Raw genomic sequence first — 72,089 nt, 5'->3', positions numbered from 1 at the left:
AAATTGGTATGGACTTACTATAAAAAATATTTGATCAACAATAAGGTGAAAGATGTTCATTATAAAATGATACACCTAATTTACCCAACGAACCATTTTCTCAAAAAATACAGACCTGATCTCTCTGATTCCTGTGTATTCTGTAAAGCTGAGACAGAAACGATTGTACATTTATTTTTTGATTGTATCTATGTAAAGTTCTTCTGGATTGATGTTGAAAATATGTTTGAATTGCTATGTGGAATTAAGATCAGCCTGCAAAAAAGGGATGTTATTTTTCACTTTGGAGAAAAAGTTATGGACCAAAGTCATGTATTTTTGTTAAACCTTTTTATATCACTTGGACGATTTTATGTACATAAATGCAAATGGACTGAAAGAAAACCCAATATACACCAATTTAAAAATGAAATGAGGATATACTTTGATGCACTATCAGGACTAACGAACAGAAAGGCCATCCGGACTGTAGCTCTCTACAGAGCCTTAAGATCCTCTTTGTGAATTTTTATTTATCCACTATATCTTCTCCACAAAGCCTTTGGATCCTCTAATTGAGTCGAATATATGTACCCCTTGTTCACTATTGTCTGTTTGTCATTGGTGATGAATTTAAATAAAAAAAAAATAAAAATAAAAAAAAAAAATTCCCGTGCAGCAGAGACGTTGTATGCAAGGATTAGTCCGTGGTGTCACCGTCATACGGAAGTGCTTCTGTCGGCTCCACATACACGGCCATGTGTGGCGGTGGCATCACCGACTTATCCTTTCATTTCAGACCGCAACAGAAAGCTCCGCTGCGCTGAACTTCAGAGGTGTTCATAAAAATGTAGCTTGTGTGGACGCTACCGCGCTACTTGGTCAATAAAAGAGCTAAGCTACTGAAAAGCTATTTCATTCAGAAAGTAGCGACGCTACCACCACGCTTCTGAGAAATGTAGTTAAACTAGTAACACTGCATGAACGCTATGCATGAACGTTTGTTGGTGCTCCAGTATAATCGGTACCCCTGAAACTCATCCAGTGAGAAACGTTCCGCGGTGCAAAAATTAGTGGGATTAAAATGCGTAAATTTTTTTAACGCGTTATTTTTTGTGTAATTAATTAATCGTAATTAACGCGTTAAAGTCCCGGGCCTAATATATATATATATTTATATATATATATATATATGATCATAAGGATAATCATAAACTTAGCTCTTCATTCAGACGTTTAACTAGATTTTACAGTGTTACAGTCTGGAAATAAAGCAGGGATCACAGCCTGATCTGAATCTGTTCATCTTGGTCCATTTATGTAAAACAAGTCTCTAACATCTCCATAGTCACAATTAGAAATTAAATACAAGTCAACCTCTGAACGTCTAACGTTTTAAAGTGAAGCCTTTAAGGTTTTACTTCCAAAGGCATTTAGCTGAGCATTACTAACGTATTTTACCTTGAAGTCTAACATATCTGGCGTTGGATGTTCAAAGGAGTAAAGTATATACCCAATACTTACATTTAAATACGAGATCTTGCGCCACTTGAGGTTATTTATTTATTTCTTCTCTTCGGGTGCGCAATGAATCTTGGGATATATGAGTCCACGAAGTGTAGTAGCGGTGCACACTCCAAAAACAGGTAAAAGGAGTGCGCATTTGTGGGGTGCATCATGAGAACACTTTGAATTGGGACACCCTTCGCCGCGGCATAGTGACGTAATCGCACTTCAAATGCGCACTCGAAGTGTGCAGACCCTGAATTGGGACACAGCCAACAACTCGAATTGGCCGCTGCCGGGTTATCACTTCCGGTTCAACCCTGGAGTTGGTACATTCCCTTTCCGGTTGATGTTATTTGTAAATTTGTTTTGGGACTTGTAAAAGTGTTTCACCACTTGTAAATTTGTCTCGGTGTTTGTAAAAGTGTTTTGTATCATGTTAATTTGTTTTCTGAAATGTAAATGTGTTTTCTGAAATGTAAATTTGTTTCGGTAATGTAATTTTGTTTTATGATATGTACATTTTTTTTTCCAAAATGTAAATTTGTCTCAAGCTTCGTAAAAGTGTTTCACATTTTGTAATTTTGGTTTGCACCTCCTGGCCACCGTACAATGGACCTAAAATCACAAAAAAACATAAAATCAGAGTAGAAAAAGTTAGATTTTTTTACTGTGAAAACCACAAATATGTTTAACAAACCATTTTTATCATTTATAATGCAAATATAAATTGTTGTTTGCTAAATATGTGCATACATTTTAAAAATGTACAAAGTTACATGTAACTATTTACATTTAAATGCAGGCAATGCTCATTCAGCAGTCTCCTCATTGTTTTGACTCATTAAACAAAAAAACAACTCCACTACACACTAAACCCACTACACCAAACACTACAAAACACACTAACTATACACTCCAAACACGCTAAATGTCACAAATCCCTCAACTCTCAATATCGCTGTCTCTATAGCTGTCTCTACATCGACTGTTGTTGCCTGTCATTCATCTGCCTACATCTCCCCCACAACTTCCCATTCCTCAACAACCACACTTGCTGCTTGGACACTTTCGTGACAAAAGCCCGTTTTTACCGTTTCTTCCTGCAACAGACACAAAGCAAACTTGACAGCAATGTTCCTGAAAAAGCGTGGCGGACCCTAAGTCCGGTTTTGGATGTGCCGGTGGGTCCAGTCCGTCGACTCTGGAGTTGGGCTGTGTGGGTGGGCTAGCGGCTAGCAGCTAGCTACACACAAACATCCACAGATTCCGATTCCACTTTGTTATCCGCGCGTCTCCGGATCTCCTCAGACCCGAACAGACTCGGTCCAGACTCGTTAAGTCTCATTAATCCACAGCAGTCAGTTAAGATGCACATAATAGAACGGGACCGAACCGCTAGCAAAATTCTGGTCCAGCTTGCGCCGCTGCAGGTATAAATCCACTTGTTTCTTAAGGTGTGTTGTGGAGTCGGGCTCTGCAGAGATTGGCTCTGGTGCACACGAGACTGTGGTGGCTCCGGTGGACAATGCTCGCGGAATTTGTAAAGCATTTATGAAATAATTTATTAATGGTATCATTGCAGTCCAAACAAATCCGACATTGCATACCCTTGAACCAAGCAGCAGCCATGTTGAAACTCTCAGGTCAGTCTGATCCTGATCCGCAGAGATATTTGAGGAACACACACATACACAGACAGACAGACAGACAGACAGACAGAGATTCCTTGCTTTTATAGAGAGATAAACTAATCTGGTTTGAACTTTACCTTTTGCTTCCTGTCTGTGTCCGCATCTGGGTTCCCTGTTTTGTTGGCGCATAACACGTTCTGCAACAGATTACTCACTCTCACAGATTTTTCTCAACAGACGCTTGCCTGTAGGATGTTGAGGAGTTTTTGACCTTTCGGTAAGACTATCTTCTCTACTAAAGCATATAGCAGTTTTTAACATTTACAATCGGCTAATGTGAAAATAGAAACATTATGATTCCTGGTCCGTGTACCTTCCGTTCATTCTATTTCCAATTTTGAAACGAAAATCGAAAAACAAATTTAGGGCCATTTTTTGTATTTCCATTTCTTAAACAAAAATCAGACAACCAATTTAATGACCCGGTGTAAAAAAAAAAAAAAAAGTTTTCGCGAAAGTCCTCGAAATTCTGTATATCCATTTTCAATTTTTACACTTTGCAACCTTGGCCCGGAAATAAAATAAATTATCGCGCGGATTGATCCACGTTACAGGAAGCGCAGGAAGCAGTGCGGTCCGTGGTCCGTGTACCTTCGTGCAGTAGCTTAGTTTAATTAACTTCAGCGCGGTGTCGGTGCGGGAAGAATGGAGCCGAGTTTTATCCTTTTTAAAGGAAACAAAAGGCTCACGCTTAAGGAGAGCGACATGAATGGGGATAAAATCGCCAGAAAATTTAGGTAGGTAACACTTTTTTCGTATGCTTGGAGAACATGCTAAGACCAAAGGATGCTATGCATGGCACATGGCTAGCTGACTCATCAAGGCTCCTCAATGTAAGATAATTGAAATTTATAAGCTATAAGCCGATTTACAAAAAAAAGTGTGTGTGTGTGTGTGTGTGTGTGTGTGTATGTGAGAGAGAGAGAGAACTGGGGTGTGTGTGAGTGCGAGCATCTCAATAAAAATAAATGTCTGGTAGGCTGTACACATCTGTAATTAACATTTAGCTGATGCTTTTCTTTCAAAGGTATATGCTCCTAGCCTGTACATAACTGATGATGACAATGTGGCGATATTCCTGGGATCGGCTGGACATTTCAGCTGCTTGGACCTAAGACCTCGTGGCCACTATGAGGTTCATGGGGATGATATTGGTCTACCAGTTGCCGAGCAGAGTCATCCATCGTCAGGCCAGAACCATTTCCAGTTCCACCGTACAGCACAGCCTACTGCTGCTTTAGGGTCACCAGCTCAGGCCGTAGCTCCCGCTCTCCCCCAAGCAAGCATGAGTAACACCTTCCAAAGGTACAACCCAGTTTCATCAGTTCACAGCCCCTACAGTTGACCAACAAGCTACATATGAGTAAATCAACGTAATTGTATTTGTTTTCGTAATGTGGACTAGGTGTTTGAGATGGAATTAATTGATGCAACTTGATGTAAACCACTCTCACAACAATCTTTCTAGGTTTGTTTTCATTGCTGAGCTCAGCCAGGGGAAACTGATGCCCAGGGTAATGAGATCGTGGACTCCGAAGGGACAAGAGGTACTAATTGAAAAAATTCATAATTACATAATAATAGTTTGTTTGATCAACTACCTGCCCCATCTACTTCAATACTGTGCTCTCTTTGTCTCATAATTTTTTGACCCACAAAGTATTCTGTTTACCTGCAAATGTGTTTACATTATATCTACTAAATGATTTGTCTTCCTCTCTTGCTAGGCTCCAAGTATTGGAAGCAAAATGCAAAAAAGTTTCTTGCTGTCCCAGAGCAGATCTTCCATGAGTTCCAGCATGGAACAAAGGGAAAGAAACTGAGGTAAAAAATTTTAGTTACTGCCTATAATATTTGTCTTTCATTCTGTTTTTAATACCATCTCTCTTAGAAAAAAGGTTATCTGAACACAACTGGTGAATATTGTATAATGTTTTTGTTGTTGTTTTTGTCCCTCCTTGTAGTCCTAAAGATGTGGACTCCACAAGTCTTCAGGAGGTCCATGATAAAATAGAAGAAGTGGTCTTGGCTGCTCAAGGACTGAGTGAAATCACCACAGTCATGAAGGACCTGTCAGCACATGCCAGCAGCACAAGCGGCGCTATGCTGGTTCTGACCAACACCATGATAATACACATGAATGAGGCCTTTGGTTGTATTGTGTGCAAAGGTCTGTAACATTATTTGCTGATTGATCTATAAGTCTACCTTTAGGCAGGATCAAATTAAATGTCCAAGTGAATCAAACATTAATTCACTTGTGCATGTTAAAGTTAAACTGTCCCTTGCCAAGCTTTTAAACATGGGTAATATGTAGATAAAGAGAAGATAATATATCCATCCATCCATCCATTTTCATCCGCTTATCCGGGGCCGGGTCGCGGGGGCAGCTGCCTGAGCAGGGACACCCAGACTTCCCTTTCCCCGGATACTGCCTCCAGCTCTTCCGGGAGGACCCCAAGGCGTTCCCAGGCCAGCTGAGTGACATAGTCACACCAGCGTGTCCTGGGTCTTCCTCGGGGTCTCCTCCCGGAGGGACATGCCAGGAACACCTCCCGAGGGAGGCGTCCCGGGGGCATCCGAAACAGATGCCCGAGCCACCTCAGCTGGCTCCTCTCGATGTGGAGGAGCAGCGGCTCTACTCTGAGCTCCTCCCGGGTGACAGAGCTCTTCACCCTATCTCTAAGGGAGCGCCCTGCCACCCTGCGGAGGAAACTCATTTCGGCCGCTTGTATCCGGGATCTTATTCTTTCGGTCATGACCCAGAGTTCATGGCCATAGGTGAGGGTCGGAACGTAGATTGACTGGTAAATCGAGAGCTTCGCCTTTCGGCTCAGCTCTCTCTTCACCACGACAGACCGATACAAAGACCGCATTACTGCAGCCGCTGCACCGATCCGTCTGTCAATCTCACGCTCCGTCCTTCCCTCACTCGTGAACAAGACCCCAAGATACTTAAACTCCTCCACTTGAGGCAGGAACTCTCCTCCCACCTGGAGGGAGCAGGCCACCTTTTTCCGGTCGAGAACCATGGCCTCGGATTTGGAGGTGCTGATTCTCATCCCAGCCGCTTCACACTCGGCTGCAAACCGCCCCAGGGCATGCTGGAGGTCCCGGCTCGAAGGAGCCAACAAGACCACGTCATCCGCGAAAAGCAGAGACGAGATCCATTGGCTCCCGAACCAGATCCCCTCAGGCCCGTGGCTGCGCCTAGAAATTCTGTCCATAAAAGTAATGAACAGAACCGGTGACAAAGGGCAGCCCTGCCGGAGTCCAACATGCACTGGGAACAGGTCTGACTTACTGCCGGCAATGCGAACCAGGCTCCTGCTCCGGCAGTACAGGGACCGCACGGCCCTTAACAGAGGGCCCCCGACCCCGTACTCCCGGAGCACCCCCCACAGTATGCCACGAGGGACACGGTCGAATGCCTTCTCCAAGTCCACAAAACACATGTGGACTGGTTGGGCAAACTCCCATGAACCCTCGAGCACCCTGCGGATAATATATTGAACTCTAATCTTGCATGTGTATTGTCCTTTTTATTTTCTTCATCAAACAGGGCTAATGGAAGAACCTGTGATTGCCGTGTGCTGCAAAAGCTTTGTTGGCTGCAAAAGCTGCGTTGACCAGTGGATGCTGACATCCAACCAGTGCCTCAAATGCAAGGCAGATGAGTTCTCTTTCAATGCACACAGGCTGACCAGTCTTGACAATGTTCTCTCCATACTGGGTGGTGTAATTAAGATGGATTAACCCCTTAAGTGTGATTGTATCACATTCTGTGATTTAAGCCCGATTACCTCTGTTACAGTACATCTGGTTAATTGCCTTGTTCAAAGTCAGTTGGAATTTTGCACTTGTTCAACAGCTGTAGAGGATACAGAATATTTTTAGTATTTCATGTTGCACTTTGGAAAAATATGTTCACTTGGTGGAGAACATAGTTCAATGTTCAAACATTGGTATTGTTGATTGTGTTTGATTTTAGTTGCAATTCAATGAAAGTAACAAAATATGCAGTATATCCAGAAACAACTTGTCTTTATTTGACATTTTCATGCATATTGTTGTGAAATGTTTATCAGATACAGCAATGCATCCTGAAAAGGTGCAAAATTATAGTTTACCACATAGTCTAATAAAACTGAAATATCGGGGTACCCCTCAGCAAATCGTTGTTCTGCTGATATTTTGTCCTCCTCATTTGAGAAGGGGTCAGTTCCAAAACAGGGGACTCTAGTAAGTGAAGAGCCAACATCCTGCTGGTACATGTCTGCTGCTTGGGAGGCATGTGGCAACAAATCATCTCCTAGTTTTTTTGGACATCCTCCTGCTGCCAAATGATGGGTGTTCCTTTGCCTGTGAAGCAAAGCATAGGTCACACAATGTCAGCTATTGTGTGAATTCACTTTCAACTTTAAAATAAAGAAAAACTTCACAAAAAAGGACTGGACTGTAATGTGTTTTTTTTTATGTAACTCACCTGGGATTCTATGTGCATTCCATGCAAGTACAGCTATTTTTATGCCAATCTTGCACAGCTAAGTGGAGGGGTTTAAGTATCTTGGGGTCTTGTTCACGAGTGAGGGAAGGATGGAGCGTGAGATTGACAGACGGATCGGTGCAGCGGCTGCAGTAATGCGGTCGTTGTATCGGTCTGTCGTGGTAAAGAGAGAGCTGAGCCGAAAGGCGAAGCTCTCAATTTACCAGTCAATCTACGTTCCGACCCTCACCTATGGCCATGAACTTTGGGTCATGACCGAAAGAATAAGATCCCGGATACAAGCGGCCGAAATGAGTTTCCTCCGCAGGGTGGCAGGGCGCTCCCTTAGAGATAGGGTGAAGAGCTCTGTCACCCGGGAGGAGCTCGGAGTAGAGCCGCTGCTCCTCCACATCGAGAGGAGCCAGCTGAGGTGGCTCGGGCATCTGTTTCGGATGCCCCCGGGACGCCTCCCTCGGGAGGTGTTCCTGGCATGTCCCACCGGGAGGAGACCCCGGGGAAGACCCAGGACACGCTGGTGTGACTATGTCACTCAGCTGGCCTGGGAACGCCTTGGGGTCCTCCCGGAAGAGCTGGAGGCAGTGTCCGGGGAGAGGGAAGTCTGGGTGTCCCTGCTCAGGCAGCTGACCCCGCGACCCAGCCCCGGATAAGCGGACAATAATGGATGGATGGATGGATCTTGCACAGCTCAGCAGTAAGGTTAGATGTACAGTATCTGGTGATGTTGTCGTCCATACTGAGGACTTCCTGATCCTGCAGCTGCATGAGTGCCTCCTTCAATGGGTAATTTACTCGGTTGTTGATTTCTACCCACATTCGCTCTACCGTATGATTCTGTAGACAAGAAAAGGGTAGATTTTTTTTCTTAGGTGGACAATGTAAAACTAACACTCAATTTAAAAAAAATCTCCACCCAATTTAGTCTGCAAAATCGACATGGTGAGAGGAAATAGAATTATATCAAATGTAAAAAGTTAACAGACAATATGAAGAGGGTTGATTGGGAGTCCAAGGAGGAGGGCCATTGATGTGTAGGGGTACCTACAAGCATCCCTACTCAAGGGTGCATCTGGTTAAGGTTAAGTGATATTTTCTGTTAGCTATCTTTTCCAATAACAATCACTGCTAGAATTTATTTTGCTGTTCAGTACGTAACATCTGAGTAACATCTCCAAAGCATAGTCTCATTTCAGGCATAAACAAGGCACATTTTGTACATTAAGGAAGCCGTTACCTCACCTTTGTTGACTGTGTTTGGAGATATGGTTACCTTTGCAAGTTGTGTCTGTGGTTAGACAGCATCTCCTGCATGTAGAGGGACAAGTAGAATTCCGGCCATGGTCCACCCTGACCTGGTCCCACATCCCATATTCAAGAACTGCTGATCTATTAAAATAGTGAAACATGACTCAATCAAATGTTGACTCATCAAATGTTAAGTCTGCAATATAGGATAGATCAAGAATATTGCAATCTATGAGTGCATTGTGTCCACAATTACATGAGATGACATACCCAAATAAATTGTTGAACAGAAGCCTGTAGATGACTATAGATGTGATTTATTTTTCTCAAATTTGTAGTGGAACTGTGTGAGGCTTCAGGCTATGTCTCTATTGTATTTTCCAGCTAATAAATCAGAGTCATCTGTAGGCTTCTGGTGTTGTTGCAAAAATGACAGAAAAAGTCACAAAAAACTGTTTTGAAAAATGTGGTTTTGCCCTAGGGAATACTTGGATTCAGAAATCAGAAGAAGGGGTATTAAAGCAAAAAAAAAAAGTTGAGAAGCACCGTACTAACCTGTACACATCTTCATAGATTGTGAGGTTATTTTTGACAGGCATGGTTGTGTGGGCAATGACCTTACTGCTGTACCCATCTATTGCGAGAATGTGTGTTACTCCGAACATGACCAATTTTTTGTTCTGGTCGATGTAGACTTTGTGTCCCATGTATTCTGCACTGTAGGGGATAGGGTTCAGGTTACGTGCACCCTTTGGGGGAAAAGGCAAGTCAGCTAGTAAAATACATTATACCATATACCACAACATTAAAGGCTCGCAAAAGATACTTACACGTTTGCGCATTTCGTGATAGGGACGATGAGCTGCTCTCAAAATCTTCCCCACCCGGCGTTCACCAGCAACCACTCCCATTGCAGACAGGTACCCGGTTATCATCTTTCAGCCATATGTTGACCCTGTCTGATGAATCAACATAAGCCATGAAATGTAACCTAGTCAACATGAAATATGAAATATAAAACAGATGGGGGTGTAATGATGATAATGCTGCCTAGAATACTGAATGGGTAAAAAAGATAAGTGACTAGATCAGTGTAGCCGAATGTGGAGGAGTAAGAGTAAATTCTTCTTCACAAGTATACTAAGTAAGTAAAAAGTATGGAGATGATGTAAAACTACTCGGACAATTTATCCAAAAACCTAATCAAGTAAATGTAACAGAGTAAATGTGACTTGTCAAAGAAAACCAAAATAACCTACCTAATTTATTGCCCTGCTGATCGTAACCTCCAATTGTGTGTCCGATACATGTCCCCTCCTGGAAATGGCCGCGTGTGAGAGATTTTGAGCTATCCAGTGTTTCCTCTAGGATTTTTTTCAGCAGCGGGGGCAGGCTCTCCGGGGAGCCGTGGCGGCGTAAACAAATGACACTTGACTGCAGATTTTACTTTTATGCCCAGCATAATCCCCCCTTTTATTGAATGGCTGACATGGAAAATGGCTCTTTAAAGGCTGAATGTAAAATTAAAAAAGAATGACAAAAATACAGCAATAATATAGAAAAAAATAAAACAATAAATAATAAATTCTTGATGGGGCTGTAGAATCAGTGGCAAAGTTTGCATCTCTCTCTCCTGCACCATCACCTTGCTCTCCTGCTCCTTCACTCGGCTCTCCCCCTGCTGTACTCTGCTCTCCTTCACTTTGTTCCACTGCACACAATTTTTTACCTAGCCATCATCATTTGAGTTAGTTAAAGGCTAATGATACCTGACTAGTGTCATCTTCATCAGGTGTCTTTCTCTTCTTTGAGAAATATTTGAACAAGCTCATCTGAAAATGCAGTCAGCAGTTACATCATGGCGTGTATATATTCGCTTAATGCTATCAATTAGTTTACTCACGTTAGCGACACTGAGTTGAGTTGGCATTGGGCCAATTAATTAAGCTACCGATATGTTACGTAACCTTAGCTGGCCATCAATATTTTGCGAATGACTATTGAACTTATAAGATCTATTATAAGTTTTCTTAAGCTAGTAAGTCTACCTTTTCTCCGGTGAGTCGTTGCCCTGTTTTCAAGATGACACTCCTCTGACTCTCCGACCTGGTGCCTGGGTGCTTGACGTGATGTCACTTCAAGGCCACGCTCTCGCGAGTAATTAACGTCGATGGCACCAGTAAGTTCTTGGGGGGAAGGAGGGGGGATCTACTCCAAAGAGTAGATACTGAGCAAGATAGTTATCTAGTTTACCTCAACACTCGCGACACCGACCCAGTGCAGGACTTTGCTGTAAAGGTGGAAATATGATGCTGCGGTGGTGTATTTGCGACAATTAAAAAAAAAAAAAAGAAGAAATTTGAAGGAGCGGCTAGGATTTAGGAGTGGCGGGCCGCCACTTCTAAATGAATGTAGAGGAAACACTGCTATCATTTCTCTCATTAAATTTACATAGGGCTCGAGAGACACCATCTCGTCCAGGCTTCAAACTCCTGCCAACCGAATCCGCTACTGTTTTGCTAAAGACCGCTCAAGATGCACTAATCGTGGGGAAAAGGCTAAAATACTGCTTCCGGGGTCCGGGTATACTGCTTCCGGTTGACCTTGTAATAATATAGTTGTTAAAAAATCCCCACATTTTTTCATTTTGGATTAACATAGATTGGATTCTTCGTGTTTATCTGGGAATATAAAAATCCATAATAGGAAAACAACCCAAAATCCAATTTTATGGCTGTATTTTAATAGAAAACGGCTCCTGTTTGGTCTTTTAAAACCTGCCACATATATTGAAAAAAGAAAAATGCCTGTTTTTTTCGTTTTTCGATTTTCGTTCAAAATTGGAAATAGAATGAACGGAAGGTACACAGACCATTCCCCTATGACTGGGTTGTGCAACAGGCATATTTCTGAATGGGAAAACAAAATTGATTTCACTACAGGTCAACATCAGCTCTGGAATCGTTTCAAAATCATGTTCTGATTTATGGGTAGGTGATACTATCGGCCGCTATCGGTATCGGCATTCATAATGGCCAATAAATTAATATTTGAAAAATAAAATTAAAACGGACACCCTCCAACCATGTTATGACTGTTGGCGTCCACCAGACAGCACTCTGCAACAGGTCGAGCCTATGCCACCTGATTGACGTACAGGACAGCTCTTGTAGGGTCACGTGTTACGGGTCGCTATGCGCAAACGCGCTAGCTACTGCGAAACAAAAGCGAGCTAAGTGTCCTGGTTAGCGGTTTTAATTGATATCAACAAAAGAAGGGATATTTTAAAAAGTGCATTTGAGAGGCACTTTCGAACTGATAAAAAGTATGACACTGACTCTCTGCCGATCAGCTGTTAGCCTAACAACACTAACTTTCAAACAAACATACTAAATACTCTGTTGGCTGTCCATCATTGCTCCGTCGGTCCTTCATCAAGAAGTACAGTTACACAGCTCTGTGTCTAGAAAACCACCAGCTCCCAGTGAGTAAATTGTGTGCAGTATTGATTGCTGTTTGTCACCTATGTGCATTACTGCTTTCAATTTTATGTGCAATACCAGGGGTTACATTACTCTTTCGGTATCAGTTATGCATTGTCTTATATAAAGTATACTCAGTGTATGTATAAATAAATAGATGTTTTGTATTTTTATGAAGTTAGATCATTTTGACCTGTTCATTTTAAGGGTAGCTCGCAAGCTAAAAAAATGTGGGCACCCCTGCACTACAATGTCCTTGTTGGCAACACTCGTGTTTAGAACGCCTCAAACCCTATAATATATTTTGATGTTCCTCAGTTTGGTTGTGACAATAAAACAAACAAGTTTATTTTTAAACATATTATTTCAGTGAGGACTCCTAAATAACTACATATAACTTTTGTTATGGAAATCTGTTTGTTTTGTTATGCGTTTCTGGATTTTTTTTTTTTTTATCTGTATATATCTGCCGATATATTGGAATATCGGATTTTTAAATCACCAAATATTTGTATCTGTATCGGCCTTAAAAATCCTTTATTGGTCGGGCTCTATTCTGATGTATGCTGCTAAGTGGTTTGCCTTCTCTCACTCCACTAGACCATAGTAACCACAACCCCCGGCCAGTGCATGCCAATCAGAAAGGGGAAGTTTCATAAATTGTACGTGTGAAGACATATTTTATCATTTGTTTGCCTGAGGAATTATAAGGGGGGTTCAACAAGTTCTATAGCGAATCATGTATGGAGCCAGAACAGTGACTTTAAAATTTGGCATCCAAAAAAAAAATTGGCATTGAAAACAAAACCAGTACTGAAAAAGGAAACATTGTCATTGAAACATTTGTATTGAAAACAGTTGTATTGGCATTGAAACAAGTATTGGCACTGAAAAAAGAAAGTAATTCAAATAATTCAAATCCGAAAATCTTATCATTTTATTTTATTGGGATTTTTTTGTATTTTTCAATGACAATCTTCAGATTTTTTCTTCATGTTTTTTCAGTGTCACTGATTTTCAGTTTCAACTTTCTGTCACTGTTTTGGTGTCGAGAGGGAGGGGCCTGAGGGGAGGGGCAAGTAGAGCGTGGTTTGCATATCATTTGGGAAGGTAATGGCAGCAGCCTGCGGAAAGGCGGGGCTGGACGGCCCAGCCAAATACCGTTGTAGCCGGCTGTCTCTGGGCAACACAGAGTCCAACTACCTCGCTGACTTTTCTTCAAGCTCTCTCCTGATGTGTCCAAGTCTCTGTGTATCTGGTTCTGTCCCGGAGCTCCCGAGCTCTGGTCTCTACATGCATATGGAGTGTGGTAGTAGTACCGGGGCGCCGAGCACGGAGCATTAGCCACAGTTAGCACAACAGTAGAACAGCCTGTTGCTCCGAGCCGGGGCTTCAGCGCCGACTGCAGCGCTCTGGTCTGCTCTCCGAGCATTGTGCCACCATACCGCTACCGGAGACCGGAGCTCCCGACCTCCGGTACCTATATGCGTATGGAGTGTGGTAGGAGCACGGAGCTAACGAGCATTAGCCCCAGCTGTGTCGCTCCGAGCCGGGGCTGCCTTGCCGACAGCAGCGCTCCGTCTGCTCCCCGAGCTTTGTGCCACCGCACCACTGTACAGAGACCGGACAATAAAAGAGAGTGCTTGAAGAAAAGTCAGTCAGTTATGAAAATATGTGTCTGTTACTTGATTACAGCCGTCTGCTGTACTTTACTATGAACCACAGTAGCACAATCACAGCTGACTTTACCCGCATACTGACTTGTTGAGTTTATTTGCTTCGACTCAAAGGAGTCATTGTAGGAATAGTGATATTATTCACATGAACTGAGTTTATAGGAGAGCTCTGGTCTCTGGTCTCTGGTAGCGGTGCGGTGTTACAGAGCTCGGGGAGCAGACGGAGCGCTGCTGTCGGCGCTGCAGCCCCGGCTCGGAGCGACAGGCTGTTCTACTGTTGTGCTAACTGTGGCTAATGCTCCGTGCTCGGCGCCCCGGTACTACTACCACACTCCATATGCATATAGAGACCGGAGCTCCGGAGCTCCGGGACAGAACCAGCTACACAGAGACTTGGACACATCAGGAGAGAGCTTGAAGAAAAGTCCGTGAGGTAGTTGGACTCTGTGTTGCCCAGAGACGGCCAGCACACGGGTCGTACATGGTGTCTTATGGCTGGACCGTCCAGCCCCGCCTTGCCGCAGGCTGGCTGCTGCCATTACCTTCTCAAATGATATGCAAACCACGCTCTACTTGCCCCTCCCCTCAGGCCCCTCCCTCTCGACGCCAAAACAGTGACAGAAAGTTGAAACTGAAAATCAGTTACACTGAAAAAAAACTGACATTGTAAAAAAATCTGTCACTGAAAAAAAAGTGACATGAAGAAAAAATCTGAAGATTGTCATTGAAAAATACAAAAAAATCCCAATAAAATAAAATGATAAGGTTTTCGGAAATCAATCATTTGAATTACTTTCTTTTTTCAGTGCCAATACTTGTTTCAATGCCAATACAACTGTTTTCAACACAAATGTTTCAATGACAATGTTTCCTTTTTCAGTACTGGTTTTGTTTTCAATGCCAATTTTTTTTTTGGATGCCAAATTTTAAAGTCACTGTTCTGGCTCCATAATCATGCCATCACTGATGTAGAAATACTTTGGTAGAATCTCTTTCTACATGAATTAAAAACTGCATAGTACATTGTCAACCACCTGCCTACAGTTCTATCTGGTCTATTACAAGGAGCCACACTGTTGGACTGGTTCATGCAACAATACAGAATTGAGGGCTACAAATTGTGTCCTGTAATGACTCTTCTACTCAGTCTCCTGTTCTGTGAGATATATGCTACTGTAATTTTATTCCATCTGCCTGATTTCTCTTTTCTGCCAATATGACAAACATACTTGTACCTCAAAGATTTCTGAGGATGTAATGAATTTACCTACTGGTTCACTTGCCATTTGTGAAGGTTGTAATTCTTGCTTTCTCCCTCCCTCTCACTGTCTCTCCATAAAGAAAATGACTTCAGCTACATGACAATGTGAGCAAGAGAATTCCTCAGAGCATGGCTTAAAGACTTCTTTGATATAGATAACTTTTAACAAGCTGATATATACACATACATACATACAAACATATATATGTACAGACACTGTAAAACTAGTAAAAAGATATGAAAAAAATAAAAAGTAGTTTTTCTTTGTAGATAATGAACTCAAACTGAAACACCAAACACTTTTTCACAAAATGAAGGCCTACTTTATTTCACCTTTGTATCAGCACCTGGTTTCTAGCTCCCAGACATCTGTGTTGCCAGATGGCGAACTGGTGGCATGCACTGTAACAATACTGTCTATTGTCTGGGTGCTACATAGTCATCAGAACCAGAATCCTGAAATAAGAACAGTGGCAGTGTATACAATGTTTTATTGTGATACATTTGCTATTCATATAACAGTAAAATAAACATTGTAAGTATATGTATTGGTTACAACAAGGTCAACTACTATGACTAAAGAAACGAAGAATACATAGACTATGTTACAGCATGTTTTCAGAATCTGTAACTCCGTTGTTACTTGCACAGGTTGTAAAGCCAACTGAGACAACCTGTTTTGTGAATTTAGGCTATATGAATAACATCTGATTGACTGACTGTTATAACTGACATCAGTTCAGGATTGTCTTTGTCTCAACAAACTTCGAGACGAATTCAGTGCAGATAGTTCAAAATTATTATTATAATCTATTGTATTATGCTGAAACGTTAGCGCATCTGTTTAGCTAAATGAGAGTTGTAATTGAAACTTGTGTCCCAAAAAGAAGTGTCAAAAATATGTCATCTAACTAGTTTACTAAACTTTAATATTAGCATGCAGCAAAGTTCACCATAAACAACCTGACGTTATATTGTGCTGGCCAACAAGCTAATATCAATGCCATAAATACGCTGGCTCTAACCCTGAGCCACAGCCACCGACTGCCCACTAGTTACTTCTTTCCTGAAGCATCCCTAAATTAATGCATGCTTATATTTATGTAAAATACCGATCCGACCGAACTGCCTCATTCTGTGTTTAAGAATGATATTAACATTTACAACTGTTTTAAGGCAGTATTCATTTGATATGTAAGTGATATAGAGCAACTTATAATACTAATTTATGTTCAGTGGCAGATGTTTGAGGACAAGACCCTGCGCGGTGGGGCACCAGCACGCAGGAACTTGTGATACATTTATAGTGAAGTGGTGAAACCCAAAGGCCCCTGCCTGAAGGCGAGACCCGCCTCTGTGCATGTTTTGACCTTAATTGAGTCATTTTACAACACAGGGTTGTGCATTGAATTTACATATGATGTTGTAGCCCGTTAGAACACACAAATGTTTACATAAGAATAAAATAAACTAAAACAATAATGGATGTTGGCATGAAATGCATTAAGTATACATTAATGGTCTTTATATAAAACATAGTTTAGTCAGATTTGAAGCAAACTGATTGTGTTTTCTTCAACCATATTCTTACATTTATTAAAAAACTACCTGTTATGACCACATATTTATTTGGTTATTGTCAAGGGGGAACAGGGGGGATGGAATGAGGGAGAATTTAAGCTAAAGCCCATGTTGGTTCCCTGAAATATTCTGTAACCACACATTAATAAGTGCTAAACAGCAGCTCTTATTCTCTTCAATAGCTGATACCATGACGTGTTGCTACTATTATAATTACTATTAGTTTTACTATTACTGATAGTATGACTACTAACAGTAGTAATACTGCTGTTGCACTCTAACTTTTAATGTCGGCCTATTACTCAGAAACGGTTTAAAATATATACGCTCCTTATCCACATAATGATCATAACATCAATACTACAAAACAATGAAACCTCATCAAGTGTCCAAGCTAAAGCACATGAGAGAGGTGAGCCGGTGCTGTCACCCTGCTGTGTCGGGACTTTGAGGGACTTCTCTTTCTGGGAGAATGGGCTAGTTGTCGACCTCTGGCGTCAGCTCGTCAACAAGTTTCTCCTCCTGCAGTCCGACACTGCTGCCACGTAGCTCAAATTCCCTAAGGGCCAGAACTTTTCCAGGAGCATCTGTGTGATCCCTCTGCTGCTGACGGTGAGTCCTTTTCTGTCCTCCGAGGTCTCAAAGCCGAAGATATTCAAGTTCACCGAAAATTAAAAGTGTCTCCAGAGCTCTTAATAATGCAAGAGACAAGCCAGGAAACTCCGCTAGGATCACAAGCGAGGGAGCAGACTGTCTGTCCCATTTAACAACAGCGGACATTTGTGGATGGACAGACGGACTGGGTCGATGAATAACGGGTCTGTTGTCAACAACAGCTGAGTTACAGTTGCGGACTGTAAAGACGATGGCTACTAGTCGGACAAAGAGACTTATTTTGCTTTTGAGCAGAGGAAAAACGTAGCGAGATGGAATGTAACTAAATGTGTCTGCTAAAGAACTGTGCCATTTTGAGTATTTCCATTGTATGCCATCTGATACTGAACTATACTAACAGTGAGGGCATATGCTTTATATCACATAATTTTTTTGACAATTACTCGATATTGTGTCTATTAAGCATCATCATTCATTCAAATGATAAAGCACTGCTATATTAAACCAGCCAACAATATATAATGCTGCTAAATGAGTAATGCATCAGTAATAATAAAATGTCCATGTTAGCAATGACATACATACTGCATATGACATAGGCCAAAAAGAAAAACCTTAACTGACATAACAGGAACTCAACAAAAACAAAAGGATGAAGAATCCATGAGAGCAAAAACTAAGGCAACCACAACAAACCAGGAAGACATGAGCAAATAGCAGCACAGGTAAAAAACGAGGAGCAAAACAGGACAGAGGAACAGATATGAAATCGCAGACAAATTGAAAAAAGAGCAAGGTGAATACAGTGGGCTGCTTAATAAGTAAAACACAGTTGTGCAGAAGTAAAGAAAAGGTAAAGACAGGAAGTGTAACACTAAACATGACACACGAGGAGAGTCTCTCAACAGGAATGAGGAAATAACCAAACCGTAACCCTAAACCATGACATCCACAACCCAAAGACATTCACCACTGTAAAGAAAGAGAAAACACACACATTGAAGACAAATTTCTTTTTAGAAGATGACTCAAACTGATTAATCATTCATTCAAAAACAAGACAGCTCTAGTTCTATTCATTTTGTGTTTTATATCATTATACAATGAATATATTTGAGCTTGAGACTTTTGGTTGCAAGCAATTTGATGGCATCACCGTGGGCTCAGGGAAGTGATGCATGCGTTTCACTTTTTTTGATATTTTATAAATTGATTTACAAATTAGGAAAATAATCAACAGATGAATCTATAATGAAAATAATCATTAGTTTCAGTAGGGCTGGATATTGTTAAGAACCTCACGATTCGATTTGATTTCGATTTTAAATTTTGATTTAGATTATTTAGGTAGCAATTCGACCGAGAGGCGTCCAGCGAGGGACAGCTGGTGGTTGGGGGACGCTGCTTGCCTGAATCGATTCAGAGAATTTTCTGAATCGATATTGAATTCGGGAAAAATATATTGCAATGCATTGATAAATTGATATTTTTACCCACCTCTAAGTTGCAGCCAGGGATCTTGAACAACACCAGACATCATTATTCATATTTATTTTTATGACAACAGGAGTCAATCCAGTGATTAGTGGGGACAACATCTGGGTCCCAGACTGTGACCTTACACAAGTGAGGTTGTAATAATAATAATGATAATAATAATAATAATCATCATCATCATCATCATCACCATATGCAGGATACAAAATACACTGATGGCAGTAGATTCTTCCTGTTGGTGTCTCAGCTTGTTTAGTCTTAATACCAAATATTCCAGGGCAGTGGGAAACTAACTGATTGCTAAACAGCATGTACTGTTGAGCCCATTTCAAGTGGACTCCCTAATTAAATCATGGCAATCAACAAGATGGTTGTCAGGGTGACGGGGCTGCAGCAGGCTCTTGTGGACTCCATTGTCTTTTCTATGAGCTGGACACAAGCCTGTCAGTTGGTGCCGGAGCAAGATAACACAACAGGAACTGGAGATTACTTTATGGTCTGCTTCTATTTCACAGAGGAAGTCTTCAGAGAATGAATCCAGACTGCAAAACCTGACTGAAATCTGCATTTAACAGATCAATGGGTAAGTTATTTGTAATTGAGTGATTTTACTTTGTAAAGCGGTCATTTAAAGAACATTACCCTGCAAAGTGCTTGTTTGGACTTTTATCTGAAGTAACAGTGTGAGCTGTTTAAAGTCAATGCAGACACCCACAATTCAGCGTTACAGTTGCTGATAGGTTTGTATTTTTAGTTAATAGATTAAGAGTTAGGGGTTAGGGGTTAAATTAACTATTCAAATCAATCAATTTGTGAAAAGAAGATTTAAATATAGCAGGTTTTACAGATGGACTGTGTGTAAAGTCAGTGAACCACTGTTCTAAGCTTAATTTTTCCACACATGAATGAAAGACAAGCTCATCTTTTATCAGCACTGAGATTCAGCAGCTTTCATTTGGATTTTCTGTCTGTCCATTTGCACTTCAGTCAATTGATACTGAACATGAAAGACTCCCAGGTTATTGTGATGAGCTGCAGAGCTGTTGCAGTGATTTATACATATTTACAAACTAATTACAATGTGATAGACACTGTAAACTAAAACTTTATACACTTTACTGTAAAGGATGATCCACAATATTGAAATGCTGACATTTTTGTGCATTGTGATTTAAATAACATCTATACCTGAGTAAAGGGTTGATTTCCCTGTTTGTAACCTACATACTGTCTCAATTAAAGGCTCTTCCTTTAGAATTGAGATAGGACCGCATGCTAGCTAAATCTGTTGTTCTGACCTCATCAGCAAGACATAAAAAAGTGAAATCCTCATCATTCTGATCTGTGATAGAGTTGGTTACATTTTCAGACAATAGCCTGGAGAAAACCTGGCTACAGCACAGTGGTACCATACCCAACCTTATTAAATCTCCACACACCTTAATTAGATTTTTTTCTATGAAATTACAGAAATACTTATGATCATTGTAACTACAATTTACCAAAGCACTACAGGAAAAAGTACTCATTATGCAGAATGGCCCCTCCAGCTATTGGATAGTTACTAGTGATGCATTTACATGTAAATAACATGTTGCATGTAAATGAGGTGGAGAAAACATTAACGGTGACATAACAGGGTTTACCATATGATGAATTTGATATTTCTTACTGATATCTATTATACACGTATCAAAACTGAAATCACGACACTCAGATCCACGAACCTGTCTTGCAGTGTGAGAGGGCAGAATCGCAACACAACTTCCAGTCCATCCAGCCCTATGAGCTATAAGTAACCCCTTTCACACAGAGACGCCGCATTACTACCAATTCTCGCCAATTCTCCGCCATTGGCCGTTCACATAGAGCAAAGCATCGCTGGAGTAAAGACGAACCGCTGTGTAATTCACACAGAAAGTCGGCGCTGCGGCTAATGAGACGTGACGGTACACGTCATGAATATTGACGGGTGTGTGTTTCCCCGGTGTCCCCCGTCAATCTAAACCCGTGGATAAGTTATAATCATATGGATGCTGTTATAATGTGTAGCGATTGAGATCCTGACCCATCAAACATCCTGGAAAGTGACAAAGTTATGTTTTTCGCTCTAAATTACATAATTACATCACCATCAGTAAACTGGTGGCTTGTCTGACTCTGTCACTCACGAGGACGGAGGCTCTTTTCTGGTGGAAAGTTCACTGAAGTCATGGTCCAGAGGGCTGACCGTCGTGGAGATGTTTTTTTCATCATAAACACTTTGTGAGTAAAAGTTTTTTGCCAGTGACAGACACTGTTTTTCAGGCAAAAATGTGACAAGGAGTCGGTCGGACAGTCAGTAGGAAAGGCGGTAGGACAGACCCTTCTCTGCGTGGGTATTTTTTTTCCTTGTTGCCAAAGACAGTTACTACGTTACCTTCGTTTGGTTCTGTAACGTTGCTTTATGGGACACCTCTCTTTATTAAGTTGAGTGAGGGACCATCCGATAGACACGCCCTCCATATGCGCCGCCAGCTCATCTATTCACACTAGCCCTTTTTACACAGCGTCTCCGCATTATCTCTGGAGCCGTGGTTCGCCAATTCTCCGCCGATGGTGATTCACACAGAGCGAAGCATCTCCGCCGTGTAATTCACACAGAAAGCCGGTGCTGCGGCTCCTAAAGAGGCGTGACAGTTCACGTCATGTTGATGACGTTGGTGTTTCCCAGGTGTCCCCTAGCCCCATTCACACAGCTGTTTACATGTGGGGATCCTGCGCCAATTCTTAGATGCAGAGAGGGGGGAAATTTTGCTCTGGTGCTGATCCGCCTCTGGAGGTAGTATCAGGGCCGCATTATTGGTGAACCGTCCCAGTGTGAAAGGATAATCCGTGCGGAGCAGGGGCGTGTCAGTCTGACTAGTCTGATAACTGCACAGGTCCTTCACTCAACTAAATACAGAGAAATGTCCCACAAATCAACATTACAGGACCAAACAGTAACGTAGAAACTGTAACTGTCTTTGGCAACTTATATGAGGAAAAAATACCACAGCTGTACATGGAGGAGTGTCTGTCCTCCTGTCTGTCCTACCAATTCTTCGTCACATTTCTGCCTGAAAAACAGCGTTTGTCACGGCAAAAACTTTAACTCACCGAGTGTTTGTGATGAAAATAAATCACAGCAACCATCAGTCCTCCTGACCGCAACTTCAGGGAACTTCCCCCCAGAAAATGGCCTCCGTCCCCGCGAGTGAGGGAGTCAGACATTGTCCTGTTTACTGATGGTGATTATGTAATTCTGTAATTTAGCGCGAAAAACGTTACTTTGTCCCTTTTCAGGATGTTTGGGGTCAGTATCTCAATCACTACACATTATAACAGCATCCATATGAATATAAACTGTCCACAGGTTTAGATCGATAGGGGGAACACCTGGGAAACGCTGACGTCATCAACATGACATGTACCGTCACACCTCTTTAGAAGGTCTGTGTGAATTACACGGTGGAACGGCGGAGATGCTTCGCTCTATGTGAATCACCATCAGCGGAGAATTGGCGAACCACCGCTCCGGAGATAATGCAGAGACGCTGTGTCAAAAGGGCTCCTGATACTACCTCCAGAGGCGGATCAGCACCTGCGTGAAAGTTTCCGCATCTGAAAGTTTAACACAGAGGAGGGTGCGGAGAATTGGTGCAGGATCCCCGCATGCAAACGGCAGTGGGAATTGGGCTAGTGGTTCAGTTTGCCAATACTCTGCCTCTGATATTATCAGATAAGTATCATTTACAGAAGTTAATGAAATGTTACATAAATAAAATGTTTAATTAAAAAAAAAATCGAACCGTGGGTCAAAAATCATGATACACACCGAATCATAACTTTTGTGTATCGTTCCGGCCCTAATATCTATATCATATAACCACACTAGAAGATTTTAACAGCTTATGAAACAGTCTCAGTTTAATACTGATGTCTCTTTATGACCTACATAAACAAACAAGGCCATCAGTGAGAAGATTGGCTATTTATTATAGTTATTCTTATTGCCTGTCACTGGGTCAGATTCCAGTTTATGACTTAAAGCTGCATTAGTCAACTTTTCTCTGTTTAAAAATTTTAATCACTTTTTAAATGCCAATGAGTGGACAGGCAGTTAGATAAGTAAAAAAAAATTAAACATTCCCCTTCTTACACTGGTTGCCTCTATCAGCCTGTGGCTAGCTCATCTTAAGAGGTAACTCTGGTAGTGCATTCCCGGAATAATTACGTTAGCGTGACGCATATGACGTCATGCTTGCTACAGAGTGCCTTTCTCAGCTATTTGAGTGCTGTATCGTAGGCAGTTGAACTTGTTTCAGTTTCTTGAAGAAGTTTTACCTTTTCACCCAACAGGCATCTTCAGTTCTAACTAACTTTTAAACTCTGTGTGGGAATGTCCTTACAGAGTCATTAAGGATACATATAAGCTCTAAGTTTCAAAGCCCTTAGGGCCACTTGTGGGTCTTTGACCCAAGCGGCCTACATGTAGGTTGGTAAGGCTGGGTGAGCCCAGGTGTGAGTGGTTGTTAAACTGTCTGGGGAGAGGACTCAGTACAGCATTGTAGGTGGTTGGTAAGTAATGTCTTTAGCCACCTCCTATGTTCAAAGTCAGTTTGAAATCCAGTAGATAGGCTGTTTAACTCCTCTTGCAAACAATCTGTCCTCTATTAACAAGCTATATTAACAAGTACAAATTTGCAACTGAGACCATGATATTTTGAAAATAAAATGATTGACTTTGTATTTGTTTCTTTGAGTCAATATTTATGAAGCTGAGATGTATTTGACTCTACACCAATGGCCAATGGTGGTACTGCATCATCAGCCAGCTCTGCCAAGGCTGTAGTCTAGATATTGTCTCACAGCAGCATATTGATCCAAAGCTTCTGATTAAAACCCCATGCAGTTAAACATTATCAGAAAAACCTAAATTCTCTATAGAGATAATGTTAATGTATAAATGTATGTCTTTTGTGATGACTGCTTTTCTCAAAGATAAACAATCTGAATGCTTCACTTCCTAGGTAGCTCCACCCTCCTGTTGGCCAGTGTGATGTCCAGTCTGGGCGGCCTGATCTTTGGTTATGAGCTGGGCATCATCTCGGGTGCTTTGCTGCAGCTCAGGTCAGAGTTCAAACTCACGTGTATCCAGCAGGAGGTGCTGGTCAGCTCTTTGTTGATAGGAGCATTGCTGGCGTCCATCGTGGGCGGCTGCCTGATCGACCATCAGGGACGCAGGAACTCCATCCTACTCAGCAATGTCCTGATCCTGACCGGCAGCCTGGTCCTGCTCACCAGCTCTTTCTCTGCACTGGTACTGGGCAGAATTATAGTGGGCTTTGCCATGTGTATATCCTCCATGTCCTGCTGCATCTTTGTGTCCGAGATGGTTACCCCCAGCCGCAGAGGCTTCCTTGTATCACTGTATGAGGCTGGGATCACGGTGGGCATTCTGGCAGCTTATGCTATGAACTACATCCTGTCTGATTCTAAAAGAGGGTGGACGTGGATGTTTGGATTAGCAGTAGTACCAACTTTGATTCAGCTCGTCACTATCTGTTTTCTTCCATCTAGCTCTAAGGACCCTTGCTCTCAAACTGAAAGAGACCTCATGTGTACCATAGAAAACCAAGAAGCAGAATCTAGAGTCAGTCCCAGGGTGGAAAACAAGAAAGTTCATTATAACACCATGTACCTTTTCCAGCGTAAAGACAACATGAGGACTCGGACTGTGATTGGCCTTGGTCTGGTTTTCTTTCAGCAGTTCACAGGCCAGCCAAATGTTCTCTTCTACGCCTCCACCGTCTTCCACTCCCTGGGATTTCATAGCGACGCCTCAGCAGTACTGGCGTCGGTGGGCATGGGGCTTATCAAAGTGATCGCGACTCTGACCTCCATGGTGTTTTCAGACAGGCTGGGCAGGAGGCCTCTGCTCATCAGTGGATGCTCTGTCATGGCTCTGTGTCTGATAACCATCGGACTTCTCAGTGGACATTCCGTGATGAATGCTAAGAGGCCTTCTAATTCTGAGGACTTTACTGTTAACACAACAGATCTACCTTATTTACGTGTTGTTAATAGGTCAAATTTTGACACGCATTTTAATGAGAGCCATAGACTCCTCAATAGCAGCACACAAGGTATAAATATGGTACCTGATAAAGTCAGACAGAACGCACTGGACACACCTCTGACATCTTCTCCCAGCCTCCACAACTCCACAGTTGTGAACTGGACCATCCTTGTGTGTATGATGGCCGTTGTCAGCGCATACTCCTTTGGATTTGGACCAAGTTTGTATATTTTTATATTTATTTAGATATCACAGTTTGTATGCTTAAATATTCATAACGATCAACCGATACTTATTATTATTCATCCAGAGACAGATTGCAGATATTTGGAACTGATATACATTTGCAGCAAAAAAATAAATTTTGGTGTCAGTATTTTGAATAATAAGTGATGGAAAGACACTCAGTACAATTTTGGTGTAATTTGCTTAAGTATTTCCATTTTCTGCTACTTTATACTTTGAGTCCAATGCATTTAAATGCTTCCACGCTGGTAATAGCTGTGGCCTGAGTTATTATGTTTTCAGGTCCGTTTGTCTGTCCTACTCTTGGGACTTTCTGTAAATTTGAAGCCAATGTCCACTTGGACTCAAGCATCAGATCAGATTTAAGTGGACAAAGGTCTCTATGAACTCAGAAAACATATTTTAGTTCATTACTGATAATGATCTAATTGAGAACTATTACAATCCACAAATGTTAAATGGGATAAAAATGATGAAGTGACAACATTTTATATCCAAAAGGTCAACTTTACAATTATGTTATATATCATGCAAAAAAATTATGAATTCTGCTCATTATTAAACGCCACAGTTCAGGAGCTTGACTGGTGCGCAGAGGCATTCAACTACAGTGCAGTAATTGTAGTTATTTTGTAGCTATTTTGTTTTCTACTAGTTACTTTGCTGAGTCACATTAATCAGTGTTAATAGGCTATACGTCTAATCGATCAGTGGGTCAGACAACAGATAGCCAAAGTAACACATTTTTAACTGAATTAATTTATCAACACTCGACACAAAAAAGACTGAAACTAATACTGGCAATGCTAAAGATTGGCCCCAATAACCCCGATAATCAGTACATTCCTAATTAAAATACAACCACGCTTTCAGTGTAAATGATAAGCATTTTTGAGCTGCTAGCATGCAGATGCCACATGTAGCTTTACTGTCTTTAAAATAACATTATCCAACACAAGAGGATGTGGATTGTTAGTAGAGCTGAGAAATGAAGGGTTTTTTTGTCTTCCATCAGTGACCTGGCTTCTCCTGAGTGAAATATTTCCTGCTGTTATCAGAGGAAGAGCATTCGCCTTCACCAACTGCTTCAACTGGGCTGCTAACCTGCTGGTCACGTTCACTTTCTTGAATTTTATCGGTGAGTTCCAATACACCTGTCTCACAGAGGACATTTTGACTGGTTTTGAAAGGTGCAAATATTACTTATGAACACCAAATTTGTTTATTACATCTGTGCTTCACTGATTGACCACTTGTTTTGTGTGTTTACAAAATCTGTCTGATTAACAACTTCAAAATCCTTGTGTGTTATCACCTTTTAAGTAGATATGGCTAACGTGTAACAGTGCCTCATTACACATCCAGCTGACACAGAGCCAAGCACTCCATTATTAACTATATATCTACACCAGCTTATGAGAAAAACATCCGTCTCTCTGGATACTAAAAGCTTCACTAAGGCCAAAGAAGCATTTACACCATTTGCACTTCTATGTGGTGGGTCATTCCAAACGTTTTGCCTGTGGGAGTGGGTTATTATTTAAGTGCACTACCTCAATTTGTGTCTGTGATCGATGAAACACCACGTAAGTTTACTGAAGATAATTGCTAAGTTACTTTACCTCACAGATATTTGATAGACTATTTTAATGCAAGCAAGTATTGGGAATTACATTATATACTAGTATGAACATTGACCTAATCAGATTAATGATGAAGTAAGAAAAACATTTTTACTTCACTTATTTATCTGGATAGTTGACATTTTAAGACCAGTTAGGGCCCTGTACACCTATACAGGTATATGATTGACTAATCATCAGTCAGGCATTTCTGTCTAAGTGATCTTTAAAAAAATCCAGTCCTTAGGCCATAAGATGACTTAAAATAAAGTCTGGACCAGTTATGAATTATTCTTGACTCCCAAAAAGATGATTACGTCGCCTTGGACGTTTCACCTGACTTAGTTAAAAGTGAAAGAGGCTGAACTTTCTGTAATTCCAATCAACAGATGCAATTGGTCTGTCAGGCATGTTTCTCTTGTATGGGATGAGTGCTGTGGCAGCTGGAATCTTCTTCTACTTCATGCTCCCAGAGACCAAAGGGAAGACTCTGGAGGAGATAGACAAGGAGCTGCGTCTGAACAGGTAAGATCTATAACTGAATTTATCATACACATTGTGAGAGATGACACATGCTGAAGTACTGATGCCTTTGTCCCTGGGCTTGTTTTACAGGTTTTTCCACAGTAAGCATTGCTGTGATGTCAGCTGGAGAAACACATCCCCACAGTACCAGAGAGTACACTGTCAAATGAGCACCTCAGGGTGACATAACTCATACTGGCTTACTGACAGGCACTGAACACACCACACATACAAGAATTTACTTGACCAGACAGTACACTTGATTATGTCACACCTTATTTTGAAATACATAATGTGTGGCGTCCTTTAGAAACATGTTAATAAAGTGTGTTTTCTGTTGGATCATGTGTAGTTTGCTTGCAGTCATGTGTCACAAGTCTTCTTTGAGTTTAAGCATCATCTAGCAAAACAAAAAAGATTTTGCAAAAAAGATGACATTTTTTCCAGACTTTGTGTGTCTTACTTTGATGGTATACATTGACAGGGTGGACAGCAATTACAGCAGCTGATAACTCAATCTACATCTGGAGTCAGAAATCATGTGAAGAGACATAGAAAAACTTCATTCTAAATGTGATCAAATGATTAAACTACAAGGGGAAAAAAATCCAGTTTGCATTTTGTGGATGTGACAAGAGTGGTCAGACATAAATCAGTCAGAAGTACCTGATAAATAAAACACATGTTTATTTACACAAACTTTCAAATACTAGCCTTCGACATAAGGACATAAAAATATATACAGTGATGTAGGGACTCAAACTGCTCCGTTTTCCAGTCAATGTATACATGTTCTGATTTATTTGCATTTTCTGGTTTTGAAATGAAAAAAAAAAAAAAAGATGCATATGTACAGCATGGTCTAAAACTTACACTTTCAAACTCTGGCACGAAAACACTGGGGAAAACTCTTCAAGTGCTACTCAACATTTCAACTTCGATACTTCCCTCACACAGCTCACCCATGTCACTACACAACACAACAGAAGTGTACTTTCCTCCAAACACTAACAGCACTTTAGTCATCTGCAGATGATTACTGTGTCGCATATTTTGTAATAATATTCCCTACTCCCACAAAACAAAACTAGGTTTGGTCAGTCTCCTCTTCCAACCAACTGAGTAAACTTTGGTTATGTCTTGAAGTAATTCAAGGAAATTTAAAGCAGCACATTTGAGAAACCATTTCTTTGAGAACCTGAATTAACCTTACCTGGCTTCTAAGGGGTTCATAGTACAAACACTAGAGTTGATCGAACCACTTGATGGAGATTAACCTTTTCCAGCAGTCCGGAACATTTCAATACAAAACAAATTAACTGATAACATGAAGGGTAGTCGCATATCAAAAGAAGACCGGTGATCTGGTTTGGTAAGAAAGGTAAGACAAAACTACTCAGGCAAAGAAAGTGTTGAAGTGTCACTGTGTTTACATACACCTGGAGCACAGAACAGCACCAAACACTTCCAAAATGCTGTGATCTGGAGGGTGTTTAGATTCATCTGGGGAGATAAATCACAAGTTCTCATTAGGTCTTGTCTTAGTTGATGCTGCAGTAGTAAACTATACAGGATGTGCTCCTTTTGGTCCTCATGGCCGACATCTTTCTTTTGCCTTCTGCTGATGTACTGATTGACCACTGCCTTCAAACTAACATGGTGTGGGGGGTCATGGATGACACTCGCTCTCAGACTCAAACACACACCACACCCCTTTGTATTCACTACGGCTTGTGGGAAAATGAAGGGAATACCTGTATATTTCAATTAAACAGAACATTCATTTTAGATGTCCGGTTAACACATTCATTCAAGGTGGAAAAGGAACCAAAAAAACATCTTTCTTTTCTTAGAAGACGACGTCCTCCGGCCAGGAGGTTGGTGAGGCGCGGTCACACTGACTGAATGTGGTGAGGGCTGCCAGAGTGGCATCTGTCTTGTCTCTCCCCCCCAGGCTGGGTGGTGGTGGAGGTGGGAGAGATTGGGGTTGATGGCAGGAGAGAGTGTATTTGGGTGGGGTGTCACTGCGGGGCGCCAGCAGCAGCGGGCACTGGGGTGCTCAGGGCGTTGGTGGCAGCAGACAAGACCGGCGAGCCAGTGAGAGGACCCAGGGCAGTGGAGGCTGGCAAGGCAGAGATACCTGAGAGAGGACAGATCAGAGAGATGATTAGAAAACCAACATCAGACAAACGGATCTGTGCCAATAGGCTGTGGGCACTAGGAGTGTTACAAATCAGTACATTTGATACATTCAGAAAAAATGTAAAATTTCAGACAGGCTGTCAACTCCCTGAATGCAAACTTAAAGTACAACATCGATCACATCTCACTTTAAGTAAAAACAAAGCATCTCTGTTACTGTTTTGTGTGGTTTCACTAAAGAAAAAGGTTTTAACCATGTGATTGAGCACCAGTTCTTTTTCTATAAAGCTAGAAATCAGAAAGTGGTCTTAAGAAAGAGATAAACCACTCAAATGTTGGACAAACAGACCTGCCAACCTTGAAGAAAGAGTACGAAGAGTACGAGTGGTTAACAACACTGTCGGCTAAACTTAACGGCTTAATTCTACCTTTTCAATGCTGTTTGCTTTGGCAGTGACTTCAAGCTGCAGAAGAGGGATCAGTTTTCCGGCCAGCCTGGCTTGCTTGAGTCACTGAAATGAATTGAATGCGCAAAGCATTTGGCTGGGAGGGGCATGTGGGCAAGGGTGTTAAAATGCAGCGCACTGATTGGCCAAAACTTTTCACTCCACTTACACGCAGATTGTTGTGGCTCAGCTGCAGAATCAACTTCAGAGATAGAAGTTGCATAGAAACTGAAACCAGTGAACTGTGATATGCAACAAAATGCATACCTGGAGAGCAGCAATGCGTACAAGCGTACTTAAGTGTCAAAATGTGTACCGAGTACGAAAAATGCGTACATGTTGGCAGATCTGGAGAAACCGCAGCTCAGAGTATGGGTAGAAATAATACACTAGTCTATCATAGTGTTTGCTAATGCCAATACAAATGTCCAACAATATAACGTATTGCATTAGTAAGAACTATCTGGTGTATTGACAGTTAACCATGATATGGAACCCACTGACAATGTAATATGTTTCAATAAAGTTTCTCTGTCAAACTCTGCGCCAGCTGACCAGTGTTTCAAGCCCTGCACCCTTAATTTCAACACAGATCATAGCATCGTGCCTGAGCACTTGCTAGATTAAGTTGTTGCACGTGGAGGACACAGAACAGATGACAAACTGACGCTGCAGATCTTCACACTGTGTCACACTCTACCTGAACATTGGTTAACATATGTGCTGAAGGAAAGACTTTTTGCAGCACTTTTGCCTCCTGTTTGTCAAGCGCACACTTTGATGTTCATTATTGTTTCATGTTTAATGCAGGGCAGTAGAAAAGCTTCATGTCAGGTGCATGTGTTCTCACCAGTGATCATGCTGGCTGTGCTAACAGCTGTGTTTCCACTGGGCAGGTTAGCTGATCCGGCCGCACGAGACTGATCTTTCACAATCGGGACTGTAGGCACAACAAAATACACAAACAACTTATTTTGTATTAACTGATCATGATTCCATTCTTATAAAACAACACTGGGTGTTTCTGAGGGCTTACAGAAGTAAGGGTGATCCATGGCCTCGCGGGCTGTCAGCCGGGCCTGGTGGTCGTAGCGCAGCAGCTTGTCAAGGAAGTCCAGAGCCTCAGGGCTAACCAGGTGCTGGTTCTCACTGTGGACAAACCGTTCCCACCGCTTACGAGAGTGCCTGAGGGCAAAAAACAAAATAAAACACATCAAATTCCTATGTCTATTTAGACTCAAGCAAGAGGACACAGAAAGTTGTGATAATGACATTGACAGTAGGGCTGTCAGTTTAACGCGTTAGATTGATTAATTAATTGCACTGCAAATTAACGCGTTATAAAAATTAATGCAATTAATTCTGAGATTCTGAGTGGCAATTCAATGCGCGAGCATTTTAAATTTGGCCCATTGAATGACCTGTAGGCTACTTGGCAGTGGCACGTCATGGTAGCACTTAGGGGTGGGCGGATCGATCCAAATATCGATAGTATCGATACCAAGGTGAGTATTGGTATCGGATCGATACTAGCGTGATGAGATCGATATTTTTGTTGTAGTTTCTCTTCTATAAATTCAGCAAATCACTTGTATTTCTTCACAGTTTGTGTGAGCGCACTGTCTCTCTCAGTCCTTAAAGCGCAGCGCTCCTCTTCACCTCTCGACCTCCGCTCACTCAGGTTCACTGTAACTCAAAAATATATACTTATATTAAGATATATAACCTACCTCAAGAATATAATAACCCTTTTGTGTATCTGTTGAAGGAACATTAGTATTCCTATTTAGGCCACATGCAGATAGGTTATATATTTAATTATGTTAAATATAATTTTCTTATTTGGCTAAAATCTTTGTCCTGTGTTTATCATTATCATAATCATGGTCAATTAATTAACCGTCATGTTGTGTTCGTTTCATGTTAAACAATTTTGTGCTCCCGGTCAAAAATGACCGTTCCATTTAAACTCATCATAAAAACTGTATAATACATATATTATCACTACTTGTTGTGTTAGATCTTTTTATCAACTTCAGTTCTTGTGAACATGACAAGTTTTGAACTTCTATTTGTTATTTATGGCCTGTATACCTCACTGATCTGAGCGTATACATCTTGAATTCGAGTTCTAAAAAGCATCATTTCTGGATTATTTTGACTATATAATAATCAGATGAAACATAGTATATTGTTTATCACAGACTACTTAGGGTCAAAGTTACCAAGGACATTTGTTTTTAAACCTTTTAATTTTTTTATACAGTCACATCAAGTAACACTAGTCGTGTTCCCAGTCAAAGGGTTAGGTGGGTCTCAGGTGGGGATGAAGACCAGGATAAGTTCCCATTCTTTGACCTGAATGTGACAGCAGCCTCAGCATGGCCATCCTCTTCATCACTGGATTCCTTCCCATCAGTTAATTCTTGGTCTGGATTATATTCTGTGTCGTCTTCATCTTCTGACACTTCCTCCTCTAATCCATCCTCACTGTCAGTTTCCTGGCCTCTCTCCTCCTCACCAGTGTGGTGATCACATATGTAATCAATAGCCTCACTTATGGTATATCGACGTGCCATGGTGCTGCCACACAATGAACTGTGAGCAAGGCCTCAAAAAAGCATTTATATAGGCTACCAAAGCTGCGAGAAAAGTTCATTATTGAAACAATGTTCCAACAACTTTCTGAGAACAAGTGTTGTTCCTGCGGGAGAGAGACTCTACTGGGCTAAGGTTCCAGTGGTGGTTGCCTGGGAACCAAGGTGTGTGTCTGTCTGCATGCGTGTGTGTGTGTGTGTGTGTTTGTGTGTCCATATGACAAATGAGGATGTACCTGAGATCAGTTTTTTACACTAATTGTAGTCTCCCCCATTAATTTCTAATGACTGGTCATTTTTGACCGGGAACACCAAGAGAGTACAAAAGTTGAATAAAATACACAAAATTGTATGCAAATAAATACTATTTATTTTGCGTGTTGAAATCCTCTTTGTGGACAAAGTCATGGACTCTTAGGCCAGTCTGATCAAATTAAGTACATTTTTCAGATATAAAATTTTTAAACCGGACAGATTTGACCGGAACACAACATAAGGGTTAAAGGCAAAAGTACAAAATCATTAATTGATCAGGAATTTTCAAGTAAAAAGTATCAGTATCGATATCGGCAATACTGGCCCCGTCTTTACTTGGTATCGGATCGATACCAAAATTTGCAGTATTGCCCACCCCTAGCACTAGCACAAGGAACTTGTCCGGACGTGTTCGTCACTTCCCACCTGCGTCGCTAGTCAAAGCAGGGTGACAACAGACACCCTGGACGCGACTCAGGGGAGCGAGGCGAGCACATCGTTGCTAGGGCCTTTGAACGGCAAGTTTATTTATAAAAAGAACGAAGACGGGACTATCAACAGTTGCTATGGCGCCGTACTAGGTGGCAGCCTGTAACAGCAGCTCCCGTGGGTTTTTAAGTTTTTTCGTAGTTTTTGTTGTATTTGTGTTGTGTTTGTGTTCTGGTTTTCGCTGAACTTTTGGCGGCTCTTCTCCGGAGACTGGGAGAGGACGAACACCTTTCTTTTTTTTCTTTTTGAACTTTTACGGCACTTTTTGTGATGTTTTTGCTAACCCTAGCAACGGAGGGTCAGGAGCGCATCATTGAGCGCATTCTTTACACACGCGACCAGCTGATTGCTCTGTGTGAACCTGCACTGCTACCCGGAGCCAGGCCTGAGGTCCTGAAGGAGCTGTGGAGGAGACGCCGTGACTGCAGAGCCGGAGTGAAACGGAGGGTGAAGAAGAGGAGACACAGACCGGCTGTACCGGCAATCGTCATGGGAAACGTGAGGTCTCTGGGGAACAAGACGGACGAGCTCGCCGCGCTAATAAAGGATCAGAGGGAATATCGTGAGTGCAGTGTGTTGTGTTTCACGGAGACATGGCTTCACTCAAACATCCCGGACCACAGCGTGACGATTCCCGGCTTCAGCACTGTTCGGGCGGACAGGGACGTGACAAGCAGCGGAAAGAAGAAAGGAGGAGGGATTGCACTGTACGTGAGTGAGAGGTGGTGTAATCCCGGACATGTTCATGTGAAGAAACGTATCTGTACCCCGGACATTGAACTGTTGACTGTGGGGATGAGGCCTTATTATTTGCCCCAGGAATTCACGTCCGCCATTATTATCGGTGTGTACGTTCCTCCTTCAGCTGATGCAGCGGTGGCCTGTGACATCATCCACTCCGCTGTTGCCCAGATACAGACGCAGCATCCTAACGCATTTATTGTCATCACTGGGGATTTTAATCATGTCTCACTGGACAAAACCCATCCAACATTTCACCAGTATGTTGACTGCCCCACCAGAGACTGTAACACACTGGATCTGTTGTATGCAAATGCTAAGGATGCATACAGTCCCACAGCCCTCCCCCCTCTTGGAAGATCTGACCACAACCTGGTCCTGCTGACCCCTAAGTATATCCCCCTTGTTCAGCGGCAGCCTGTCCACACTAGGAGCGTGAGGAGGTGGACTCAGGAGGCTGCTGACGCACTACAGGACTGCTTTGAGTCGACAGACTGGGATGCACTTGTTGAGCCACATGGAGAGGATCTCGACAGCATGACCGACTGCATCACAGAATACATCAGGTTCTGTGAACACACCACCATGCCAACCCGGACTGTACGCTGCTTCCCTAATAATAAGCTGTGGATCACCAATGACCTGAAAGCCCTTCTTAACAAGAAGAAGAGGGCGTTCAGGTCTGGAGACAGGGAAGAACTGAGGAGAGTGCAGCATGAACTCACGGATATGCTGAGGGCCTGTAAAGACGCCTACAGGAGGAAGCTGGAGGCCAAACTCCAGCAGAATAATGTGAGGGATGTGTGGACTGGTATGAAGCAGATCACTGGGTGTAAGGTGAGCGGCAGACAGTCAACGGGTAGCCTGGAGAGGGCAAACGAGCTGAACAGATTCTTTAATAGGTTCAGCTCACAGCCTTCTGTCGTCTCCATGACACCTCCAGACCCCCACACACCCTCACTGCCCCAAATGCTTCCTCCCCTCCTCCCTCACTCCTCTGATGTGAGCTCTCCTGTGCAGCACCTCTCCTTCTTCTCCTCCTCCTCTTCCTCCTCCAGGCAGGCCACAGTTCGTCCGTATGGGCAGTGTTCTGTCTGATGCGGTGGTTAGTGATACAGGAGCTCCACAGGGGACTGTACTGTCTCCATTCCTGTTCACCTTATACAGCACTGACTTTCAGTACAACACCGGGTCGTGTCACCTGCAAAAGTTTTCTGACGACTCGGCTGTTGTTGGGTGTATAAGTGAGGGAAAGGAGGAGGAGTACAGGGCACTGGTAGACAACTTTGTGGAGTGGACTGGACAGAATCACCTGCGGCTGAACATCAGCAAGACCAGAGAGATGGTGATAGATTTCAGGAAGAAGAGGAAGACGGCTTTCCAACCTCTGTGCATTCTGGGAAAGGATGTGGAGGCGGTGGAGGATTACAAGTACCTGGGTGTTACCATCAACCACAGACTGGACTGGAGATCTAACACTGAAGCTGTTTACAAGAAGGGGATGAGCAGACTTTACTTCCTAAGAAGCTGAGATCCTTCAACGTGTGCAGCAAGATGTTGGAGATCTTTTATCAGTCTGTGGTGGCCAGTGTACTTTTCTTTGCTGTGGTTTGTTGGGGAAGCAGCATCGGAGCCAGCGACACCAACAGACTCAACAAACTGATCAGGAGGGCTGGCTCTGTGATTGGCTGCAAACAGGACACTCTGGAGGCTGTGGTGGAGAGGAGGACACTGAAAAAACTGTTATCCATCATGGATAATCCTCTCCACCCTCTCCAACTCACACTGGTCAGACAGCGGAGCACCTTCTCCGGAAGGCTGCTTCAGCTTTGCTGTCGTAGAAATAGATACAGGAAATCGTTCCTGCCACAATCCATCACTTTATACAATAACTCTCTCACCTCTGCCTGACAGAGAACTCTGGTCTCTCTACTGTTTTGTTGTATATATTATTATTGTTATAGTATATTTTGCATATTTTGTTTTGTTGTATATATTATTATTGTTTATAGCACACTGTACACTGTATATATACACTATGTATATATTGGATTCTATTTATGTTATGTACAAAGTGTTTTATTTGCGGACCCACTACTGCTGTAACAAAATAATTTCCCAGTCTGGGATCATTAAAGTAATTCTATCTATCTATCTATCTATCTATCTATCTATCTATCTATCTATCAAGAACGCGGTGATTTGTAGCTTTTGTAAAAAAGAATTTGCCTATCACCGAAGCTGCTCCAGCTTGACTTATCATTTAAACGCGAAACCCTTGAGCTTGAGAGTCTGCTTAAGTGCCTATTTGAGTCTCAGCCTTATTTTATTTCTGATTTTTATTTACATAAGTGTATTTGTATTGCATTTTTGAATAATGCACCTGGCCTAATTGGTTTGCTGGGATGTGCTTGACCATTTTCTTTTAAATTTCATTTATGAAACGCACTTCACCAATAAAAATGTGGATTTCAGATCTTCTCTTCTTAGTGTATTCAATTGATTAGTCATGCAATACAATTTTGTAATGTCCTAGAATTCAAATTCTTTATTTGGGTACCTTTAGCAGATATGAGATTAAAATGCGATTAGATTAATTTTTTTAATCGCCTGACAGCCCTAATTTATAGACATCGTGCCATGAAGTACACACGAAACACAGATGAGCTCCAGCTGTTGAATTTGAACCTTTTCAAGGTTCAATGTTGACGTAATGCATTCCTTCTCCTCCAACATACGTCTGTTCAGTCAAGACAGCATCATCATCATCATTATCATTTGTCCAGGGTATAAAATTAGATTTTTGACCGAAATTTATGGGCCAAAATATGTTTTGACCGGCTACTGAAGTGTTCACAATCACGACCTTAACTAACAGAATTCCTGTAATAAACACTGAACAGCATAAAGATAATTGTAAAACTGCCCACTGATTAGTAGGGAACCACTAAACTACTACATCCTCCTCTTCCTCTACTACTCATAGGTGTGAGTAGTAGTTGGCCCGTTGTTGGCTGCAGCTAAGAAAGTAATAGTTCGCCCCACATATCCAAAAGTCTTACAACACAGTGTTTCCCCGAGATTTCTTTGTAGCAGCGGTGCTCTTAGTCAGTAACCTAGCAGACCCCCGTGTGTGTCATATATACACTACTCACAATAAGTTAGGGATATTGTGAGAGACTCAGTGGATTTCATACATACGGTGTATGTGTCACTTCAGAGAGTTTTGGGATAGGGAGACAATTGTCTTGGGGTGATAGACACACCTCATTTTGTGTTTTCCACATAATGGTCTCACTGTGTACAGTGTGCCTTACATATTGGGGCCAATACCAAAAAACTAAAAGACAACCCTTTTCAACGTGGCATCAATTTCAACATACTGTGGGCATAAAAAGCTGGTATTGTCAGTAAGTCATTCCAAGTTCATCATTCAAACAGCCATGAACACACGACGTCACATAACGGACGAGCAGCGCCACCTGGCCATAGCGCGCCTTTGGGTCGGTGGCAGGCAGTCAGATGTTGCTCGTGAACTTGGTGTGTCTCAAAGTGTAATCAGCAGACTTGCATCAAGACACAGAACTACTGGCAGAGTTCGTGACAGACCCAGGAGTGGAGCCCCACGAGTGACAGACCGCAACGTTGACCAGTACCTAAGGACCTATGCACTCAGACATCGTTATGCAACTGCCACACATCTGCAGGCCCAGTTACGAGATGTGAGGGGTACTAGGGTTTCCAGACAAACCATTCGAAACCGACTCCACCGCTTTGGCTTGAATGCCAGATGACCGTTGCAGGTGACTCCACTGACACCAAGACACCACCGTCAACGTTTGCAGTGGGCACAAGACCATGTGACCTGGACAATGCAGCAGTGGTTTACCGTCCTGTTCACTGATGAGTGTTGGGTCACCTTGCACAGAAATGATGGTCGTCAGCGTTGCTGGAGAAGGCGAGGTGAGCGATACGCCGAGGTCAACATGATCCCCAGGGTGCCCTTTGGTGGAGGAGGTGCAACAGTCTGGGCAGGCATCACCAGTCAGCGCAAAACAGATTTGGTTATTGTAGATGGCTCAGTCACTGCACGTTCTTACCTCAGAGACATCATAGAACCCATCATCATCCCCCAATTCCGCCAGCACACCCCCAACTTTCTGTTCATGGATGATAATGCTCCACCACATCGTGCCAGAATTGTCACAGCTCGACTTCAGGAAGTCGGAGTGCCTCATATGGTATGGCCAGCAATGTCCCCTGACCTGAACCCCATCATGAAGCTAGTGAGGAGCATGAGACGTCGCTGTCAAGCTGTCATTGCGGCAAATGGTGGAAACACCCGCTACTGACATTGTCAATTTTTGTTATTTGGGGCCATCCTTGTTATTGTCAAAATTTTTGGGGTTATAAATATTAAACTAATGAAAATGGTGTTTCTTCTCATTCATTATTAGTAATATCAAAAGGAACTTTTACTTATTTCATTAGAATTCAGACCAAATAGGAAAAGCACTCATGTAAATAACAATATCCCTAACTTATTGTGAGTAGTGTATTTATATACACAGTGTTGTGCCTGAACGCGTTCAATGAACGATCGTTCATGAACTCGTCCATATTTTGTGCGAACGTGAACTGAACGCACGCATTTCTGCCTGATGAACGTTATTGTGAACGCATTCATTCTGGCGTTTGTGAACGGCGCGTTCTCACAGTTTAACTTCGTTCAAGACAGTGCCAGATTTCCATCGAGCCTTCCAGGCGAAAACCGGCTAAAACACACTGTGAGCAGGCTTTGATATGTAGCGGAAAAACACCCTATCTGGCTGTTGTGTATAAAAAAGGACGCTGGACGAGAGGTTTGTGCAACTCGCTTTACTTTCGATCAAAACGAAACTTAACTATTTCAGACAGAAACAGCTGCATACCAAACATGCAGTCAGGCATTACCAAACAAACAGATTAAATCGTCCTGAACGGACTTAACACTGGAAACACTAGCCTCCACAGAGTCGCACCGCGCATGCATAATCAATGTGGTAAGCATGGAGGCAAAAACAAATGAAGGCTTCACATCTGTTTTTTTACTGTGATATATCAAAAAAAATGTGGATGATGTTGTCGGATCTCATTTTTATGATGCTGCTAACTGTGTCCATTCTCTTACCCTTAAACATGTTGTTTGCTATATTAACCCAGAAGATACTGCTCTTGAACACATGATGAAGTTTGTTATCCTATGCAAAATGTTTTATTCACAAACATACATTTGCAAAATCACTACCTGAATTTGCTCCTTTTCTCTTTGCTCTTGCTTAAATCTCTGATTTTGTTAAATAACAAAAAAAGTAATACCTTACTGAGTTTTTCCCTGAAGCCACTGTCTGAACTATTCATTTATTTATTATTTTATTTTTAATTTGTACTCTATCCTGTACCACAAACCTGAAACGACACATTGAACTAAAGCACCTGGTGAGCCTTTCAAGGTATGTGCAAGTGAATAAAAAATCAAAAGACACAGCAACAGCGAGCCAAAACAGATCCTCTACCACCCAGATCACATTAACGGTTTACAGTAGCGGCTCTGTTGTCTTCATCTCCCAGCCGCAGCTGAACAACCTGGTTTTGCAGAATATTGTGGGAGAGCTGCAGCTTCAGTGTTAAAACTGATATATTAATAGCTGTCTGTGGTTCTATATGGGCTGTGGCAATAATTTTGAAAAATAATAGCTCGCATCAACATATTGAAAAATTAATTAATTATACAATTAGCAGTAATGAAAATATAATCAATTTCAAGATAACTTAGGGTGTAGTGCTTTCACTGTGTGCAACTTAAATTCGCCATTAGCCCGCGATATTAAACCTACAAAAATCATGTCTGTTTTTGCAGCAGCAGCACTGCGCTGAAGAATGCATATTGGGGGAAACACTGACACATCAGATAACCCTCCGCAACGATTGCAGGCTCTTTGGTGGAGCTCTGCTTTCAATTAAGTTCCGTCGTGACAAATGAATGGACTTGCGGAGTGACATGAAGATATGAATCAGAGGCACATAAAACGTTGACAGCGGTGGCCAGTCATTGTTGCGCAACTTGATATTGAATGACGGTGGACAGCGAGGGACAAATCTCATCTGCTGTAGCTGTAAACTGTGTCTGTTTTACTGTTTGGCATTTATGTTGGAAGTTATATGGCAAAGTCGGCTAATTTCAGCAGCCTGCCAATGGCGTGTGACCTATTTATTTTACTCGCCAAAACATATTTTTACACCCATCTGGTGAGTGGCGGGTTCCAATTTTAACCCTGCATGTGACTCACCTTCCCAGAATGTCGTTGAAGCGAGGTTCCAGCTCAATATTGTACTTGTCTATGTAGTCGTAGAGGTCTTCAGTCCCCAGAACCTTGGCTATTCTCACCAACTAGAGGACAACAAACAACAGTTGGACAGTTCTGTACCAGAGCCTTAACCTCTTCCAGACTCAACCTATAAAAGGGTTTCTGCAGGTTTGAACAAGTCAAATTTAAGACTTCTCAAGACTTTTTAAAGACCATCTTGAACTAAATTTAAGACCTACAAGAAGTACGAAAAAGTAAGGAAAAGTGCGGTCCCAGAATTACTTTAAAAAATAACAAACTTTTTACCGCCAAATCTGTTGCCAAAATATTTAGCACAGTGTTCAAAATCCAAAGCACCTCCGCTTTCAACTGTAAACTGCTTTCAATGGAGCTTGAATGCGGGACGGCAGAGGCAGCGCAGAGTTATGGTCAAGCAGAACTGGATGAACTTGGGCTGGGAACTGGTGACAAGTGCTGGAGAATTTTAAAAGATCTGTGGCTACAAGTGCCAGTCTATACATGTCACTACTGTTTAAAGACTACATTAACTAAAACAAGCAGGGTAGAAAAAAAGCTTGTTATAGCCTGCTCTTCATGTAGCTGCTCTGCCAATGAAGACTGTGTAAAGTTATTACTTTACAGTAAAGTAGCTACAGTGTGTCCAAAGACATAACCATGAAGGTTTAAGGGCTGACGGTGGCCTGTGGTACAATTCAGTCCCATCAAGCAACCCTGATTTGTGATTACCTGGTCATAGTTGTCATGGCCGTGGAAAAAGGGCTCCTTCCTGAATATCATACTTGCCAACATACAGCCCAGGCTCCACATATCCAGACTGTAGTCATACATCTGAAACACACACAAAGTCTCAGAAGGAGCACAGACAGGATGAAAGCAGAGAAATCTTATTTCCCTGAGATACAACTCCATGAAATCCCACCATACATCATTTAAATTAGTAATTATGCACAATGAAGGATAAGAAAAGGATGCAATGCTCCTTTGGCAATCAGAAACAAGCATGTGACCTTGTTTTAACCTGTCAACTGCACACAATACTAAAGACTCAATGGATGAGGTATTGTACATGCAATTGAATAAACCCACAATTCCCCAACATCGGGCTGTCTGTGGCATACTGCAAGTTTAACTGTGACTATTGTCCATAGTTACTCACAGTATTTCACAAACTACCGAGCGGAGCGAGGGTCATATTATACGTGCCGATTTAACTGCGGCAAAAAATTCACGGCATTAAGAGGTATTTGTGTTAAGCATTATTCTCGCGTTAACATTGACAGCTGTGAATATCATAGGAAAAAGATTATTTGTGATTATTTTTCTGATTAATCGACTAATCTAACGATTAATTTAACGTTACATGACCAAACAAAAGTAACGTAGTAACTGTAACTGTCGTTGGTAACTTATGAGGAAAAAAATACTGCAGTTGTAGGGAGAGCAGAATCTGTCCTCCCGCCTGTCCTACCAACTCTTCATCACATTTCTGCCTGAAAAATAGCATCTGTCACCGGCAAAAACCTCACTCAAGTGGTTGTGTTGATAGAAATCACCGCGATGGTCAGCCCTCCTGACCGAGATTTCAGTGCACTTTCCCCCAGAAAACAGTCTCCGTCCCCGCAAGTATAAGAGTCACGCAGCGACCTGTTTACTGATGGTGATTATGTAATAATGTTATTTAGCGCGAAAAACGTAACTCTTTCATCTTCCAAGATGTTTAGGGGGCCGGGTTCTCAATCGCTACACATTATAAACGGTCCGCAGGTTTAGATTGACGGGGGGGGGGGGGGGAGGGGCATAGGAAACACCCCGACGTCATCATCATGACGTGTACCATCACGTCTCTCTTTCTGTGTGAATTACATGGCAGTTCGTCTCTATTCCAGCAGTGCTTCACACTGTGTGAATGACCAACATCGGAGAATTGACAAACCGCCGCTGCGTCTCAGCTGCGTCTCAGCCTCCGCAGGTACAACGACTTCCTGTTTGGGATGATACGTCGACGCAAATTATTCATGTCGACGAATTTATGTTGTCGATTATGTCAACTGTGTCGACCCAGCCCTAAAAGACAGTAACAATTAATTTAAACCATCATTATCGTTAAAATGATATTTAGTGATTTAGTGATATACAAGTAATTTTATTATCAGTTACTCACATTGACCTTTGGGTATGTGCCTGTGATTGAGGATAGAACCAGAAGATGGTGGATTTTCTGTCACCAAAGACACTGGACTTTAATATTCTCCATCACATACACACACGTGTACAGGAAAACAATGAGCATGCCAAGAAAGGAGGGTTCCATAGTCTTACACAACTTGTTTTACACAGCAAAGAAATGGTTCAGTTCCTACCTTAAAGTTTATGTTGTTAACACAGGGTATACAGAAATTCTTAAGTTGAATTTAATACCTTTTAATACCTTTTTTACAACCTCACAATATTTTTTAATACCAAAAAGACTGCAACTGTAGTGGCAATTGTAGTGGCAACTTTCTAACTTCAGTGTTGGTGGTAAGTTATTATAAAGTAACGGATTATTGTCATTTTGTTACTTACTCGCTTTTGTTACTTACAATATTTTTGTTGCTTACAATACTTGCACACTGTTTCCCCCAGTGTATTATAAGGCCCGCCAGGCTTAAATTTCCCACCGCCAGACACACCATCGTTTATTCATTGAAATGGCACACGTGAACACATGGCGGATCTGAGGTCAGGTGTCTTTTCATCACCCAACTGCCACTACACACCAACTAGGCTACTTGTGATTGAACATAACGGGATGTCACAAAGAAAAAGCCAAAAACGCTTTCTTCAGAAGTTGGAAGAACAAAGGCAAAGATGTTGAACCTGCTGGTTCACCTTTTGACCATGAGTGTAGCGGCGCGATGTTGGCTTAGTCACGGGTCGATGAGGCAGCTTGCATGGAATGGGAACCATAGAACCAGTGAATAATTCTTCTTCTTCTGCGACTGCTTCTTTTTAGGCAGCCGGCATCCAATAGTTCTATGGGACTACCACCTTGGTGCACTATATCCTGCTATATAGACCAGTATCTTTTAAGAATTTGAAAAAATAAACAGCGTTTCCCCCCGCTGCTTGACTCTACTTCTAAAATACTTTTCAGAGATACTTCTTCCAAGCCGATTTCTTGCAATTCTCTGAGTAGATCTTGTCTTTGGCGGTCATAGTTTCTACAAGAAATCAAAGCATGTTGCACTCAGGTTCCTGACAGAGCACAAGCCATAGAGCTTTTATTGAAGCTCCTTGCACTTCTTATAGGCAAGATGTACTAAACGCTCATGTTGGGTGAGCAGCAGCATCAATATGGCAGCAAGCAGAAGCAAACGTAAACAATGCCACATTGTTTCAAATGTAAAAAACATGCTTTGCTGCTAGTGGGCCACCCTTCCAACCCTTACTACCACCGGGCTTAGCAAGTTTTCTGTGGGAAACCCTGCTTACAATTCAAATGAATGATTGAATTAATAGTTTTATTTCGGTTACAATATAAAATACTTAAATTATGCGCAATCAACTGGCAAAAATATAACCATACATGCTTCCAACAAAATTTTAAACAAACTCTGTAACCGACAAAAGGAATAGGCTGAAGCCAAGGCTCATTTTTGCCTATCCTGTACAAAGTACCTATTATCACTGGATACTTTTGTTACTTTTTTGCCTCAATAAAAACACTGAAAAACACAATTATTTGTTTTTTAATCATAACCCAAGACTACACATCACTTCTCCAGCGCTACACTCTTTCTTTCACTATCATTCTATTTCAATGAAGACAAAATGACAAATGAAAATCTGAAAAGATTTAAAAAGTTTAAAAAACAGAAATGTTTAATTACATCCTTTGTAAGAAATTACAGTCTTCCTGATAGTGATCAAATTTGCTGTAAGGACAGGAGGAGTTGGAGAACGTCATTTTGCTTGAGGTGTCAATAGAGCCACGGGGGGGGGGGGGGGGGGGGGGCACATTCCCCAAATGAGAAGATACAGAAGTGCAGATATGATGACATTTGCTGTCCCATCTGTTACATCAAACAGTCACTGTCCTGGGAAAGACAGGATACACCCAAGCATCAAAGAGTCATTGTTTATGTAAAGAAAATGTTTTATGACTGTTGTAAATGTAGGTAACCACCTCTCTGTTCTGTACTTAACAATTTAGAGTTCGGGAGAGAAAGCTCTTGCCTTCCCTCGACGCGGCGTGTTTATTAACCCTGTGAGTCTCTGTTCTGTCTCTATATGTTAGAGCAACCTTCAAACTATATGCCAGTTTTTAAATCGTGTTGATAGGCCAAGTAAAACCGGATTTACGATGTAGTATGTACGCCACACTTTTTCGCCAACGTTGCCGTCACGTTTGGTGCAGGAAGAGATCGGGCTTTCCTCACGAACGTGTCCTCAAGCAGGAAGTGCAAGCAAAAAAACACTTTCCTATTGGTGGAAAAAGGCACCACACCAGCCAATCACAAAATTTGATTTGGTTGCTAAGGGCGGGGGGTGGGGAGATTTGGAAGGGACGGGGCGAAAAAGTAAAAGCAGCAGTGCTGGTCATAGAGGCAGCAACAGAGATCGCAAGTTTTTAGAGTTGGGAGATTTGTGACATTTAGCGTGTTTGGAGTGCATAGTTAGTGTGTTATGTAGTGTTAAGTGTAGTGTGTTTAGTGCATAGTCAGGGTTTTCCCTGCCATTATACGGCTTAGGCGCGGCGCCCAAGCATTTTTGCCTCCCACCTCAGCAGGGTTCTCCCCAGACGGTGGAATAGCAGCGCTATACCGCTAGGTCAGCGCCGCTATACTCCGCGCGTGACAGTGACGAGTGTGCGTGCGTCCCCCGGTTGACGGCTAGGAGCTCCCCGCTGACGGCGATGAGCGTCTGTCCGTCCCCCGGCTGACGGAGTTGATGACTGTCTGTCCGTCCGTCCGTGTCCCTGTGCGCCGCAACACTAAAAATTTCTAGGGAGAACCATGATAGTGGAGTCGTTTTTTTGTTTAATGAGTCAAAACAATGAGGAGACTGATGAATGTAGAGCAGGCAGTGCAGCTTTTCATTGAGCTGGAGGAGCTCAGGCAGACCTGAGCCTGAGGCATTGCCTGCATTTAAATGTAAATAGTTACATATAACTTTGTAAATTTCAAAAACTTATGCACAAATTTAGCAAACAATTTATATTTGTATTATAAGTAATAAAAATGGTTCGTTGAGCATATTTGTGGTTTTCACAGTAAAAAAACTAACCTTTTCCTACTCAGATTTTATGTTTTTTTTGTGACTTTAGGTCCATTGTGTTAATACAGAAGTGTTTTCCCTACCATTGTACAGGCCTGGCGGGCTGCCAGGCCAAGGAGACCTGCCGCCAGGTCAAAAAAAAAAATCAATACACCAAAAATAAGCCACCTATCAATTCATTCATAAATCAATAATCATTTACATTAGGAGCGCCTCTGTGCAGAGCAATCGAGTCAACCTGCTTCGTTGCCTAGTAACGATGCGAGTACCGCTGCTGAGAGCGCGGGCATATATTCTGGGATGTTTAAGGTTTGTTAGCTAACCAACTATGGCGCCGCAGAAGAAAAGAAAAAATATCGCGGGTGACAGACAACTTAATATAAAGAAATTCTTCTGCCAGACTCCGGAGCCAAGGAAAATAGATGAAGGGAGAGTAACAGAGGCAACTCCAGAAAAAATGACAGGTGCAGGTGAGACGGAAGAAAGGGGGACAGATTGCAGTGGAGAGGGGGGGCTGCTCGAGGACCGTTACTGCCCCTGACACCGGTCCGACTGCCGACCCTTGTCCGACGGGTGACGCCGGTCCGACTGCCGACCCCTGTCCGAAGGGTGACCGCGGGCCCGGACGGACTGGTAACGTTGACCCAGCAAATAAAAATACAGCTAAACACAGAACACCGATGAAAATAACACAGACAATAGGCTAGTTTTCCCAGGCACTGTCAAAAGTATGTAACTCTGTTATAATAAAATGAATAAAAAACGTATGTGTTTGTTAAAAAAAATATCTATAACTGATAGAATCTCAATTATGTGTAGGGATGTTTTGTCGCTTATGCCGTCAGCATAAGCAGCCCGTTAAAAGAGGACCATCCCAGAGGGTTTTCATTGAGATCCCTTCTGCAATGTACAGAAAAGATGTGCTTGATGCTCATATGGGTTCAGATCACCACGCTGCAGCCTTTCAGGCCCATGCAACTTTGATTAAAGGTTAGATTAAGCCTAATGATTTCATTTAAGTGATATCCTTCAGCAATATAGGCCTACAATGATTTTTAATGTAAATGTTTGTTATTGCTGTATTTCGCGTCTCGTCTGTTTAGGGTTTTTTCGGTGGGTACCACCGGGCCTGAAAAAAATTCTAGGGGAAACACTGTACAGTATGTCAAAATGAAAAAATAACTGTCCAGTCACACATGTGAGGTTTTGGTGAAAATAATGACACCAAACAAGGCAGGGTAAATAGTTTTTAAGGTGAAATATAATGGTAAAATTAATAAATAGTCAAAAACGGCCAATTATACCCCAGACCCCAGAGGGTTAAAAAGAGATCTGATTCATGAGCTGAAGTCTGAAGTTCTTCAGAGACTTTGCAACTCTCTACCTCACAAAGGAGAATTTCCACAACACCTTACTATTAACATCTCTTCATTTTATTTCAACATCTCTTTATTTCATTCTATTATCAGTAGATTTGCTTTTGTTGTCTTTTTTGTTGTAGTAAACTGACACTCGCATTGTTTTTTATTTAATTTTATATACTGTTATTTATTGTTACTTATTGTTGTGATTGTGCTTTGGCAACACATGTAAAATGTCTTGCCGATAAAGTCTACTGAATTGAAAAAATTGAGAGACAGAGAGAGAGAGGCACCACAGAACCTTAGCTTGCAACACTGAAGTGGGGCATTACATAGTTTGCTGTCCTACGTCTGTCGTAGGTCTACTCATGGTGCTGGTAGGCCTACTGCTGGCAGTGGCTTGCGGGAGAGTGGTGAAGGTTTGCTGGAAATGAAGCCATCGCACTAGTGCAGAACATCGAATTGTTTACTACACATAGCACACTGTCTGACGTCACATCATCGATGTCTCCCAGGTCCTACTCGCACATATAATTTATATAAATAAATTCATGTGATTTTTAGGAGATAGGCCTGCACTTACCACAACTGGAAAAAAAACTCAGTGGTTCAAAAAATGTAATACCTCATCAGATGACAATTTTTGCCAATTTCATTTACTACCTTTTACAACCCTGCAGACACCCTGAAACATAGGAATGGATAATCATAAAAGAATTCAAAGGCCATCCCAGAGAGATCTCCACTTACACCCATCAGATACTTTAAACATGCCAAATCTACCTGAAACATACAAGACCACAAGTGTACCTGATAGTCCACCAGGAGCTCCGGGCCTTTAAAGTAGCGGGAGGCGACTCTGACATTGTACTCTTGTCCAGGGTGATAGAACTCAGCCAGACCCCAGTCAATAAGGCGCAACTACAACATAAGAAAATAAAGCAGTTAGCAACCAGAAACAGTTGTGTGTGTGTGTGAGAGTGAGTGAGTGAGTGAGTGAGTGAGTGAGAGAGAGAGAGACATTTCTCTGTCCAATTCAGAGTCTTTGACTCTTTCTCACTGTAACATCTCTTCAAACTCCATACATTTTTCATGCTTCATTCTCACCCAATTATTACAAAGCTTCATTCCCTTCAGACGAGACTTCAAATGAATTTAAAGGCACCAATTCAGTTTGGCTTTAGTTTTTCAACAAATCCTACAGTATTTCACCGTTTTTATATATTCTGGACATTATTCAATTCATCACAGCCAGCAAACCGCATTTGGCTTCAGCTGGTCAACAGGGTGCATTCACAACCGCAAGTTCTTCAGAACTTGTCTTTTCTAGTTAACTATATAACTTTAAGTTAACTCACCTTGTGGTGTTCATGATCAATCATCACATTATGTGGCTTCACATCTCTATGCATGATTCCCATGCTGTGGCAGTAGTCCAGAGCCTACAGACAAGAAGAAACAGGCTTTGTTATCCAATGGTTCCACTTTTTTTTCTTCCCAGTAATTCCAGAAAAGCAACACCATATAGAAAGATGATGCTGCCTGCTTTACAACACACACATTATCTGATGACCTAAACAGAGGCTTGGTACTGTATGAGTGCCCCAAAACTTGCTGACGGAAAACAAGGATATCTCTGAAAGACAAAGTCATGTTTGAGGACTTAGTGGTTCACTCTAGATTTTACAGATCATGAGCAGAGTTGTGGCTGAACCAGGCAGGGCTCACCTTGAGGATCTCGTACATGTAGAACCGGATGTCATAATCTGTCAGGGTCTGGTACAGTTGCTGTATGACAACAAAGTCATTAGGCTTCTTATGTTTGGGTCTTTCAGTAAACAGACAGCACACATTCATGGAACAGTAACACATCACTCACATTCACCTGTGGGAATGTGCCAGTGAGGACTTTCTGGTACTAAAGACATTGCACTGGACTTTAATATTCCTCCATCACATACACACACACACGTGTACAGGAAAACAACGAGCATGCCAAGAAAAGAGGGTTACATAAACACAGTAAAGAAATGGTTCAGTTCCTACCTTAAAGTCTGTGTTGTTAACATGTTCAAAGACCAAGGCAGGTGTCCGGGACTGAGAAAAAAAGCCATAACATTAAGGTTGTGTATTTAATATATTGCAGCCTTAAAGAACAACACCTACCACATTGCACAGTTTATTCAACTATTTGACAGACAGTGACGACGAGCTGTAATTAGCTAGGGCAACACAAATTCTGTGCCAACTAACCAGACAGCCACACTGTGAGCAACACCAGGGTCAAGTCTACAACTGTCCATTAATTTCCTGAACATGAGAAAGCAAGGAAACCGAGCCAGCACAGGGACAGTAAACAGGTGGCAACTCAAATTACACTAATTCCCAGTTCTTTTGGACATCATGAGGTGGAACACAGCCATTCAGCTATTTCATATTTTCTATCTCAATTGTAAGTTGTAAGTAAACAGAGAAAAGCAGAAATTATGTTTTTTGTAATTTAAGAATGCTGTGATTGTCAATTGTCAGCATACACATCCATTTATCTTATGTCAACTGGTTAATCTACTATTTGTTTTAGTGCTAGCTGAAATACCTAGCAAATGGCTTTCACTGAAACAGGGGTCTTTCAAGAAGCTTCAATTACAATGGTAGAAGCAGGCAACTGAAGGACTAAAACTAGAGGTGAGGATTGTTGATTGCTGCAAGGGTTGATTGGTATTGACAGCTGAATTGTAATCAAATCGAATCAAGAGGCCAGTGAAGAGTCACAACTCTAGCTACAGCGGTTCCTGGTCCATGGCGAAAACGTTTTTTTTTTTTAATGTTCAATTCCCAAAGATATTCAGATTACAAAGCAAAACCACACATTTGAGAAGCTACAAAAACAAATGTTTGAGAATTTTTTGAACCTACAATGAATTATTGTTGATATTACTAGGGTGGTACGATACCATTTTTTTAAAACCAAGTACAGGTATTTTCATTTGTGTACTTGCCAATACACAGTACCAATACCGATACTTCTACCACAAAAATAATTTAACCAAATATCCATCACTTTGTCAGGAGGGTCCACAGATGCTTCATGCAAAGTTTGGTTCAAATCGGTCAAAACGCCTAGGAGGAGTTTCAAAAGGAAGTTTTTCCATTTGTCGCGATTTTGCAAATGGAAAGTTACCGCGGAAATGGGTGTGGCCTACACCACATGATTCAGCTGAACTCAGTGATGCATGCGGCCCTTGTCCTCTCTCAATGCGGTCCGCAAGTCAATTTCCTTTTCAGTTTTTTTTCTCACCTTTTTAAGCTCTTACCGCCCTCTTCTTCTACAGCTTTTTAGCCTTTCAGACATCCGTTTTTCTGTATTTTCAGCTCCTTCAAACATTCAACTTCATGTTCAGCAATTAAAATGTTAAATTTTTTCAACTCTTTCAGTCCCCTCAAGCTTCTCTGCCCTGTCAGCTTTTCAAAATATTCATCTTTGTGCCTTTTCAACTCCTTCAAACATTCCGCTTCATGTTCAGCTATGAAAATGTTAAACTTACGAACTCTTTTAGCCCTCCTAAGCTTTTCTGCCTTTTTCAGCTTTTTTAAATATTCATCCTTCTTTTGAGCTACAGACACCATTACAACTTTATAATATATAAATATTTTGGTGATAACCAAAAATCGCAGGGGTTTGGGAGGCATTTTCCTAATCATTCTAATGGGGACATTTTAATCTTTGGCTCTGCTCCTGCTCCACCTTGTGTGCAGCCATTTTAAGCTTTTTCTGCCTTTAACTTTTCTCCTTTTCAACCTTTTTTCACCCCTTTAAGCTCTTTCATCCCTCTTTCTCTAAAGCTTTTTAGCCTTTTTCTGCCTTTATTCACCTTTTTAAGCTCCTTCAGCCCTCTTACTCTACAGCTTTTTAGCCTTTTTAGATATTCATCTTTCTGCCTTTTCAACTCCTTTAAAAATTCAACTTCGTATTCAGCTAGAGAAACTGTTCAGCTATCAAAATGTTGAACTTTGTTAGCCCATTAAACCTATTGCTTTTAAGCCTTTCTGCCTTACCAGCTATTGGAAAATTCTGCTTTTTCTGCAAATTCCCGACCATTCAACCTATAGTTTTATGCATTTTTCGGCAGTATGTTCAGCATATTTCGCTTCAGCCTTCAGCATTCACACTGTATTTTCGCAGGAAATGCAATTTTTCTAGTTGCACCTTAAAATGCATAAAAGCAAACATGCATTTATGCATTATTCATTAAATGATGTATTGCCTGGGGAAAAATTCTCTTTAATTCTCTTCTTTTTCAAGAATGTGGCACAAATATCACGCAATAAATATGAAACATGTCACAGAATGGGAGGGCCGGAAGTAGAAATGCACATCAAACATGAATATTGTTTTTGTTATTATTGTTGCACTTTGTGCCTGTGTTATTCTTATTGAATGATGATTTTTGAGATGCCATTGCAATGAAATAATTGTATATCACTCAGGAATGTGAATGTTTTGTCTCTGTGTTAAATTGGCTAATTGAATGATGGGGTTACAGTATCCTACTGGTGGAAGTGCGTGATTACAATCTGGCCCTCTAGTAGTGAGGATAAAATTTTTGTGGCCCTCTCTATCACTAAAGTTGCCCATCCCTCATATAAGGTGTAACAATGTGCGACATATGTGGGAGTTATGGGCCAAGAACGCTTTTGCATTGAAAATAGCGCCACCTGCTGGCCATTTTTGGTGTGAGTTACAGGGGCCATTCTATAGCACCCCTATGAATTTCATTTCCATAAGTGTTATGGTGTGGGCACAGTGCCAAATATTAAATTAGACTGCCACCAGGGCTCCATATAGAGGTGGATTGGTAAATCCTCTGTCAGCTGTCCTCAGGAGGGCACTGACAATAATTGTACTAAGTTTTGTGTTAATCCTACGAACCGATGTGAAGATATAAAATACTTCAAGTTAAAGAGCGCCACCTTGTGGTCTTCGTCTAAAATTTTGCTCAGAGCCTCAGGGGCTAATGGGGAAGTAGGGCTGGGCGATATGGACCAATAGTCATATCCCGATATATTTAGGCTGAATATCGATAAACGATATATTTCCCGATATAGCAAATGTTCAGTCAAAGTCAAAGCCAAATATGACATGTTGGTGGGAATTTCGTCATTTTAGGGCAAGGCCATTTGGCCTTCACTTCCAGGGGTACCAAGGCCACATGACAGGGCACAAAGACCACTAAGTAAAATTTGTTGATTTACCTTTCAGACTGATACCATAACATCCTAATTTATAATAAGACACGGATTATATATTAAAACATTTTTTAAATACCAATATCAAGTTAATGTTACATTGGAAAACAGTTTTTTTTTTAAGTAGGGTTAGGGTGAGGTGAGTTTTGTGACACTACACTGAATATTAGTGTAACTGAACATTTCTCCTGATAGAAATTCCCCAAAATTATGGCAAAGCACATTTTTTTCCAAATAAAAAAAATGTACGATAACCAGCAGGAGACCACTTATGTGTGGAATGATTCTGACACTACACTTTGAATAATAGTGAAGTTATTGACATTTTTTTGTAGTATCTCTTTTCGGTGTTGCACTTTGTAGACGGTCCCTGCGCCCTCGTCTCACAGACAACTGAACATAGAACCAGAGTTAATGTCCAGCCGCTCGTTTTGATAAAAAAACGGTTCGTTGTCTATCGTAGTATGGTAGGAAAGAGCTGTCGTTTGCGTTTTAACAAGGTTTCACTTATGAGTTATTGATCCGGGAAGTTCGAATCTGTGAATATATTTCCAACTTTACCGGACTAAATCCTAACACTTAAGTCAGTTACGTACCATGTCAAAACCGGCTGAGCTCGCTTTTTTTTCAAGGGGCATCAAGGCCAAAGTGCAGGGCAACAATAGTTTGTTGAAGAGTGCCGGAGTGTCTGTTCCAGCCCCTCCCCTCTCTGTGCATGAAAGAGGAGGGGCGCGGGGAGCAGTGCAGAGAGCTCCGGGTCAGCAGCTTCCCTGGAGCAAGGATCACAGCACAAATTTGAACTACAAGTGCAGTGCCCGTAAGAAAAATGTATTCCTATAGAAAAGTGGGAGGTTAAACAGCTTTTTCATGGATGGCCAAATGAGGCTGTGTTTGAAGGTGGGATGTCAGGGATATTTAGGTTTGTTGTGAAATCCGATATTCCAGAGTATAATTGGCCGTTTTTGACTATTCTTGATTTTGCCATTATATTTCCCCTTAAAAACTATTTACTTGGTGTCATTATTTTTTAGCACAACCTCACATGTGACTGTACAGTTACTTTTTTATTTTGACATACTGTATTAACACAATGGACCTAAAATCACAAAAAAAAACTTAAAATCTGAGTAGAAAAAGCTAGATTTTTTTACTGTGAAAACCACAAATATCATTGTTTCCTCTACATTCATTTAGGAGTGGCGGCCCGCCACTCTTAAATGAATGAATGAAAATCCTAGCCGCTGCTCATTCAAATTAATTATTATTATTTATTTTTTTTAATTGTTGCAAATACACCACCGCCGCATCATATCTCTACCTTCACAGCAGAGTCCTGCACTGGGTCAGGTGTCGCGAGTGCTGAGGTAAACTAGATAACTACCTTGCTCAGTATCTACTCTTTGGAGTACACCCCCAAGAAGTGGTGCAATCGACGTTAATTACTCGCAAGAGCGCGGCCAAGCACGCAGGCACCAGGTCGTGTCATCTTGAAAATAGGGCAACGACTCACAACTAATTAGCTATTAGCATTCGCAAAATATTGATGGCCAGCTAAGGTTACATAACATATCGGTAGCTTAATTAATTGGGCCCGGTGCCAACTCAACTCAGTGTCGCTAACGTGAGTACACTAATTGATAGCATTAAGTGAATATATGCACGCCATGATGTAACTGCTGACTGCATTTTCAGATGAGCTTGTTCAAATATTTCTCAAAGAAGAGAAAGACCCCTGATGAAGATGACGCTAGTCAGGTATCATTAGCCTTTTACTGACTCAAAGGATGATGGTTAGGTAAAAAAATTGTGTTCACACTTGTGATCAGATGTGATGTGAGTGTAAATTATCTAACGTTAATCCTTTATGTAACCGTATAAGACAAGTAACATTAGACAGGGAGGAGCAGTGGAACAAAGTGAAGGAGAGCAGGGTTCAGCAGGGGGAGAGTCGAGTGAAGGAGCATTTTAATTTTTTTAAAATTATATTATTGTTGTATTTTTTGTCATTATTTTTTATTTTTACATTCAGCCTTTAAAAAGCCATTTTCCATGCCAGACATTCAATAAAAAAGGGGATTATGCTGGGCATAAAAGTAAAATCTGCAGTCAAGTGTCATTTGTTTACGCCGCCATGGCTCCCCGGAGAGCCTGCCCCCGCAGTTGAAAAAAATCCTAGAGGAAACACTGAATATGTTTAACAAACCATTTTTTATTACTTATAATGCAAATATAAATTGTTGTTTGCTAAATATGTGCATACACCTTAAAAATTTACAAAGTTACACGTAACTATTTACATTTAAATCTGCTTGTTTCTTAAGGTGGGGGGTTGCGGTGGGCTCTGCAGTGATTGGCTCTGGTGCGCGCGTGGTCACGCTGTGCAGTGATTTGCTCTGGTGCGCACGTGACTGTAGTGGCTCCGGTGGACAATGCTCGTGGAATTTGTAAAGCATTTATGAAATAATTAATTAACGGTATCATTGCAGTCCAAACAAATGCGAAATTGCACACCCTTGAACCACGCAGTAGCCATGTTGAAACTCTCAGGTCAGTCTGATCCTGATCCGCAGAGATATTTGAGGAATACACACACACACACACACACACACACAGAAATTCCTTGCTTTTATAGAGAGTTATCGATATATGCGATAGGGTCTAATTCCATATCACATTTAAAAATATATCAATATATGTTTTATATCGATATATCGCCCAGCCCTATGGGGAAGTAGTAATAACTTCAGTATTATATATCAAAAGTCCATAACTTTTGTAAGGAGGGTCCACAGATTTTGTGTGCCAAGTTACGTGCAAATCAGTGAAATTGCCTGGGAGGAATTCTAAAAAGTAGGTTTGCCACATTTCATGAATTTGCGGGGAAAAAAAACAGTACGTGGAAATGGACATGGCCTATCTCACAAGATTCCGCATAATTCACTGAACGCGTGGATATCAGGTTTTTGAATGTGTGGCAAAGTATATGGGAGCTATAAACCAAAATGAACTTTCCTTGATTATAGAGCCACCTAGAAGTGGAAATTCACAACAACAATTGATTATATAATTTTTCTGCTGGCATTACCTATACTCCAAGTTGGGTGAGTTTTGGGGTATGTTCAGCAGTGAAAAATGCGATCATTTGGGACAAAGAAAAAAATAATCAATACAAAAACAATAGGGACCTTGCAGGTTTCCTGCTCGGGCCCTAATAATAATAATAATAATAATAATAATAATAATAATAATAATAATAATAATAATAATTAAAGCTACAAGCAGCGTTGAACGGGCCCTCGCAGTCCACGCACGTCGGGGCGTGCTGCTGCCGATGCATGCTGCCGTCGGGGCATGCTCAAGCAACACCTTCCGCTGAGGAAGTCGTTGCTTTATAATTCTTTGGACTGCTATTGCCGGTATGAAATAATGTATGATGAAGTCAGAAAAACTGTGTGACCTGCTGCATGATTCCGAAGACAAAGACTGAGTCGATGGTCCGCCTCTGGACTGGCTGAAGAAAATGTGCACACGAGGCATGATGCAATGAAATAGGTTCAGGAAGAAGCTGAACAAACCTTCCAGCTTCTCGCACAGTGGAAGGCACAAACTCCCCTAATGGTTTCAAAACACTGGATGATGTCACCTTTGTGCTAAAACAGTGTTCACTGCACAGATATACAGAAAAGTTGGATAGGGCTGAAAGAGTTTAAAAAGTTTAACATTTTCATAGCTGAACATGAAGCGGAATGATTGAAGGAGTTGAAAAGGCAGAAAGATGAATATCTGAAAAGGCTAAAAAGCTGTAGAGTAAGATGGATGAAAGAGCTTAAAAAGGTGAAAAAAGACTGAAAAGGTGGAAAGTTTAAAGCAGAAAGAGCTTAAAATGGCTGCATCGTCTATGTAAAATGAAAGATGCGGGGTCCAAATCCAGCTGAAGAGAATTCTTTCTCCAGATTTTCCAGCTGCTCCCCACTCTAAAGATGATGTCACACACTGTACGTCACGCACTACACACGCATTCTTCAGATACACACGCTGGAGAAGTAACAGAGACAAAGATGAAGAGGTCCCCACAGGAATGAATGGGAAAACGCCTCCCAAACCCCTGCGAATTTTGAAAAAACTGATGTAATGACCAAAATATTTATATGTTGAGTGAGAGGAGACATGGCTGAACTCAGTCAGGTCAAATCAATTTTATTTGTATAGCCCAAAATCACAGTCACATTGCCTCAGTGGGCTTTACAATCTGTACAGTGAACAACATCCTCTGTCCTTAGACCATTGATTCGAGTGAAGAAAAACTTCACATGTTGATGGAAAAAAAACCTTTTAACAGGGTAAAAAGAAACAATGGAAGAAACCTCAGGAAGAGCCACAGAGGAGGGATCCCTCTTCCAGGACGGACAGACATGCAATAGATGTTGCGTGTACAGAAAAGAGCAACAATTCACAGTTTACAAGTTACATCAACAGAAAATCTGATACAATTTGATTTGATCTCGGTCATGTCGTTTTTATTCCTGGAAAGTGAGAAATGAGGGCAGAAATGCGAGAGACAAATCAGGTACCGTCTGCTCTCCTTCAGAAATTTAGGCTCAAAATGAACATTGCGGCTTATAGGGCAGCTGCTTCGGTTGTTGTCGCTCCAGGGCTTCCACATCCAAAACTGTAAGCCGTACATCTTAAATGAGACCATCAGCTGAAAACCAAGATTTCCTCCATTTTTTTGTATACATTGTCTATGTTGAGTATAAGGTTTGGGATCTAAATCAAGCTGAAGAGAATCTTTTCTCCAGTTCTTCCAGCTGCTCTCCATTCTTGCGATGATGTCACACACTGTAGCTCACGCAATACACACCCATTATAAAATGAGAAAATGGCCTAAAAATCCTTAAAACTAAAACTGTGATGATTTGAAAACCGTAAAAGATTTTTAAAAATTGAATACATGCCCAACAGTTCAAAGTCTTATGACTCTTTAAAAGTTGGAATGGTGTCTCTAGCTTAAAGCATGAGGGACAATGAGAGGTTGAAAGTCGATGAGTTTTGAGGAGGATTTGAAGATTTCCCCATTTACTTTCCATTCAAAATGATTAGACTGCGACCAGAGCGCCATCTATGGGCCGATTTGCACCACATTTTACACAGTGCATCATTAGGCGATACCACACAATCATGAACATTTATGTGATAATCGGACAGTATTTCATAAAGATATGCAAGATTGACTGTTTTCAACACAATATGCAGGAATTTGTCATTTTATATTTCAGGCATTTTAAGGACTATCAAAATTTTTTTGATAACTTTTTGTCAGGAGGGTCCACAGATGCTTCACGCAAAGTTTGGTGCAAATCACTCAAATTGCCTAGGAGGAGTTCGAAAAAGTAGGTTTTTCATTTGTCGCGATTTTGCAAACGGAAAGTTAGCACGAAAGTGGGCGTGGCCTACACCAAACAATTCAGCTGAATGGAGGGAACAGATAGGGATGACGTTTAATAATATGCAACATATTAAGTGGGAGTTATGAGCCAAAAACGCTTTTGCATTGAAAATAGCGCCACCTGGTGGTCATTTTCGGTGAGTGAGTCACAGGGGCCATTCTATAGCACCTCTATGAATTTCATTTCCATAAGTGTTATGGTGTGGGCACAGGGCCAATTATACAATTAAAGTGACGCCAGAGCGCCACCTAGTGGCGGATCGGTAAACCCATCGTCAGATGTCCTCAGGAGGGCACTGACAATAAATGTACCAAGTTTCGTCTTATTCCGATGAACCGTTGTGGAGATAAAAAATTTATCAATTTAAAGAGCGCCACCTTGTGGTCATCGCCTAAAGTTTTGCACAGGGCCTCAGGGGCTCATGGGGAAGTAGTATCCTGAGTTTCATGTCATTAGACCACACCAATGTTGAGATATGCAACACTTCCTGTTTGTAACCAAATCTGCAGTAAGTTGTTATCTAATAACTTGAGTATTGTGTGGCCTATCAAAATTCTTTTAATAACTTTTGTCAGAAGGGTCCACAGATGCTGTGTGCCAAGTTTTGTGCAAATCGGTGAAATCGCCTGGGAGGAGTTCGAAAAAGTAGGTTTTCGACATTTTGCGACGTAGCGAAAAAAAACGGTGGGCAGAAATGGGGCCTATACCACGAGATTCAGCACAATCCACTGAACGCGTGGATGTAAGGTTTTTGAATGTGCGACAAAGTATATGGGAATTATTAGCCAAAATGTGCTTTCCTTAATAACAGCGCCACCTAGTGGTGGAAATTCAGGACGACAATAGATTATAAAATTTTTCGCCAGGTTTGACTTGTATTCCAAGTTTGGTGAGTTTTGGGGTATGTTCAGGCAGTGAAAAATGCGATCATTTTGGTACAAGGAAAAAAAAAAATTAGAATAATAATCATTACGATTACAATAGGGACCTCGCAGGTTCCCTGCTCGGGCCCTAATTAAAACTGCAAGCAGTGATGAATGGGCCCTCGCAGTCCGCGCGCGCGTCGGGGCGTGCTGCCGTCCAAACGCGCGGCAACTTAAGGCCCATTGCTCGGTCGTTGTTCACGGAGGCGGCAACCGCCTGCGTTTGGGACGGTGCACGCAGGGGGTGAATATCAGCCTCTTCTCCCAACGTGTATTTGTAACGCGGTGGGTTGCCCCTGCCAGTATTAAGCGCTTTCATGTGAAGTCAGAACAACTTCGTGCAATCCACAGAAATCTAAATGGACTACAGGTGAATGTTTTCTGAAACATTTAATGATCGGGTACGTTTTGACAATCGATTCTGCACCGTTACGTTGTGTGAAGTGTTACGGCCTTCTCTTTGCCTTTGTCTGGAATTCAGGCATGGACACCTGTGTTTTTGCAGGGAACAGATTGGAAGTGGGACAGAGAGGGGGGGGGGGGGTTGTGGCTTGCAGTAAACTTCCTCCGCCCTAAATTCGAACCCGGGTCCACTGCATATGTGGCATGTACTCCAACCACTCGACCACCGGCGCAGATAAGACACTGCCTTCTGTTGTCACCGTGAAGGCAGGAAGGCAGCGCATCATAGGGGAGGATGGAAGGGGAATGCCACAGATTTAGATAGGTGGTAGATTTAGGTAGTGGAGTGCAGCCAGATGTGATTCTTCCTTTTGGAAAGGGACAGCGGTCAAGTGACCAGGTTTGACCAGCGTCCTGCAGTAGCGGTGTTTAACCAAAGAACTCACTCAGTTGTTTCATATCACAGTGGAATCCACTTCGTTCATCGCGGAAGAGTTGGGCAGAATCACAACTACACACATCTTGTTGTGTGCCACATTGACAGGGCAGACACAACACGCAAATGGCATTCTTAGCAAATTGGCTTATTTGAAAATTGTGTGCTGTGGCTCACTACCACTCACTTATCAGAAAGACAACACTGCCATCTAGTGGCGACTTGTGTCACTCACAGCTTGTAGGAGCCCTAATGGAATGAGATTAAAACTAATTTATGTTTCCAGTGGGTAGGGCTATGGATATGACAGAGTATTGATGCACAGATCTATTCATGGGGACTCCCTCTCGATTCCCTCTAGATTTGGCCTAGATAGGAAATAGTATGAAGGAGTTATCAGGACTTGATGCTTCATGACGAAGGATTGTTATGGCGGGCTCCGCAACTGTCAGCAGGAATGACGTAGGATAAAGATTTCAATAACTTTTCATCTTCAAGGTCAGAGGATGCTACTGAGTGACTTTGAAGTCTGTGGTGTTACATCTGTAGGAGGAGATAATTTAAGTACGAAGATTGGCATAATTCAACATGGCGTCCAAAAGCAAAATGGCAGACTAATTATTGACGCTGAGATTTGTTCGGGGAGACAGCCTCTACAGTTACGAGCAGTTTGGTGTAGATAGGAAATTGTATGTTGAAGTTATAAAGCCTCGATGCTTGACCGTGAGGGGAAAAAATGGTTTCCATCGCCCCGCCCACTAAAGTATGTCGCAGCTGAAAGATTTTAATAACTTTTGTTCTCCAAGGCATGAAGAAAATTACTGAGTTAATTTGAAGAATGTGGCGTTTAAGCTCTAGGACAAGATCATTTTCAAAGTAGGCATGAATTGGACAAAAATGCCGCCACACATCTAAATGGCTGACTTCCTGTTGGACTGATACTAGGGGTCCAAATAGGCTTTTTGTGCGTCTGGTCCTGAGGAATCTGCGTACCACATTTCGTTCTTCTAGGCACTTGCAGGACGAAGGGATAAACATTAGGGGGCGCTACAGGGCCCGCAGGTCACGACCTCGCCCAACGGCATTAAATTATCAAATTTTTCACTAGATGTGACGTATATTCCAAATTTGGTGAGTTTTTGGGTATGTCCAGGCCTCCAAAATTGCCGTTAAAGCGGTACAGGAAAAATAATAACGAAGAATTAAAACTGCAAGCAGTGATGAACGGGCCCTCGCAGTCCGCGCGCACGTCGGGGCGTGCCGCCGTCCAAACGCGCCGCGGCTTAAGCCCTGTTGCTCGATCGTTGTTCAAGGAGGCGGCAACCGCCTGCGTTTGGGATGGTGCAAGCGGGGGGTGAATATCAGCCTCTTCTCCCAACGTGTGTTTGTAACGCGGTGGGTTGCCCCTGCCAGTATCAAGCGCTTTAAGGTGAAGTCAGAACAACTTCCTGCAATCCACAGAAATCCAAAGGGACTGCAGGTGAATGATTTCTAAAACATTTAGTAATCAGGTACGTTTTGACAATCGATTCTGCACCGTTACGTTGTGTGAAGGGTTACAGCCTTCTCTTTGCCTTTGTCTGGAATTCAGGCATGGACACCTGTGTTTTGGCAGGGAATAGATTGGAAGTGGGACAGAGAGGGGGGGGGGGGTTGTGGTTTGCAGTAAACTTCCTCCGCCCTAAATTCGAACCCGGGTCCACTGTATATGTGGCATGCACGCCAACCACTCGACTACCGGCGCAGATAAGACACTGCCTTCTGTTGTCACCGTGAAGGCAGGAAGGCAGCGCATCATAGGGGAGGATGGAAGTGGAATGCCACAGATTAAGATAGGTAGTGGAGTGCAGCCAGAGGTGATTCTTCCTTTTGAAAAGGGACAGCGGTCAAGTGACCAGGTTTGACGAGCGTCCTGCAGTAGCGGTGTTTAACCAAAGAACCCACTCAGTTGTTTCATATCGCAGTGGAATCCACTTCGTTCATCGCGGAAGAGTTGGGCAGAATCACAACTACACACATCTTGTTGTGTGCCACCTTGACAGGGCAGACACAACACGCAAATGGCATTCTTAGCAAATTGGCTTATTTGAAAATTGTGTGCTGTGGCTTACTACCACTGACTTATCCATTATGTGGCTCAACCCATTACCCTTCAACTATGCCCTGTTGTAACGTGCAATTCAGACAAAACTACCTGCAAATGCCATGTACATCTGACTATGTTTGTCATCACTGCACATAAATATGTGTAGAATAATGCTTAATTTGCCTTCTTTCAAAAAATGTATTTATGGCTGTCTATCAGTGTCAAGCTTTTGATCTAAGTTCTGCTTTGTTTACTAGTTTTTATCCCAAGAAGTGCATGCTGCCACCTTTTAAAGTTTCAATAAAATCTGATGAATATGATACATGTGCCTTGAAAGACAACAGTGCCATCTAGTGGCGACTTGCATCACCTACACCATCAATTCATGTGCTTCTAAGCAAAACTGACCACTTCCTGTTTGACTGAGAGTGTGGGTGTAAATGAGTCATTTGTGCGTCTTGTCATGACACACATGCGTGCCACATTTCATTCATGTACATGCATGTAGGACGCCCAAATTGCCTGAAATAAAACTTGCTTCATGTTTCCAGTGGGTGGCGCTATGGATATGACACAGTATTGATGCACAGATCTTTTCAGGGCCACTCCCTCTAGATTCCCTCTAGATTTTGCCGAGCTAGGAAATAGTATGAAGGAGATATCAGCACTTGATGCTTCATGACGAAGGATTGTTATGGCAGGCTCCACAACTGCCAGCAGGTATGACTTAGGATAAAGATTTTAATAACTTTTCATTTTCAAGGTCAGAGGATGCTACTGAGTGACTTTGAAGTCGGTGGTGTTACATCTGTAGGAGGAGATAATTTACGTACAAAGATTGGCATAATTCAACATGGCGGCCAAAAGCAAAATGGCAGACTAAGTATTGATGCTGATATTCGTTCGGGGAGACAGCCTCTACAGTTACAAGCAGTTTGGTGTGGATAGGAAATTGTATGTTGAAGTTATGAAGCCTCGATGCTTGACGGCGTGAGGACAAAATGGTTTCCACCGCACCGCCCACTAAACCTTGGCACAGCTGAACGATTTTAATAACTTTTGTTCTTCAAGGCATTAAGAAAATTACTGAGTTAATTTGAAGATTGTGGTGTTTAAGCTCTAGGACAAGATAATTTTCAAATTAGGCATGAATTTGTCAAAAATGCGGCCAAATTTCAAAATAACTGACTTCCTTTTGGACTGAGAGTATGCATCCAAATGGGTTTTCCTTGCGTCTGGTCATGATGAATATGCGTACCAATTTTCGTCCTTCTGTGTTACAAGTAGGAGGCGGGGCATCACAATAGGGGGCGCTACAGAGCCCATGCGTCACGGCCACGCCCCATAACTACACAGATCTCATCAGGGCAACTCCCTCTGCATTCCTGAGAGATTTGACCGAGATAAGACATTGTATGAAGAAATTATGAGGACACGATGCTTCACGGCGAAGGATTCGAATTGCCCGCTCCACTGTGGCCAGCAGGTATGACGTAGGATAAAGATTTTAATAACTTTTCATCTTCAAGGTCAGAGGATGCTACTGAGTGACTTTGAAGTCGGTGGTGTTACATCTGTAGGAGGAGATAATTTAAGTACGAAGATTGGCAATATTTCAACATGGCGGCCAAAAGCAAAATGCCAGACTAAGTATTGATGCTGAAATTTGTTCGGGGAGACAGCCTCTACAGTTACAAGCAGTTTGGTGTGGATAGGAAATTGTATGTTTAAGTTATAAAGCCTCGATGCTTGATGGCGTGAGGAAAAAATGGTTTCCACCGCACCGCCCACTAAAGTTTGGCGCAGCTGAATGATTTCAATAACTTTTGTTCTTCAAGGCATGAAGAAAATTACTGAGTTAATTTGAAGACTGTTGTTTTTAAGCTCTAGGACAAGATAATTTTCAAAGTAGGCATGAATTGGACAAAAACGCCGCCACACATCTAAATAGCTGACTTCCTGTTGGAGTGACAGTATGGTCCCCCCAGACTTTTTTGTGCGTCTGCTCATGAGGAATCTGCGTATTGAATTTCGTTCTTCTACGCACTTGTGGGAGGCGGGGATGAACATTAGGGGGCGCTACAGAGCCCGCAGGTCACGACCACGCCCAATGACAATGCAGGATCGCAATTTTCGCCAGATGTAACATATATTCCAAATTTGGTGAGTTTTTGGGTATGTTCAGGCATCCAAAACTGCATTCAAACTTGGAGAAGAAAATTTCTGTCCTTCCAATAACAATAGGGACCTCGCAGGTCTACCTGCTCGGGCCCTAATAATTCTTCCAATTACAATAGGGACCTCACAGGTCGATGACCTGCTCGGGCCCTAATAATTAAAACTGCAAGCAGTGATGAACGGGCCCTCGCAGTCCGCGGGCGCGTCAGGGCGTGCCGCCGTCCAAACGCGCCGCGGCTTAAGCCCCGTTGCTCAATCTTTGTTCACGGAGGCGGCAACCGCCTGCGTTTGGGACGGTGCACGCAGGGGGTGAATATCAGCCTCTTCTCCCAATGTGTGTTTGTAACGCGGTGGGTGGCCCCTGCCAGTATCAAGCGCTTTAAGGTGAAGTCAGAACAACTTCCTGCAATCCACAGAAATCCAAAGGGACTGCAGGTGAATGATTTCTAATCGGGTTCCCTGCAGGTGAATGATTTCTAATCGGGTTCCCTGCTCGGGCCCTAATAATAATAATAATAATTTGAAAAACAACGGGGACCTTGCATGTTCCCTGCTCGGGCCTGAACTATTAGGTTACAGATGCACTGAATTAGAAGATTGGATTTATTTTCTTCTCTGCTTGATTTATTTTCTTCCCTGCCTGGTGATACTATGAGCAAAGTTTCATGTTGTGTCGAGCCTTCTTAGTGTTTTAAAAATAGCGATTTTGATGCTAGCTAGATAGGTGTGATTGGCAAAGGACAAAAAAGCAGGAAAATATACCGCTCCACTATGTCTCTCTATACATTTTTTTTGTCCCGTTGTTGTCTTCAGCTAAGAAATAAATATTTCACCCCACACGTCCAAAATTCTTAAAACAGTGTTTCCCCTAGTTTTTTTTGTAGCAGTGGTGCCCTCAGTCGGTAACCAGCAACACTAGGAAAGAACATTTTGAAAAATAATGGTGACTACTGGTGAGATAAAAAAAAAAAAAAAAAATCATTTTCAGAATCTAAGACATGAGACAAAATAGTGTAGAAGTTGACATTGCTGCTTGAAAATATGTTAACCTCTTGAGCATTAGAGAATTTTTTTACCATTATTTTCTTTATTATTATACTTTTTATGAAAACAATCCGTTTCAGAAGTCACTGGGCCAAATGACATGGAAGCTATTGAGAAAAAAAACAAAATCATAATTTCTGCATATTAATATTCACATAAAACAGAGGGAGCACTAAAGTACAATCTAGAAAGAGCTGTGTCTCATTCATCCAGTTAACCAATACAATATACTGCTGGTTTGGAGTCACTGGGTCACATGACATGGAAGATATTGAAAAAACTGCAATTATTTTGTATTAATATATTTATGCCAAGTAATTTAATGACGGTCCCTAAATCAGTTTCCAGCGATTCAGCACGAGGCTCTGGGAGGTGAGCTGACCTCCTCAGTAAAGTCGCGGCTGGACCCGAGTGAAAATCCACCGAATATCCAATCTGAAACTAACTTCACCCCGGTTCGATGAGTTGCCTGTTGCACCCTTTGAATAGGATGACGAGGATTTCAGTCACTCAACTTAAACGGTGACTTGTAGAAATTATACAAATAGCAGTAATGACAATAATAATCAATTTCAAGATATCTTAGAGTGTAGACTGTGTGCAACTTAAATTCGCCATTCCCCCGCGATATTAAACCTACAAAAATCATGTCTGCAAAATTTTTGCGTATACATATGTATTTTTTTTGCGTATGCATATAGGGGAAACACTGACACATCAGATAACCTTCCGCGACGATTGCAGGCTCTTTGGTGGAGCTCTGCTTTGAATGAAGTTCCGTCGTGACAAATGAATGGACTTCTTGCACAGTGACATGAAGACATGAATCAGAGGCACAAAATACGTTGACAGTGGTGGCCGGTCATTATGTTTACCAATACCCGACCCGTGCCTTGGGTTAGGGTTAGGATGACTCTATGAAGTGCAGTGTGAAACGCACCATTAACTAGGAACTGTACTTTCTTTGGCCCCTTCATATTCTTATTGTCATAATAACCACTGAAGAAACCCTCCAACAGCGTATAAATGGATTTTGACACGGAAGAGAGGGTTGGGGTTTTTTTAAAGTAAAAGAAGACATCTCAATTAAAAACAACATGGATTTTAAATGATTATGATTGCAGTCCTGCATCATTGTAATTTATAAGCAGTTATTCCATTCTTTGGAGAGAGTTCTGACACAACACAGGAATACAAGGTTACTGCTAAGATACGGGCCAAGTACTTACAGACACATACTTTCCAAGCCCAAGTGAAATCGATAAGCTTGCACAGCTGGTGGGCTCACCACACTATTGATACGGTAATATTTGACAACATATAGTTTATGTTTTTATCAAATGTAAATAATGCCATCAAGAAAACACATAGAAACCAGTGTTCTTGCAAGTCAATATACTGTACTTACCACAGGGTCTTTCACAATATCAATAAGGGAGATTATGTTAGGACCTCCACGCAGATTTTCCAAAATTTTGATCTCACGCTTGATCTTCTTTTTCTTCACAGGCTAAAAGAATAAGGAACAGTTAGTCAGATAAGATCAAAATAATATTATAAATGATTCAATCAGAGCCACTGCAACTGATCCAGGCTTCTGTCTCTTTACATTTAGATGTACCTTAAGAATCTTCACCACCACCTTCTCATTATTGGTGATGTTGATTGCCTCAAAGACCTCACTGTACTTGCCACGCCCTAGCTTCCGCACCAACTGAAAGTCATCCTGGTTTCTGTGGAGGGGGAAAGAGAAACATGAGTTTAACAGTGGTCAAGCATCATGCTGTGAATGTTGTAGGGTCAACATGATATTTACCCCCATTCAACCACGTGAGACTCATAGTCCCAGTACTCCCTTGGCCGATGAGTGTTGACCTCTGTGTACACTCGGGCCCGACTTGGCACAGGTCCTGACATGTCAGACAGCTTGGCAGACGATGTGTGAACCTACTGCAGTATAGGATGGTTGTAGTACAGGAAGGATAGGTAGGAGGGAGGGAGGAAGAGAAGGGAAGATAAGGGACCAGGGAAGCTGATCCCAACAGGACAAGGGGTTTGGGGTGGGGTGGGGGGAGGGGGAGGGGCTTTGCCAGAGGACGGGGGAAGGGGCCACCAGGGGCACGGTGGGATAGCTGATAAAGAATTTGGGAAATAATAATTTAAAGATTAGAGAAATTGAATTCAGAATTAACTGAAAGTATTGTATGTACACATGTATACACACACATGTATATAATATAGTTTATATATATATATATATTATAATATTATATATATATATATATAATATATATAGATATTATATATATATAGATATATAGATATATATATATATAAATATATATATACACATACATATATAGATATATATATTGTGGGTGTGTATAGATATAATAAGTATATATATATATATATATCTATATATATATATATATATATATATATATATATATATATAATTAGATTATATATATATAGATATATATATATATATATATATGTTGTATATATAAATATCTATGTGTGTGTGTATTATAATAATATCTATCTATATAATATATATATATACACATATATATAGATTATATATCTAACATATGTATATATATATAATTTAATATATATTATACATATATAGATTAATACTACACCACACACTATATATATATATATATATATATACATACATATATACATACATACATACATATATACATACATATATACATATATACATACATATATACATACATATATACATACATATATACATATATACATACATATATACATATATACATACATATATACACACATATATACACACACACACACACACATATACATATATATATATATATATATATATATACATACACACACATACATATATATACATATATACATATATATATAGATATAGATATATATATATAGAGAGAGAGAGATGACAAACTGCACTGTAATGCAGTTCTAAAGTGCTGCAGAGAAATCATGTCATACAAATTCTGTTCTCCAGATTAAAGATAATATGTATGTTTGGTACAGACCCTGACAAATATCAAATTAGCAAGATTTTTGCTCAGTTTTTTCAGTGAACAGGCACACTGTAGCAGTCTTCACAGGTACTGTACAAGACTGCTGTGGAAAGGAAGGTGCTGAGCCCAAAGCTCATAAATTGATAACTTTAAACAATAAAGTTATCATTTAGTGATACAATGTCAAAAACTTGTGAGAATGCTTATCACAAGCACTCGTTAGCACTCCATTAGTACTGAGTAACTGAGACAGTTACCAGAGATGGCTGTCTCAAATGAGCTCCAGTTCCAGTTTCATGAAGCACATTTCTGAAAAATGGAGTGCTATTGCTGCAACAATTTAGACGTAGTACATTAAGGTGCAGAATTTATTAGTTAACGTTTACACCATGCTGATCAAAATAAAGTCTAATACAACAGTCCTGTAACAACCCTAAACTGCCTTGAAGATTAAAACGTTCAGTTTTGTTTTTCAAACTAATAGATCTATTATTTTGTCATTTTAAATGAATGTGTGATTTACTGCGTCAAATTGCGAGAAATTAGTAAAGTCAAAGGTGAACTAACGTTAGCGTTCGTAGCTTTAACTTTAACTAAACAATATATATATGGCAGCGTGCGCATTGTTTGACCATCAGTCAGTCAATTAAGTAAAGTTGGCATGTACCGGTAACAGCCGACTCACATCGTAGCAAACGTCTCTTTATCTGCTTATTTACACCTACTTATTTATATTGCTCAACTGCGGGTCTTAACTGAGAGCTGACGACCCACCATCCTAACCAACCTTTCATCTGACCGGTAATGTTAGTTCAAGTCTTCGGCTAGCCAACGTAATTAAGGTATCATCTTGATCCCGACATCATTTAATGCCCGCTTACGTTGGATATAACATTAGCTAGCTTTCTAGCCACACATTAATACAATTATAATATCAACTACTTTCGCCATAGCCTCGATGTCTATCACTTCCGATGAGAAACGCAAGGGCGAATTTTATTCAACAGTTTACTTTAACGTTAATAACTGATATCTGGTTGCTTATAAAAAACAACAACATCATGCAAGATGAAGGAGGGCCATCTACGGATTGACCGAATCAATACCTTCACTCGGTTGTATAGCTCACTCAGCACTAAATTCAATTTGTTCAAACATGCACAGCAGCTCCGCATCTAGCATCAATGGTGGGTGCAAGAGAGAGCGTTTAAGTTTACGTTGGAGCAATAACGTTACTGCAATCCACTCAAAATTATGCGACATCCGTCATCTTAACGCTATTCCTACATTAGCATTACAAATGAAGACGGGTAGGGTGACAACAAATTTGTTTCCGGCATTGGTTAAACAAACCCCTAGCTTTATTTTCTGATGAAAGCAGTAACTGATTACTAGTTAGCAAGCCAACTAGTTCATCCAACTGGAATGGTTTGTGCAGAAGGTGCTAGTAATTTATCGGCTCCAGGCGGGCCCAAGTTGCTAGCTTGCTAACCTTAGCACGGCTATCGTTAGGACTCGCTACTTTCCACGGAGAATGCACGTCTGCTTTATCAACCGCAGTGAAACAGGGTGGATATTTACCCCCTGGATCAATTCGTCGGCCGAAATGCTTCCTATTGAGCTGAGTTTCGTCAAGCGAACGGTCCTCGCCTCCCTCCGTGGCCGGTTTGTCTATGCCAATGAGTGATTTCTGCTGTATCAGAGACAATATGGCTGACCACAGCCACTTACATCCCGGAGTACTGCAACGGAGGCCGTGGTGGGACAATAGTGAAGCCTGTAAATCACTGATTTCAATTCCAATATCCTGTCCACAGAGCCAACACAACAGAAATATGTGACAGTTGTAATTTTTGGACTGCTCTGTATATCCCAAGGCAATCAGCAAGCTGTGTAACTAAATGCTGGTAAGTGCTGGGAATTGAAGTTAACAGGAAAACCTGCAACTTCTCCCTAGATGATCAGGTCAGTAGGCCTATTTATTATAGAATATTCAGCTCAGAGCTCTTTCTTTTAAATCCTTAAAAAAAACTAAAATGGACTCAAAAAAGAAAGAGCACTCTGTAAAGATTAGTTAAATGTGTGTTTTATTTAATCTATCAAAATCAGGATAAAAGTCCTTATTATGTCCAAAAGGAGGTGCCCAGCATTTAAAAACTGCACATGCTTCAGTCTGCTTGTCTGTCAGCAACTGTATGGAGCCAGAACGATGACTTTTAAATTTGGCATGCCAAAAAAAAAATTGCCATTGAAAACAAAACCAGTACTGAAAAAGGAAACATTGTCATTGAAACATTTGTATTGGCATTGAAACAAGTATTGGCACTGAAAAAAGAAACACATTACAATAATCAAAATCCGAAAATCTTATTTTATTGGGGTTTTTTTGTATTTTTCAATGACAATCCTCAGATTTTTTTTCTTCATGTCATTTTTTTTTCCGTGACAGATTTTTTTACAATGTCAGTTTTTTTTCAGTGTCACTGATTTTCAGTTTCAATTTTCTGTCACTGTTTTGGCGTCGAGAGGGAGGGGCCTGAGGGGAGGGGCAAGTAGAGCGTGGTTTGCATATAATTTCAGAAGGTAATGGCTGCAGCCTGTGGGGAAGGCGGGGCTGGACGGTCCAGCCGTGCCTTGAAGGTCCAGCCACAATACCATTTTAGGAACCGTGTGCCAGCCGTCTCTGGGCAACACAGAGTCTAACTACCTCATGGACTTTTCTTCAAGCTCTCTCCTGATGTGTCCAAGTCGCTGTGTATCTGGTTCTGTTTCTGTCCCGGAGCTCTCGAGCTCCGTTCTCTATATTGCGAATGGAGTGTGGTAGTAGTACCGGGGCGCCGAGCACGAAGCATTAGCCCCAGTTGCACAACAGTAGAACAGCTGGCTGTTCTCGCTTGGTGTTGTTCCGAGCTGGGGCTGCAGCGCCAACAGCAGCGCTCTGGTCTGCTCCCCGAGATCTGTATCACCATACACGCATACAGAAACACTGTCTCCTCTATAAACTCAGTTCATGTGAATAATATCACTATTCCTACAATGACTCCTTTGAGTCAAAGCGAATAAACTCAACAAGTCAGTATGCGGGTAAAGTCAGCTGTGATTGTTCTACTGTGGTTCATAGTAAAGTACAACAGACGGCTGTAATCAAGTAACAGACACATATTTTCATAACTGATTGACTTTTCTCCAAGCACTCCATATTGTCCGGTCCCTGTATGTGTGTACAGCGGTATGGTGGTACAGAGCTCGGGGAGCAAACCGGAGCGCTGCTGTCGGCGCTGCAGCCCCGACTCGGAACGACACAACTGGGGCTAATGCTTGCTAGCTCTGTACTACTACTAGGGGTGGGACGATACGGGTAACTCACGATTCGATACTGTGACGATATTTGGCCCACGATAATGATAATGTCACGATACACGATATCTGCAATATTCGATATATTGCAAGAAATTTCATCAACGATATATCACGATATGTGACTGAAAAAGAAGACGTCTTATGCATCTATTGCATTTATTTTATTTTATTGTTTTATAAATGTAATATGCCACTTTATTGGTCCAGGCAGCTCAGGGTTCTCTCCAGACGGTGGAACAGCGTGGAACATTTTCAATGTTAGCTGCTTTATAGCGGGTGTTAGTGGGCTGCCGCGGTCTTCTCGTTAAAAAAGCGCCCCCTAGATGACGGTGACGAGCGAAAGTTCGTCCGTCGGTCCCCCGGCTGACGGCGAGGCGCCGGGGGATGGACGGACGAATGCTCCCCCCCCCCACGGCTGACGGCGATAACGACCGCACCAGTGTTCTCCCATCATCTGTCTCGTAAAAGCCAAAGTGGGTCCACACTTTCGAGTGGAAACTTGCGGGTGGGTCTTTGATTTGTTTTTCATTGTTCGTATTTTCCGCCATTCTTGCATCTGTTCTTCTTCTGTTGTTAACTCGTCTTCTTCACCGGTCGCTGCTTACACCTACTTTACCCTCATTTACGGGATTAGCGCCCCCACAAACAGAACAGGAGAGATTAAGCACTGAGGGTGACAACGGGGTAAATCCATAATGTGTGTTGTAATAAAATATTGATATTTGCCGTCAGTATAT

General features: G+C 41.6%; 2 protein-coding genes and 1 non-coding gene across 4 annotated transcripts; 1 reads left to right on the top strand and 2 right to left on the bottom strand.

The window, feature by feature from the left end:
- The first annotated feature begins 17,414 nt into the window (after nucleotides 1-17,414).
- Nucleotides 17,415-27,875, top strand: slc2a10 (solute carrier family 2 member 10). The gene is made up of 6 exons (XM_030420453.1): nucleotides 17,415-17,540; nucleotides 19,556-19,623; nucleotides 24,092-25,360; nucleotides 26,402-26,524; nucleotides 27,398-27,533; nucleotides 27,624-27,875. Exons 2-6 carry the CDS (start codon nucleotides 19,620-19,622, stop codon nucleotides 27,715-27,717), a joined length of 1,626 nt encoding a protein of 541 aa, XP_030276313.1. The 5' UTR covers nucleotides 17,415-17,540; nucleotides 19,556-19,619; the 3' UTR covers nucleotides 27,718-27,875.
- A 321-nt stretch (nucleotides 27,876-28,196) lies between these two features.
- LOC115583517 (casein kinase II subunit alpha) lies at nucleotides 28,197-69,732 on the bottom strand. Of its 2 annotated transcripts, XM_030420461.1 has the most exons (13): nucleotides 69,574-69,732; nucleotides 66,771-67,086; nucleotides 66,576-66,687; nucleotides 66,363-66,464; nucleotides 49,238-49,288; nucleotides 48,920-48,979; nucleotides 48,550-48,633; nucleotides 48,002-48,112; nucleotides 41,298-41,399; nucleotides 40,533-40,633; nucleotides 31,158-31,306; nucleotides 30,972-31,061; nucleotides 28,197-29,673 (listed from the first exon to the last, which is right to left on the bottom strand). In XM_030420461.1, exons 2-13 carry the CDS (start codon nucleotides 66,869-66,871, stop codon nucleotides 29,555-29,557), a joined length of 1,182 nt encoding a protein of 393 aa, XP_030276321.1. In that variant the 5' UTR covers nucleotides 66,872-67,086; nucleotides 69,574-69,732; the 3' UTR covers nucleotides 28,197-29,554. The 2 variants fall into 2 exon arrangements, with proteins under 2 accessions (XP_030276321.1, XP_030276322.1); XM_030420462.1 differs by lacking the exon at nucleotides 41,298-41,399.
- LOC115584190 (small nucleolar RNA SNORA57) lies at nucleotides 42,745-42,874 on the bottom strand. The gene has a single exon (XR_003984511.1). It is a non-coding gene; the product is annotated as a small nucleolar RNA SNORA57 (small nucleolar RNA).
- Nucleotides 69,733-72,089: the final 2,357 nt, after the last annotated feature.

Source organism: Sparus aurata, chromosome 6 (genome assembly GCF_900880675.1).
Source record: "Sparus aurata chromosome 6, fSpaAur1.1, whole genome shotgun sequence".
In the NCBI taxonomy this organism is placed as follows: Eukaryota; Metazoa; Chordata; class Actinopteri; order Spariformes; family Sparidae; genus Sparus; species Sparus aurata.
Note: the sequence above shows the minus strand (reverse complement) of the source record. Positions and strands in the feature narration are given on the sequence as shown.

Bases quoted from the DNA above. Each gene is read 5' to 3' on its own strand.
- slc2a10 (XM_030420453.1), top strand. The intron at 25,361-26,401 runs GTTTGTATATTT...GTCTTCCATCAG, and splicing joins CTCCTTTGGATTTGGACCAA to TGACCTGGCTTCTCCTGAGT. The intron at 26,525-27,397 runs GTGAGTTCCAAT...TCCAATCAACAG, and splicing joins CACTTTCTTGAATTTTATCG to ATGCAATTGGTCTGTCAGGC.
- LOC115583517 (XM_030420461.1), bottom strand. From the start codon at position 66,871: ATGTCAGGACCTGTGCCAAGTCGGGCCCGAGTGTACACAGAGGTCAAC. The intron at 48,980-49,237 runs GTAGGAACTGAA...GTTGTCATACAG, and splicing joins TTAACAACACAGACTTTAAG to CAACTGTACCAGACCCTGAC. The intron at 31,307-40,532 runs GTGAGTCACATG...TTTTGCCCTCAG, and splicing joins TTCAACGACATTCTGGGAAG to GCACTCTCGTAAGCGGTGGG.